This window comes from Sorex araneus, chromosome 2 (assembly GCF_027595985.1).
Source record: "Sorex araneus isolate mSorAra2 chromosome 2, mSorAra2.pri, whole genome shotgun sequence".
NCBI lineage: Eukaryota > Metazoa > Chordata > Mammalia > Eulipotyphla > Soricidae > Sorex > Sorex araneus.
This window is the reverse complement of record NC_073303.1, coordinates 371,456,090-371,528,178: the sequence shown is the minus strand read 5'-3', so window position 1 is coordinate 371,528,178 and position 72,089 is coordinate 371,456,090.

Sequence of the window (72,089 nt, the reverse complement as noted above, 5' to 3'; positions counted from 1 at the left end):
AAGAAATATTTCTGCAGTAAAACTAGAGATCTGGTGAAAAACATGTGACCCAAAAAGCAAAAAAAAAAAAAAAAAAAACAAAGAAAGAAAGAAAGAAAAAAAGGGGCTGAAGCGATAGCACAGTGGGCACCAACCTGGGTTCGATTCCCAGCATCCCATATGGTCCCCTGTGCACCGCCAGGAGTGAGTGATTCCTAAGTGCAGAGCCAGGAGTAACTCCTCAGCATAGCCGGGTGTGACCCAAAAAGATCAGTAAATGCTAACAGGGACCGATTCTCATGTGTACTAATATCTGTTTCTTAAATTGAGTCCAGGCCTCAGTATCTAAGCTGATTGGATGAGAGGCAGAAATGACTCTAAATGAGATGCTGGTGGAAAAGTGCTTGCTATGATTACATCACTTTCAATATCAGAATTCATTAGTAAAAATTTTTAAAAAGTCCACAGAGTGATTATCTATGCCAAAGTGTGCAAGGGCCAGTAGCATGTGATTTACTTCCAGAAAAGTCCCACAGACATGAGATCCATGAGACTGCATGACAAAGCATTGCCCATCTTTTCTTCTCTCCTGTCTCCAGCCCTCTCTAGTTCATTTTTTAGGATAACAATGTGTGTGCTTGTTTGAAAAATAGCATAGGCACAAGGCAAATTCTGGATTTATTTCAGTATATTGATGACATCCAATATGGGCTCACTTTTTTGTTGAGTCTTTTTTGTTGTAAATTGATTCAATGCAGATGACTTTAAGAGGACTTGAAATTTCATAAGCAGCAAAACATAAATTGACCTTTTTTGGCCAAAATGAAAACTTAAAACAGAAATACTAAACATCATAAAAGAATGAATACTTAACTGTAAAATTCTATCAGAAACTCTCCCAACGGTACATGCATAAGATTGGGCAAAGATAAATAAAAGCCAGCAGATGCCTTAGAAATTCTACAGAGCCATTCAATCATCACAGATAAGCTGTAGAGGTGGTCCAAAATGCCTATTGCAAGAGAAAAATATCCCTGAGAGGCTTCCATTGACTTTCAACAAAATGTTTGGTATTGCCGTATTTGGTGTAAAACTTGTTAATGGAGATATAACCTTCCCACAGGAACTCAGTAAGAAGATCACGCTAATATTTTTTTTTGCTTGTCCTTTATGTTAACAGTCCTAAAATAACATTGTAATCTGTATTTATTTTCAGAGGAATTTTAAGTCCATCCTTATATTAACATATATATAGAGATATCATATTATATGGACTGGAGTGATAGCACAGAGGGTAGGGTGTTTGCCTTGCACATGGCCAACCCAGGTTCAATTCTTCCACCCCTCTCGAAGAGCCCAGCAAGCTACCGAGTGTATCATGCCCGCACTGCAGAGCCTGGCAAGCTACCCGTGACACATTCAATATGCCAAAAACAGTAACAACAAGTCTCACAATGGAGACATTACTGGTGTAGCAAATCGATGAACAATGGGATGACAGTGGCAGTGATACAGTTATCATATTACATATGCATATATAGGATTATAGGATTGCTGGACCCAAGTGATAGTTTAGCAGGTAAGTTATTTGCCTTGTATGGTTGAACTCACTTCAATACCTGACACGTCACAGGATCAGCTGAATCCTGCCAGGTATAATCAATGAGAGCAGAGCCAGGAATAAGCCCTGAGCACTGGAGGGCGTGGCCCAAATGCAAATAAATATAATTGCTAAAATTTATGAAAATAGCTTCTCTATGAATACATCTGATTATCAATAATGCGTTTAGCAGCATTGATTAACTGAGAAAACATTAGTTGCCTGACAAACATAGGCTGTCATTATATTTACAAAAAAAGTTGAAAGAAATAAAGGGCCTAAATTAATCAGTTGATATGCAAATCTTACTTTTCTTAAATGGTTGTAAATTTCCTCTAGTAGTTTTTGGATTGTTAATATATCTGGAACACATTTCATTTGAGCCTACAATGATGTTCAAGGTTATTTAAAAACAAAATATTACATGAAGTACAGCATAGGAAAGCTGATAATAAGTATAAGATATGAGATATATTTTGATGTTAAAAGGAAACAGAATTTCTAAGAGTCCTGTGCGTTTGGTCCTTCCAAGAACTGAAGAAAGCAATCAAAGTGGTTGGAATTTTACCACTCTCTCTAATCTAGACTCGCGGCTCTGACCAACAAAATGTGGAGCCAGAGATATATCTAAAAAAGTAGTGGGAGCCAGGGCCTTTATTCAGGAACTTGCCTTCTCTGTAGTCTTTGTGAAATTTTTCAACTCTTCAAACATTCACTTTATTTTTTTTACAATAAAGTGACTTTTTTTCAGAGCAGAAGTAGCTGTAAAATTGAAGTTTAAAGAGCTTTTTGTAAAACTGGCACAGATAACCTTATAAACAAAATCATGACACAAATTTTCATGGTGTTTATAATTATTAGACTCTTACACTTATAATTGCAGTTAAGTTCATTATTAGACAGCATCACCCTTCCTATAACTTACTTTTTATCTAATCACTGTCACTAGCTTGAAATATTTTATTTTTAAACCTGAATTTTTTTGTAGTCATTTAGCAGCATATTCCTACAAAACCACGTTTCTGGTGTGCATGTGTGTATCGATATCCACAGAAACAGATGCTGTGGATTACTGACGACTCACAGGTGAGAGATCAGGGGATGTCAGCTGTTTCCGTTCAACAGTGAGGTAGGAAAAGGGGATAAAGTCTTCCCTCCACAATCTCCTTTTCTTTAGCCACTCAAGATATAGGGTGTTTACTCACATTGAGGTGGGTAAACTCCTTTACCTTGAAATTTGACTTTCAACTTAGTTTAACTGCTTATCTGCTATAGAAGATCACCCGCAATATACTTCACAAACCGAACTCTGGACCAGAAGTTTGCATCCCTTTGGTCATGATAAAAGCCACTGGGTGGGGAGAAAGGATGCCAAATAGCTATGGCCATGTTGCTGCAGGCCTTGCTTCAGGGACGCCACAGAAATGAAAGAGGGCCTGGCTCTGCTTCTACTTCACGGAGACTACTGACTGACTAGACTCAGGCTGTCTTGATCGTCATGGCCTGGGACTTTGTCCCTAGAGGCAGGGATGCAGCAGGCTATACAGGTCAAGCTCATTGAGAGAGTCGAGTTTATTCAGTGGAAGAAGAGTGGAGTGAGCAGTTTCAACTAGACACCAGGTTATTTGTCTTCAACTAGGAAAGAACTTGAGGAAGAGGCAATATAGAAAAGCAAAAGGAGTTGTTAAGTCAAATGCATACTCCATGCATACACTGAGTCATGGGTGCATGGAAATGTATGTATGTATGTATGTGTATTTATGTATGGGTGTATTCCCTCCTCTGGGAAAATTGCCCCTGCTGGCTGCGTGGAACATAATTTTATAGGATAAGTGAATTAAAGGGTGGAACTATTCTTCACAGGTAGGGCTAGTTTGGTGATTCTGGGGTTTTACAGGCATGTTGGAAAGATCCGCTAGCTTATATGCCATATACGTCATCAGCATCTATGAGGGTAGCAAAGAGAAACGCTGATTAACATGCATTTTAGCTTTAGCAAAGGAAAAGGAAAATAAGAGTCTGGGGTCTCTTCTTCGCAAAAGTGCCAGAACGCATTGGAACTAGCTCTGCTCAGGGCCTGTCCTTGGGAGGCCAGTGACCACAGCAACGATGAGAACATTTGTCCTGCGCTTGTTCATTCCCTCCCAGGAATTTTCTACACTCCTTCTATTACCACAGAGCATACCTTTCTGTGTAGGCATAAGTTGTGTCTTTTATCTTTTAACTTCTGTAATGGAAAATAGAGAGGTCAAGGCAGGCTCAGTGAAGAACTTGGCCTGACTAAGCCTAAGTTTGGGTTCCCTAAACTTGAGTTGCAGATTTCCCAAAATAAAGTGACGAGGTCAGCAGAACAACTAAACAAACATGATGCCAGCCAGATATCTCACCTAATCAGACCTGGAAAGACCCCACCATGACCACTATGTAAACTCGCCCCCATCCATGTAACCTCAGCTCCCATCCAATCAAAAGTTACCACATAATGGAAAGTCCCATAGACCGCTGCCAACAGAAAGCCCCCGCTATGTAACTGTTATGTATAACACCTCCCCCGCCCCCTCCCCACCCTGCTAGCTTTTGTGGCTCAGGGCTGCATCCTGAGGCTGCTGCTGTGTTGGTGAACCAGAAGGCAACCCTAGTTCAGGATAGTCCTAACTTGAGCTACTCAATAAAGATCTTCTTGTGCTTGCATCAGAGTTAACTCCTTGGTGGTGGTCTTTCGGGAAACCAAGTCACAGGCTAACCGGAACACACATGTCTCCAGCCATTGCCATTTAAGTTTATTTGAGGACTCTATGTTTACATTATGTGTATTCAACTAGGATCATCTTATCTCACCTGTTTACTCATGAGTCCACTGTGGCATGAAAAATACTTGTTTCATTTCCATTTATTTTCTGCATCTCCATGTTTCTCTGGGCTCGTCAGATGGGTGTTAAAGCCTCCAAGTCTTCGGTTTTGTTCAAGTTTCATAGCCTGTTTTCCTTCAACAACTAATAATTAGGCTTCTCCCATCTTCCTGCCTACAGAGCTATGTGATATATAGCACAGTAGTCCAAAAAATTTTCCCATTTTCATGACCCTAGTTAGGTACAAAAGCAAAAAATATTTAAATAAAATATCTTCTACAAACTGTGACCTGAATATAACAACACTTGATTCACTATATAACAAATGTGTAATCATTTTCTATTTCTGTCTTACAATTTTTACAAAAGAGAGAAATGGAATGCCTTAGATACATTAATCAACATCAACTTTTTGGGGAAAAAAATGCTGAGCTTTTCTTGTTTTGAATATATTTGTCTAACTTAAAAAAAAAACAGAAGCATTTGTTTTTATGGACAGGGTTTTAATTGATTAAGAAAAGATAAATTATTTTGGTGAATTGGCCAGATTAGGAAGTGTATAAAGGATAATAGAAAAGTTATAATTCATATGCAAAGGACACCTTTCATTTAATGAAAGTTTCACTACCTGGGATTGGAGGGATCGTACAGTAGGGAGGGTGTTTGCGTCTCCTGTGGTCAAACTGGGTTTGATCCCCAGCATCACATATGGTCCCCTGAGCACCGCCAGGAGTAATTCCTGAGTGTAGAGCCAGGAGTAACCCCTGAGCATGGCTGGGTGTGGTCCAAAAAGAAAAAGAAAAAAAGAAGAAAGAAAAGTTTCACTGTCTTAGCCAATGTTTCATCTACATTATTTCCCAAGTAGTCATCTAGCTTATCCAGGAAACATTTTGAAGCTCTTCGCTAAATAGTTCACTCACGACCAATCACAACATAGTCTGTTTGACAATGAAATAGCACATAATGTCTAGTAGGTTTTAGGGCACAAATACAAAAAAAAACTAATATAGATTGCCAATAAATCAATCCCTGAATTCCACTTTTATTTTCCTTTTCTATTGAAGAAGACATAATAAATACATATTTTTGCTGTTGTTTAAGCAGGTATTTTTATTATGGGCTTGTTTATTTTATGTCACTATGTCTTAGCACAAAAGAAAACTCCCCAGTGCATAGCTAGTCAAGTAATAATAAAAAAAAAAAATCAAAGGGATTGTCAGAGAAAAAAGATTAATTTGATAATGCTCATACTGGGGAAAAACAATGATTGGACAGGTCCCCTGAATACATTTTATTCATATATCTATATTTTTGTCTGTTCAAATTTTGGGAACATCCAAAAGAAGAGATTGGATTTTAGAAATACCACAGCTAATGTATTAGTCATTCAGATATGGTTGTCATCACAGAACACAGCCTGATCTTAAGTTCAGTAAATAAAAGAGCAAACAGGATGGGCATAATTGATCTCTAAAATCTATGACAACAAAGGAATGAAGTGAAAAGCAAATCTTTCCTAAGACTACACTTAATCACACTGTTGTGTAGGTAGCACTGATTGTGAAGTACCAACAGGAAACGAGAAAGATTCTAATTAGAATCTTACTCAAATTCAGGCTGAAATGTTGCACTTTATTACATATCCAGAAATCCCAGGAGGGCAGAAAATATGAGCTAGTCTTCATTGGCCTTATCCCCTTGAACAGGCTGTAGTGCCAGTTTGACAATGAACTCTAGGACCTTGGAGAGATGACCCAGCATTTAGGGCACTTGCTCTGCTTGCTGTGAACCTGGGTTCAAACTCTTGTTTTCTTTATGGTCCCTTGAACTCTGACAGAAAGCATGCATGAGTGCAGGTTCCTAAACATCACTGGGTGTGCCCGCCCCCATAAAATAGAAAAGAAAAGAAAGAATACAAATAATTATGTTGTAGATACATTTGTAAAATATGTGATCTCATTTGTGAACGAATACTCTTATGAAAGTGAATTGCAGGGGAACAAAAACTTCTGCTATCCCCAATTGTCTTTGATAAGAGAATAGTTTTGGATCTTGGATCAAAAATGTAATAGAGGTAGGACACTTACCTTGCATGTGTGAGGACCCGGATTTGAACTTTCATCCCTTGGTACCTCACACAAACAGAGCATCCCCAACCCCCACTAAATTACTTACATGGGTGGAACCCAATTAGTGATTGCCTTTGAAAGACCTATTTACAGATAAATGTTTCCCTTACATCCTTCTTTCGGGAGGATCGACTCAATGAAGAATGGAGAATTTGGTATATGGTGGCTAAACCGTCTTCCCTAACATTCCTGCAGATCTTTCCTTTCTCCATTGCAATGTCCCCTGCCTGATGAGACATTTGCAACATTCCCTTCCCTGGCTCTCTCCCATGTGCCCAGGAGGTTTCTCTCCATCTTTTTACTTGCGTGTCCAGGTCAAGAAGATTGTAGAAAGGTATAGTGTGATTTATTTAGCACCCCCAAGAGAATGGGTGCTTATGTTTGTTTTATGATATTTGAATGCCAGTTAAATTGGAAAGATTAAAAAGTGGCGCTAGAGCTATTCTTTATTCTTTAGTAATGCAATCAAATTACAAGCACGAATATTGCACTTGCTGTATAGTAGAAACACAAAAGGTGTGGGCAAAAAACGTGGCATCCTGGTTGTGGTCTGTGCACTGACCTTTGTTCACTATCTAAGTAGGCGATGCTCTGGCTGTTGGGAAGAAAATCTTTGCAGCATGTCCCCACCCCTTTACTCAAACTCTTCTCCTCACTATGCCTTATCTATTTATTAAGTATGTCCTGCTGAGTTTCAAAGTAACAAAATGCAATATTTTAAATTATTCCATGTTCTGATATTATTGGCATTGCAGTGTAAATATTAACAACTATAGTGGATTCTAGAACATCTATAACTGTGTATTTTAAAGGGTGATTTACCGAACTAATGTAGGCAGGCAGGCAGGTAGGGTAGGACCCCTCCCAAGACAATGGCAAAAGCCACCCTTGCAGTAAACAGGAAGGAGGGCCTGATAAGGCCCTTACCTATGGACAGCAACAGAGCCAGAGAAGCTCCTGCAGAAACCAAAGGCTAGGAAAGGAATTGCAAAGACCATCACTAGCCCCAACCCCCTTGGTAGCCTCCTTAGCAAAGGACTTTGACCTAGGTAGAAGTCTCACATGGGGGCAGGTTGGAGAAGTCCTATAGAGGTAAATTTGAACAAAGGAAGCGTCGCATATGCTGCCCAAGCCTATGTGCTGCTTGTGCCCACGTGTCTGAGCACATGTGGTGCCCGAACAAAAGTGTCACCTGTATCTCTCTTTTGAGATGTGTATTGTCGTGCTTTCATGTCTAGTGCTGGGGTGTGTGTAGGGGCTCTCTCTGCCCTTGGAGAAGCCCGGGTTCTCTCTTGAGTATGTTACTCTCCACTCTCCCCCAATTTGTCTCCCTACTTCCCTTCAACATCTCCAAATAGGACGTGTATAATGTCACTGCTCCTCTACTTCTGAAATTCCTTTCTTCAAGGTGAGGCAAGAACCCGTTAACCCTGGGTGTCAAGTGGCAGAGGAGGATCGGGAGAAAGTGACCGTCTTTCTCCTCCCCGCTTCACATGAGCAACTCGTGGGGCCCACCGACATCACAACTAATATAAAATGAATATGTGATGATCAAATAGTATTTTTGCACCCAGTGCCTCATCAGAGTTCTTCCTACAAAGAAGTCTAAACTGTATCTCAGCCTCAAATCTTAATGAAAAGTGATGATTTCAGATGAAGAAACATCTGAAATCTTCCCCAAAGAGATAACCAAGTTTTATTTCCCTGTTACTGGAAAGGAATCTGACTCCTCATCTGTTGCCACTCTGAGGTCTGATTTGCATCACCAGGGCCCCTCTGAAGCCAGTGCAGTGCTGGCTTGAAAATGGAATATTAATAAATACTTCTTGAAAGGTGACAATTTAAAAGTACTGTATTGACAGTTTTCCCTTGCTTTGTTATTTAATATATGCATGACAGGACATAGAGGAGCACTCTAAGAACTCTTTTAGTGACACCTTTTAATCAAGCCATTCTCTGACTCTTTGGCCATCAGACTTTGATGTGTGGTTGGTAATTACAATTTTGCGCAAAGGGTCTGGGACTGGAACATGAAGGTGTTGACTGCAAGCTTCTTCCAACAGATGAGGGTGTCCTGGGAGAAAGATTTCAGCACTTACTGAAAACTGATTTGTTTCAAAAGGCACCAGAAAGAATGATCTGAGTCTGTGTGCTTACACCCAAACCAAACCTAGCACAAAATCAAAAGAAAACAGCCTACTTTCCAGTCTATTTACATAAAACACATTTTTATTTTCACTTGTACAAATGCTGTCGCCTGTTAGAGAAGAGGTGAGAGAGGAAACAGATGCCAGCTGATATCACGGAGAGGGTGATGCTTGCTGGAAGGTAATCAGGGTTGATAAAATTCCCCCTATGGGAAACTGATAAATACAATCCCTATAATCAAGGAAGACAGTGTCATTTATTCTTTCTCTATCCTTCTTATTCCTTCTAACTTCTGGATCAAATGAAACAAGATGAATATTGTAGCATTAACATTCAGGCGATTCTAAAAATCTCCTAAAATAGAAAAGTGATACATTTTCATTGGATTTCTGTGGCCCAATTTCTTAAGGAAATTCTGACTCTAGTTTGAGAGGACATTTACATTCTGGGTTTCCATCCTCAAATCCCAGCAGACCTTAGTTGCTCGCATCCAACATCACTGAGATTCTTTTTCTTGTAAGGCCATTATCTTGACACTGTTTTCCCTCCAACAGTCCTACCCACCTGTTCTCAAATGCATGAATAAATCTGAAGGTGTATATGCATAAAACACATACAAATGTAATCAGCTTCTTCAACAACAATAAAGAAAGCCTGCAAGGCAGTTCTCATTGACATCTTCATTTGAACTGTGATGGAATTGAGATTCAGAGTGAGCAACTTGCCTTTGGCTCACAGACAAGAAAAGGACCTCCGGTTTAACTACTTTATTCCTGGAAGCATTTCCTCTTGCCACAAAACAAACATTTCCTCCCTAGCTCTCAGCTCCCGTACATGCAGGTGTGGGAATTACATAAATAAGATGTGAAAAGACTTTTATATAAACTTACAGGAATCTGAAAGTTAAAGTCAGATATTTAGGCTAATTTACCCCTCATAGGATCTTCAAGTGTCTAATCACTCCATGGATATACTCTGAATTATCAATTTGTTAGACGTATCATTCTTGAAAAGAGAAAAAGGATTCTCTCTTTTCGCCTTAGTCTTATTAATAAGTGTGGTTGTCTTCAGGTTACCAAGGAAAACAAAAGGAGCTTTGCTATTATGAGGGCTTTAACCTCATTAATATGATGTCTAGAGATTACTAATTAGCTTAATATGATTTTATTTTATTGGGGCTGGGAATATAGTTATAGGTGGAAGGTGTGACTTATGCACAGTGGAAAAGAGCTAAGTTCATTGGAACCCCAGTCAATTATAAGCAGAGAATTTCCCCATTTGCATGGTATTTGGGGAATTGCACTGCTATCCAAGTCTCCTTGGATGTTTGTGAAAGTTTGTCAAACTGCTTGGAGCAGCTAGTGGTCTTCTGATATTCTTTTCACAGCCTTAGTCCAGCAATGGAGACTCACCATCCCGGAGTTCAGCCACTGGCCCTCTCAGAAACCATTCTTATCTGGCCTGGATTTCAGCATCTAAGAGTTTCCCTGGCCTTATAGATAAGTCTTTTGTTTCAAAGGCTTTCATGCCTTAGGACTGGTTTAGGGTTCAGTGTTTTTCCCATTATACCTTACCAAGCTCCCAAGATCATTCTGTCTGCAACAGTTTCAAGGATCATTGTTCTCCCTTATATGTTGATTTTTTTTTTTTATGCCATATACTGGATGTTTCCCAGATCTCTCTTTGAAAAATTCCAGGTTGTTATAATTGGAAGAACAACTAAACTTGGAAAGTAACAAGAATGCAAAAAAAAAAAAAAAAAAAACCTAAAAATCATTTTTATTTCTAAATTTGAATTTCTTCTCTGCATGAAGTCAAGATTTATGTATGGAGTATTAGAAAAGTAAGGCGAAATGTATGTTTCTACCAAAGATTCAAGTAAATATTTTCTGGATAAAGTGAACAGCTGGAAGAATTGTAAATGAAGAAGGGAAAAAAAAAGTTTGGATATTCAGAAATGAAAGAAGAGGAAGTAGGAGAATCCAGGTTACCCTTGCTAGCTGGAGGGAACAGTCCTGCCTTTGGGTGGACCACCCTGCATCTTTGACTCCTTCCAAATTCCGGGGCTTTTCTGATTAACAGGGAGTTAACAGTGTGTACCATAAAATTCTGACCCAGAGTTTGGGCTCACAGGGAGACTAAGATCATGGACAATCCCTGAGGCAGATGGCTAGAAAGTTTCAAACTAGTCCAAGCACCCTGTGGATTCCTGATTTTCCTGCAAAAATCTCACAAAAAGAGTCTTAGTTAACGTAATCCTATACTAAATTCCTCCCCACTTGGGCAACAGCTTCTCTTTTCTCTTCTACCTTTCTAGAAAGGTTTATTCTAGAAAAGTAGAATAAACTTTTCTACTTTCCAACTCTAAGCATCTTTTTAATTCAATATTGTCATTCTTAAAAATATTGAAGAACCTGTCATACTGTCACTGTATCACTGTCATCCTGTTGTTCATCGATTTGCTCGAGCCGGCACCAGTAATGTCTCCATTCGTCCTAGCCCTGAGATTTTAGCAACCTCTCTTTCCTTGTCATCCTCAACGCAGCATTGGAGGCTCTTTCAGAGTCAGGGAAATGAAACCCGTCATTATTACTGGTTTTGCCATATGAATACCCTACTGGGAGCTTGCCAGACTTTCCTGTGTGGGCAGGAAACTCTTGGTAGCTTGTCAGGCTCTCCCAGAGGGAGAACTAGGCTATAAAATGCTTCTGGGGGCTTGGTTTTATAGTCTCTGGATGTTGGCCGTTGATGGGATTACATGGTGCTGGGGGCAGTTTCTGGGTGTGACCGCCTATCTACTGGAAAATATGTGATCTGGGTGGAAGAGGCCTAAGCCCAATCCAAGCAGGCTTGGAGATCTCAGCCCCGGGTCCCACACACCTAGGTTCCTCTGCCGGTTCCTTCTTATGTGAAGCTCATGCAAATGTGTAGAGAGGGGCCTTGAGCATGGCTATGCCTGGGTTCCAGAGGTCTTCGGCTGCTGGAGCTCTGCTCGGGGCGGGGAGGAAAACTCATTGAACCCACTCCGAGGGGCTCCAGTGAAGACAGCCAGGCATGGAGCCAAATAGTGCATAAATTGTGGTAGCTGGTTAGTATGACATAATGAATTTATGATTTTAAATATGTAACATATTTGGTATATAGTTAGTGTGTTTTTGTTTGATATTACTAGCATGCCTGTACTGAATTTACTGCTTTTGAGAACTCAGTTTTCTGTAGAATACACACATTTTTTAAAAAAGAGTGTTTAACACAAGCATCTTATATATATGATGTATAATAATATATATCACACATGATACATATCATATATGATATATGCAATATATCATATATGATATATATCACTGTCACTGTCACTATCATCCCATTGCTCATCAATTTGTTCGAACAGGCACCAGTAATGTCTCCCATTGAGAGACTTATTGTTACTATCTTTGGCATATCCGATACGCCACAGGTAGCTTGCCAGGCTCTGCCGTGCAGGCTCCATACTCTCGGTAGCTTGCCAGGCTCTCCGAGAGGGACAAAGGAATTGAACACGGGTCAGCATGCCTGAAAGGCGAACGCCCAACTGCTGTGCTATCACTCCAGCCCATATGACATATATATATCATATAATTATATATCATATATAATTATATATATTATATATCATATATATTTTATATATAATTTTCCTCTATTATTCTATGGAAAATGGGTAGGGAGTATCTCATGATGTGTTGGACCAGGAATATGTTCACTCATGCCTGAGGTTCAGCCCAAGTGTGTGGAAAGTGGCCTGGAGCGTAGCAGCAGTTGGGTCATGGAGGTCAGCTGCCAGGGCTGGGTCCCTTGGGGCATGGAGGGCTCTCACCCACCCCGCTCTGGGGCGCCCTGAGCACAAACCGTAACAACCTCAAATTTGGTAGCAAACAAATACTGTGTTGGATCGTCCCCTTCGAAGGTAAATTTTTTTTAACCTCTGGGGCCAGAGCAGTAGTGCAGTGGCTAGAGCCTTTGCCTTCTACTTCGCTGGCCCAGGTTTAAGAACCTGGGAGTCACAAACGAGCAGCGAAACCCTCTGCCACAGCTTCTTCCTTATCTGCATCAGAAGCACTTTTCTGTAGAAAAATATAAAAAAAAACTCTGTTAAAAATGTTGAGACTAGATGATGAGGATTACCCAAATGAAATCTCAGTTCCACTCTAAGAACCAGCCAGATGTGGATCTTCTAGAGATATTTGTCACTATAAGCACTGCAAATCTCTAAGGTGTACAGAGAAGATGAACAAAGAGCTCAGGTGTGGAGTCACATCATTATAAGCCAATGCAACAGCAACAGAAAATGAAAGAACAAAGAAAATACATATGATGTCTTTGGAAGAAGCACCGACATGCTGACACCTTTAGTTAGTACCTGACACAGAGTGGGGAGAAGAGTGAAGGCCAGCTGAAGTTGATGTGCACTGGAGCACTGTCATCCTCTCGTTCATCGATTTGCTCGAGTGGGCACCAGTAACGTTTCCATTGTGAGACTTGTTGTTACTGTTTTTGGCATACTGAATATGCCATGGGTAGCTTGACAGGCTCTGCTGTGCAGGCAGGATACTCTTGGTAGCTTGCTGGGCTCCCCGAGAGGGATAGAAGAATTGAACCCGGGTCAGCCGTGCACAAGGCAAACCCACTGTGCTATCGCTCCAGTCCTGAAGTTGATCAGTCTACTTTAAATCGCCCATGGAGTGGTAATCCATCAGAAGGGGAGCCAATCAAAATAGATAACAATAATTGGGGGTGGGAGATGGCAGCTGAAAAACAGACACACCCCAGCCCCTTTCCTTCTCTCTGTCTCTGTTTCTCTCTGTGTGTCTCTGTGCCTCTCTGTCTCTCTGTTTCTCTTTCTGTCTCTCTGTTTCTCTTTCTGTCTCTCTGTTTCTCTCTGTATCTGTCTCTGTTTCTATCTCTATGTTTCTGTCTCTGTCTGTCTATTCTGTCTGTCTGTCTGTCTGTCTCTCTCTCTCTCTCTCCACATTCCTCCCTCTCCCTGCAGTCTCTTTCTCCCTTCACATATCCCAGACATATGCAGAATCAGGTTGGGTTTGTGTACCCCAGGCTGACAGCCCTCCAGAGGCAGTGCTCAGAGCCCCACAGGGGCAGAACCCTGGTCAGGGCTCAGACACCCAGGAAAGTTCCGATTCAGGCCGAGCTCAGGTGCCTAGACAGGGACAGACACTGAGCACAGGAGTCTCACCCCCGTGCCCGTGGCCACAGCTGCAGTCTAGGAAAGCCCATGTGGCACAACAGGAGCTGCTGGGGTACTGCTGAGAAGCCCAGGGACAAGGACAGAGCAGAGTGATCGCAGCAAGATGCACATAGCCGTGGGCACGGACAAAGGAAAGCCAGAGCGAGACATCAGGGAGTCACTGGGGTACAGTCCAGGAAAGGCCTAGGACAAGATTTCAGACTAAGGAAACACCTACGGGATGAGAGTGATGCAGGGACAGGACCCGGCCATCACTCACTGGTGGAGAGTGGAACGAGTGGGACAGAACTGAAACTGTACAAGGGACGGGGCAGCACCAGAAAGAGAACAAGCGACAACCAACAGAGGTAAAGGAGAGGCCTGGACATGAGGAGAGAGACCCAGACCCACTAACTTCAAACTGTACAATAAGCTCTAACTTTAAATCTTCCGGGTTTTGTATGCAATTTTTTTATACGATTATCAAGAACACAAAGGCACAGGAAAAACCACGTTCTTGATCACAGACCAAGGTGCATTCGTGCCAAAATACAACAGATGAATACCTAATAAGTTCTACTTAATAAAGAGGCATGTAACTGAGACAGGATAACTTTGAAAGATATTAGGTTGCCTTTTTTCTAGGTACATAAGTCAGTTTCTAAAGATCAAAACTGTGGAATTGCATTTCTATAACATTTTTTTTTAGAAGCAAAAGTATAGATCAAAGCAGATTAGCAGAGGTTTGGTGTTAGGTATAGAAGGATAAGAGGGAAATGGCTCTCTGTATTTGTCTGTTTAATAAAATGTACTACAAGAAATAAATTTTTGTGCTACAAAACTGGTAGTTATTGTATCTTGATTACTTTTGTAGTAATTTGTAGTTTTTGTACCATGTTTACTTTTTTTTGTAGTTTTTGTATCATGATTACTTTTACCTTGGAAGACACAGAAACTGGCAATGAAGAATTTAATTCATATTGTGCTGATATCAAACCCATGATTTTGATAATGTGCTGTGATTATCAGCAATGAAGCCTGAACCATTTTGTCAACATCCTGTGAATTTGTAATAACTTTTATTTTAGTAAATCAAGGTAGATATATTGAACAAAACTTACTTAGAAAGAGGTGAATGGGGAGATGGAAAGAATACATGTTGAAGAGAGAAAACATGACCTTGAAGAGCAAGCTAGCAAGCAAAGAGTGAGACACACGGAAAGATCCGTCTAGAAGAGTCATCCTGCAATAGAATATTGAAACTGTCATTGTGAAGATTTAAATCTCTGGCTTATGCTCCCCCAACTTTACAAGAACGTTTATAAGTAAGGACATATATTTTGATATTTCTATAAGGTTCCTGGAACAGTATTCATATTTGTTCACAAAGACCAGTAGAATAATGACTCATTGTGGTTTGTTAGAAATATTAGGAATAGTTTGATTGCAACAATAGAAAGTTATTTCAATGACAGACTATTCACCTTTAAAAATGATACTGTAAAAGAAAAGTCAGCATGGCTGAATTAAAAAAAAATAGAGGTTGCCTATTACACTGGAATGATTATGCTTTACATTTTTCATTTTGATATTGCTCTGATATTTCATTGCTATAATTTTTATTTTACAATTAACTTGAGATAAATAATATATTATCACATAAAAGGCCCATATTATCTCCCCATGTATGTGAGAAAGAAGGCCTGCCTGTGCTTCTCTTGACATAGTCTTTACAAATGGATGTTAATGGTGTTTCCTAGGACTCCCATTTGACCACAGTTTTCCTGGCTTCATCTTGGGTGCAGGGGTGAAAATGAAGACAATGTTTGGGTGAGATTATGAAATAGACCACCACTTAGTAACATGGGCCTTAATGAAGCTTCTGTTTTGCTTTGTCTTACTTGGATGAACAGAACAAAGATTTAAAGGACTTCTCTCCCTCTGAGTGCATTTGTTCAGACACAAAAATGATGAAAGGTGTAGGAGTTGCTTAGAAAGGAACTAGAGAAATATCCTAATGGTCCATGTGTCATAGAGAATTCCTTGTGCATAATTAGGTACTGTAAATGTTCCTTGTCATGCTCCAAGCCCCTCTCCACACGTTTGGATGAGTCTCACACATGAAGGAACCAGCAAAGGAACTCAGGTGTGTGGGACTCGGGGATGAGATCTCTAAGCGTGCTCGGATAAGGACTGGGCCTCTTCTGCCCAGATCCCCCATTTTCCAGTAGTTAGGCGGTCACACCCACAAACTACCCCCGGGGTCGGGTAATCCCATCAATGGCCAACATCCAGAGACTATAAAAACCAAGCTCCCAGAAGCATCTTATAGCCTAGTTCTCCCTCTCTGAGAACCTGGCAAGCTACTGAGAGATTCCTGCCCAGATGGGAGAGCCTGGCAAGCTCAATGTGTCATATTCATATGCTAAAAACCAGTAACAATGCTGAGTCTCATTCCCCTGACCCTGAAAGAGCCTCCAATGCGGCATCCTTGGGAAGGATGAGTAAAGAGAGGCTTCTAAAATCTCAGGGCTAGAATGAATGGAGATGTTACTGAGACTGTTCGAGAAAACAGAGGATCAACAGGATGATGATGATGATGATGATGATGATGATGATGATGATGATGATGATGCTAAATATTTAATGTTTGTTCAAGTCTGTGGGTCTAATGGCTTGGTCAAATTCACTTGCAGGTAAAATAATGTGTAGATAAATGAAGTATGAGACACTCCTTGAATAGTTGGCTTGCAGTTCAGAAGTGCAAGGTCAAATGTGGTAGACAAGCAAATATTTTATTGTTCTCTATAGATGTGGTACATAAAGCACACTATAGAGAAGAGCTTTAATGAGGAATAAAATCATGCCCATTTTCTCTTTATTGTATGAGAAACTTTTTTTTTCCTGAGCTAGAAAAAAATACACACAGGCATTTAACAATCAGAAAAAAAATTGTTTTCAATACCTCTTATCAATCAGAATTAGGGAAATATTCTCAGAGAAATTGTGTCAAATCCTTATTTCAAAGATTCTAATAGGGTAAGAAAAGATAATGGAGTCTTTTATTTAAACCAAAGACAAAGTATAAAAAATATGATTGTTTCCATATAATAATGAGTGCATTTAGAAGAGCACACAGTTCAGCATAAGGAAGGTTAGTTCATGCTTTAATCAAATGTGACTTTCCATCGACATTTTCTACTTTAGAAAATAGGAAAGGAAGGCAATTACAAGTTTTCTTTTAAAGTTGCTTGTTTCATAAGGTCAAAATGAAGTCATATGAGAAAAAGAAGTAAGTTTTCATGAAATCACACATATACATAGAAACATATATATGGATAAATGATAAAATATAAAAATAATTATTTATAAAATACTTTTTATTTTGAGTGCCCATAGATTAAACAGAAACATTGCCTTTAAAGAAACTAATGAACACTGTTATGTGAGTAAATAAAAAAAATTTACCAATATATTTGGGCTATAGGCAAAGAAAAATTTATTAGCAAACATTTAATTACAGGTATACTTTTCAATTATATCACTTGTATCACTTGCGTCACTTGTTGTCCCGTTGATCTTCAATTTGCTCGAGCGGGCGCCAGTAATGCCGCCATGTCTCCCTGTCACGTGGTAGTGCGGCCCAATGATATCTGCTTGCTCCAGGAACGGGAAGAGCCTCAGATCATTCATTCAGGGATTTGACGAAGAAATCTGACCATCTAGTTAGTGGGCAGCCACTTGCTCTTCTGACGTCCCGTGGAATCCAGTCAGTAACAGCTCTAGTCTAGCAGTCGTCTCTGAATCGCATTACATGACCGGCCCATCTGATTTTTGATGCCTTGGCAAACGAGACAGCATCTCTGATTCTTGACCACCAACAGAGGTCAGAACTCCAGAAGGCTCTCACTTGAGTGAGATGTGATACTCCTAGCATAGGTCTTTCGATTCCTCTTTGGGATAACCGAATAGTGTTCTCATCCTATTTTTTATGGCCCAGGTTTCTGAGGCATATGTTAGTGCAGGAAGAACAGTGGGATCATAAAGATGTGCCTGGAGTCAGAGGTTCTTCATCCTCTTAACCACTTCTTCGATGCTGTTGAGGCATTTTCTGTTTCAATTACATAACAAATATAATTGAGCATAAAATTTTTAGTTATATAACAAATCAACAGTTTACTGATTTAAATATATGTATAAGAAAAGATTTAAAATCACTTTTCTGATCTTGGATTCCAGAGCTAATCATTCTAGGATAATATTTGATTATAATATAAGATTTCTTACAAAGTTCAAAAATTCAACCACAAATATAATAGAAATTTCAAGCCCTTGTTATCTATTATTATTATTCTAAAAACATGAAAATAGAGAAAGACACTAAACTACCAAATTAGATTACTATTTACAAGTGTTTTTTAAAAAGTTTAGGAAGCAAATGTATTAATAGACACCCTAGAGTAACAACATTTTTTTCATTCTTGACTAATTTAAAATCACTGTGACCTTTTCAAAGGTGGTGACATTTCCAAGGTTCGTAGAAAGACTGAAGAAAGAAAATTTATCTTAACCAGACGCTTAGCACATCTGGATGAAAATCTGTAAATCCCCCCCACTCTCCACACCCCCCCTTTTAAGCAACATTTAGCTATTCTTTAGTTCTTCTGCTATTGAGGTTGCTAAGTACTCTGCTGATGCAGGAAGGGAACATGGAAAATAAAAAGTATCAACGATGCTCATAAACTGCTCTTTGACAACCACCCTTTATTATGAGATGAGAGCAGTGTCCAGGCCAGAGGGAAGAGTAGCCACTAGTAGGGGTGATTCCTCTGCTGGGCAGAGTGGGAAATTGTTCTCTGGGGAGGCCTCTTACACTGCAACCAAGTTTCCTTCAGAATAGGAAATTTCAGAGGGATGAAGTAAATGTAAACAGCGGGAGTCCCAGGGGATAGATTTTTCCCAGAAGCAACCTCACTCCAGTGTTTATCTTGAACTCCAGGATGTACTTCAGCCTTTTCCCTGGGGGCTACTAGCACTCTCTAGTGGCTGGCTGGGCTCTTCTTTATCAGCCAGACCCTGCTGATGTATCAACAACCGGTCCCGCACCCACAAGCCCAAACTCACCACATTCATGGCCACACACTGTTGTTTGTTTGTTTGTTTGTTTTTATCCCTGTCCTTGGAAACCCGCAGGCTCTTTTTTTTTTTTTTTTTGGGTCACACCCAGCGATGCACAGGGGTTACTCCTGGCTTTTCACTCAGGAATTACTCCTGGCGGTGCTTGGGGGACCATATGGGATGCCGGGGATTGAACCCGGGTCGGCCGCGTGCAAGGCAAACGCACTCCCCGCTGTGCTATCTCTCCGGCCCCAACCCGCAGGCTCTTTAAAGTTCAAAAAAGCCATGCAATTTAATAATCCCATTAACTCTCCCTCAATATTGTGCTTCGTGTTGAATTTCCATTCACTGAATGTCCACACTGCTTATTTCTACCATCACTTTCCCCAGTGAATCGGAGGTTGAAAGGAATCAGCAATGGTGGAAGGTGTGGAAGATGGCTTGACCCTTATACATACATGATGATTTAATATCCTCCAAGCCTCTGAGAGGTCATTAGTTCTATATTATGAGTGCAAGGAAATTAAGTCCAGAGACCCAGTGGTTTAAGTAGCAGAACACCTGCCTTGTAAGACCAAGTTCCTATATTTAATCCTTGTTATCTACAATGTTCAAACTACATCTCTGGTACACCCTCCCAGCCAATGAAAAAGATCCTGATGGCTGTCAGCTACAAGTGTGTTTTCGCCCACATCAATAAACAAAATTAGGCCCAACTTAAATTGTTTACCCTGTGGTGCTCTGGTTAATTATCCTTGTACTAATACCCACTCCGGTAAATAGATGAACAATGGGATGACAGTGATACAGTGATATCTAAATGTGAAGACAGAAAAAGTTATAACATTCACCTAAGACAATGAAGTATGATAATATAACAATGTTATATAAGATAGCACTGTAATATGTCTCTTTGCTTGTTTCTGTTAAATGGTTTTAAAGTGATTAGAATTGTATCCAAGTATATATGTGAAAACCTACCCTTGTGGCTGATACTAGTAGGAGCTCAAAGGATGAAGAAATGTTGGAATTTTCAGATCTCACTGTCTTTGGACTAAGTTCTCCATGGTACCTTCCTTCTTCTGTGCTGACTTATTTGCAAGCAGGAAACAGTGCCATGTACAGTAGGAGGGTTTATTTACTACTGTAAAACATCTTCAGGACACAGTCTAGTCCTGATTTCATGCCTTGGACTTTTCTTTGAATTCTAGTTGAAATTATACAAGTTCTTCACTCAAGCTTTTTGGATTGACGGAATTCTAAGATTGAAGATCCACATTCCAGCTCTTTTCAAGAAAGGTTTCTGGTTTTCTCAGATCACACATTCTGAGTGGGTTTTAATCTTTTTTCTTTTAAGTGTGTAATCATCTGACCCTCTTCCTGTACTAAAGGTGTTTGCCTTGCACACAGTCGACCCGGGTTCGATTCCTCCATCCCTCTCGGAGAGCCTAGCAAGCTACTGAGAGTAACGCGCCCGCACAGCAGAACCTGGCAAGCTACCCGTGGCGTATTTCGGTATGCCAAAACCAGTAACAACAAGTCTCACAATGGAGATGTTACTGGTGCCCTCTCAAGCAAATGGATGAACAACGGGACGACAGTGCGACGGTGCTGCACAGGGTTGGGAAGTGAGTGTGGTGGATAGGTGTTGGATATCAACCCTAAGTGCTTTAGGCTTTATCAGTGAATTGCCCCTTTCCTCCTCCCAGAGAAGCTTACCATGCCCTTGCTTACATTCCTAATTTAGCCAAAGTCTATCTTCAGTGTCCCCTTTTTGTTGGATATCAACCCTAAGTGCTTTAGGCTTAATCAGTGTATCGTCTCCTTTCCTCCTCTGAAAGGAACTTATATTACCCTTGCTAGCATCGCTAACTTAGTTAAAGCTTATTTGTAATCTTTCCCTTGTACTTTACCTCGCATTGTCACAGTCCCCCATGTTAATCTCGACTGCTTGTAAAACAAAACTTTCTGGTAATTCTGAACTTGTATTGATCCTGCTTTGTATTTGAAGTGCTGTATATTTGTACTTGCTTTTCTGTTTCCCCTATAGCCTTTTTTTACGTTACCATAGAGCAATGTTCTTTGGTTAAACACAGAAAGACCATTAATGCTGTGCTCCTAATATTTGGGAGTTGGTTGACTCTGAAATACATCTGCCCCTGGGCATAATTACATGATCATAACGACTTGACTCAGGCTTCAGTTTCTGCAGTTCCTGACACCCCAAAGGGGAGGTCCTGCTGTGGGACTGGATGGACCCGGGGCGAGTGGTAAAACTATCCCGCAGCGAAATGCGACATTCTAGAAAGCACAAATGCATGGTTTTCATGCAAACTGTTACAACTTCAGAGACAGGACACCCCCCCCCCCCTGCCCCGGGGAAGGACTAGCTGAACTGGCCTGAGGACTTAGTCTGGGATTTACGGTAAAAGCCTTGCTTGCACTCAGAGCCCAGACAACCAAGTGTTTAAGGCCTTGTTTGCTCTCAGCCCAGAGAACTAAGTGTTGGGATCTTTGTCTCTGACTGTGTTTATCCAAACAACTGCAAGTATCGATAACTTATACAATTAGAGGGAAACATAAAAGCAATACAGTTGCCCCTGGGAGACAGTCTGTCTCCTTAATTTGATCTCCCTGAAAAATTTCCTCTGCCAAATGTTTATCTATGTAAATGACCATCACACCTGTGCTTACCTCAATCCCCTTCAGATGTTCTATAAATATGCTAGCAACTCTGCATTAAACAGGCCATTTTCACCATCTGACTGTGGTCCCCAGCCTCCCCGTCTCCCTGTCTCTCTGTCTCTCTGTGTCTCTGTTGGCGGGCCCTGGGGAGGCGGGGAGGCGGCTCAGGGCTACTGAACGCACACAGGTGTCCAGCAGCAGCAGCAGCCACCCGAAGATCATCTTTTCTATTTTGTGATTACACAGATGTGGGTATAACTGGCACCCTCTGCCCCAGGTTCAAACCCTGGCATCAGAGTATCTCCTGAGTATGGCCCTAGAAAACCTTGAGAACTTCTGAATTGGCCCAGATAGTCTCAGAAACCACCGAGTATGAGCAGAAAAATGTCTTTTGGCTCCAGAATTGAACTGCCAGTCTGTTGGCTGTGCATCCCCAGCTCCTAGCCTCCCTCAGAGTGTCGTAGCGGTGGCTTCCCAATGCAAAACTGACAGCTACAAAGGGAAAATGACAGGCTCCAATCTTGATTCTGCCGATTAACTGGCCTATGTGTGAGTACTTGAGTGTGTGTGTGTGTGTGTGTGTGTGTGTGTCTGTGTGTTAATATACATGCCACTTGCTTCATGGACCTGAAAGGCATCACCTGGAATCCTTCTACTGGACGGTGTTACTTAGCACACATCACGGCACAGAGCACAAGGACATTTATTAAACTTAACTGCGAGGAACCATACAGACCTTTTCATGATTTGCAGAAAAAAAAGAGCTGTGAAGTGTATGATTTGACAGTTTGGACCAGAATAATCTTGATTCTCTCAACATTGTTGTTCATCGTAGGTGCACAATAAGGTATGTGCAGGGATGTCATCAGAGCCTGAAATGCTGCAAAATGAGTTGGCAAAGGACTTATTTAGCACATCCACAGCAGAGAATAGTTTGCATGAAGGGAGACAGCAGGGAGATGCGAAGAGCATCCGAAAGGCAGCCCGTGGAGGGATAACTCAGTGTGCACTGTGGAATTTCTCACCAACACAGCCGCGAGAGTCAACGATAGGAGGAAAAGGAAGGTCAGAAGGCCCCACAGAGCAAAGAGACATGAGCACAAACTTCAGGTTAGAAAGTCAGGGTCTGTGCCTTGTAGCAAATCAGTCTTTTTCCAATCAAACGGAAAAATTTCCAGATTCAGGGATGAAAACGTTTCTGAAAATAATTAAGTTTAATGAATCGATTTTATTCTTCTCCGGAATGGAACTGGGGAGTTGGAGATGCTTTTTAGTTTGGCATGTTGAAGGGATGGTAAGATGGAGAAACAGACACTTAGAAAAGCAAGACTGGATGCCTAGACAAAGGAAACCTGACCTAATTCAGGGCAACTTCTAGTTACATTGTTTAGAAGTTTTCATCAGAAGCTCTACGAGGATTAACTGGGAGGTTCTATTAAATACATCAGAATAACATTATTCATAGCATATATTTAGGTCTAAATCAATTATGGCCATTCACATGTTAAGCTCTCACAACAGAACAAGTGCCAAATACTTCACAACAAATTCTGTCTAATATTCATAAGTCCCACATTAAAGAATCCTCTGCAGAGTAGCTGCATGCATATTTGACCAACAAAAAAAAGGGGAAATATTTTTAGAACGCGTTCTCTTATTCATAAGTCCACCATTAAATGATCCTCTCTAGCGCAATTGCATGTATATTTGATGTGTGAAAAGGTGCAGCAGAAAATAACCTGCTATTGATCAGTACTTATTGGTAGCAGTATGTCAATTAAGACTTATTTCAGGTGCTCAATGCATGATGATGTACTATATTCTTACAGTAAACTAGAAAAAATAATTTAGAAATTCATAAGGAAGAGGAAGTACATTTACAGTATGGCAAAGTATTTATTCATAATTTCAATGGGCATTGTTAACGGGAAAATCCATTTCTAAGTGGACCACACTTCAACCTTGTGTTATTGAAAGGTCAGCCTTATATGCGAAGAGATTACATATTATCCAACAACATGAAATATCCCAGGAGCAGAATTGGACTGATTGAGCTAATCAATATCATTTATAATTATTCTCCTTAAAAGTACAATTCCGTGTGAATGAAACACATTTTTACATTTGACCTGACAAGTGATAGTTCCTACTGCTAAATTGTTGTGTTTCATTTAATATCTATGAAATAAAATCTGATTTTTTAAAAGAAATGTTGGCGTCATTTAAAGAAATCTTGATTTAAAATAATCAATCTGTACCTAAGGACCATACTGAAACTTTAGCAGTCTCACTGTCATCGTTTAGAACCAAATTACCTATTTTGTTTTGTTTTCATCTTCTAAGCTGTAGAGAGAGTAAAGATTTCATAGACTGCATTTATTTCTTTTTTTGGTGGAGTTTTGGGCTACAACTGGCAGTGCTCAGGGCTTACTCCTGGCTCTGCTTTCAGGGTTCACTCCTGACAGGGCTTGGAGAACTTTCTGTAGTGCCTGGAATCTAACCGTAGTGGACCACATGTGAGGAAAACACCCTCCCTACTATCTCTCAGGCCCCTCCTAATCTACATTTTTAAGAAGTGACAACTGACACATAACTTTCTGATAACAAGAAGACGTGAGGAAGCTGCAGACCCATTTGCTCACTTACAAACGTGGACTGTGTCTTTTCTCATACAGGCAGGGCGGAGAAGTCCCAGAGACAAATAGACAAGAGGGCTGGGGGGAAAGAGACCAACAACTTAATCACAGCAAGTAAGGTCTGCCATTAGGTGTTCAGAACTCGGCTGGGATCATCTGCCTCTCCTTGTAGTTGCAACAATGTTGCAATTTTACCGGAGAGTCAGAGGCACTTTAAGCGGAAGAAATATACATTCTTGGGGGAGGATCACAGGATTGCCTCCAGAGGTTTTGTGTTATGGCCTGCCTGACAGCAGCCTGTTCAACCTCCTTTTATTTATTAAATTAACATACAAACCAATCATATTCAGCCACATAGCGAATATGCAAATCAACCAACCGAAACAGTAACCGCCATTTAAAGTTACAGTAACCAAAACATAAACCCTTTACATCCAGGCCTAGCTAGGCCTGAGATTATGGGATGTTGCATACCAACACAAGTTGTTGGAAAGAGGCCAACAACTTAATCACAGCAAGTAAGGTCTGCCATTAGGTGTTCAGAACTGGACGGAGATCATCTGCCTCTCCTTGTTATAGGGCTAAAGTCAGAGAAAGTTCAGCAGTGACAAGGACCCTACACTCCACCTTCAGGGCTGGCAGAAGTGAGTGTATGGGAAGAGATAAGGCCATTTCAGGGAGAACAGAGGGGTGACGAGACAAAAGCAGAGGGGCATGAGAAAGTACTAGAGAAAAATCAAATAACTGACAGGATGTATCAGAAAACATGACTGCAGAGGACAGACAAAAGCACGGTTGGGGGAGAATTGCATAGTTTTAAGAGGCTATTTATGAAAGGACGAACATGATGACTCATTACATATGGAGGGAAAGGCACCCCTACCATGGATGGGTCCAATGAGGCAGGAGCAGTGGAGAGCGAGGAGCACAGCGGACTGATGTGGACACACAGAAGTCTGGGTCTCAGTAGGCGTCGGTGTTGAGGGGGAGTGGAGACCCCAGTAAGTGTGTGTTGATGTTGAAACTGGAAGCCTCAGTTTCCCCTTGCCAATAGGAGGGGAGCCCAGTTTCCCCTCACCAGTAGTTCCATTTCTCCCCACCGACCTATCACACCTCTTCCCCAAGGCCCTGTCTTGACATTGCTGGAGTTCCCTAGGACCATGTTCTTCTCTCCCGGAACTAGGAGTCACAAGACTAAGATAATGAACAATAGTCAAAGCAGGTGACTTAGAAAGACAAACCAGCCTGACACCCTGTAGATTCCCTGCATACTCTGTGACACATTCTCTGTAACAGTTTTCCTATAAAAATCTCACAAAAAAGACCTATAGTTAACTTAGTTAGTTAACATAGTTAACTTAGTCCTATGCTAAGTTCCCCCCTACTTAGGGAGCTCCTTTACCTTTTTTCTTCTACTTTCCAATGAACTTTCTGCTTTTCAACTCTGAGTCTGACCGTCTGAGTCTGACAGTAGCACTGTAGCACTGTCGTCCCATTGTTCATTGTTCATCGATTTGCTCGAGCAGGCACCAGCAACGTCTCCATTGTGAGACTTGTTACTGTTTTTGGCATATCGAATGCGCCACAGGTAGCTTGCCAGGCTCTGCCATGCGGGCGGGATACTCTCAGTAGTCTGCTGGGCTCTCCAAGAGGGATGGAGGAATTGAACCTGGGTTGGCCATGTGCAAGGCAAACACCCTACCCGCTGTGCTATTCAATATTTTCATTCTTGAAATAAATTTTCATTCTTGAAAATATTGAAGAACCTTCGAATCACGAATGAATAGAGACTAACCAGGGCTTCCACCTCACCCGCATCAATCTGAGGGGAAGAAGACTAGGAGAGGGAAAGACAGGGCGTAGGCAGTGGGGAAGGACTGGAAGAGTCTCGGTCACAGGCAAAGAACAGACTCTCTCTGTCTGGTCTTACTGAGGAGGAACTAACATTTTTCTTGCAAGAAAGAATTAGGACGGGGATGAGTATGGAAGGGATTTTCAAGAGTGATGAGAAATTACTAAAACTCAAAGAACAAACATTTTCCAACAAAAGTTGTGCTTTAGCTTGCACCTATCAACACTTGGGCATTTATTTTTATGGATAAAAATATTCACCTTAGAAATTGATTTTTATAGTTGTTTCTTTGATGCTAAATTGAGCATCTATGCAACTAAGGGATTTAAGTGCTTGGTTAGAGGAAAGTAAAACAACTTCCACCTAAAATAGAAGAAAAAGAAGATAGAAACTGCAGATTTTGTGAAAGTTAGTAGAAATGTCTGTAAAGATGAATCCCAATTTGAGATTAATATTTCCTAGCACTTCCTAGCACTTGTTCGTAAGTTAATCCATACAAATAGTATATGTGATGTATATGCATAATTACTCTATATTTCAAAGGACATTTGCTAAAATTCCAATACTCTACTTGGGAATCCACCTTCCAGGTGTAGATGTTTAGCATATGAAAGACCCTCTAGAGGTAACATAAACAGCTTCAAATTGTTCTATGCAAACCATATCCACAAAACCTTCAATTAATGTAGAGAACTAAGAAATCTTCTTGATGAGATGAGTAATGATGGAAGTATAAATTGGCTTAGGAAGGTTCAATAAATGGTGCTCCCCTTACACTATTGGAAAAGGAAACACAGGCTCTAGAGGGTATGTATAAAGGAATGCCTTTCATATTTTGAACGATGCATTTGTAAATTTTGGGGTTCTCCATGTTTTCACTATTTTACATATAATCAAAATAAAGAAAAAGTATTAGTACAAGAAAATTTTATGATTAAATTATAAATGAAATCATAAGAAATAAGGAATATAATCAAAGACCCTGCAGTTTTACCTTTATTAAAATACAAGTTAAAATAAGGGAAAGTGATAGTTATTTCATTGTCTCAAAAAATCCTAACACTTAACAGGAGAGAGTAAGATGAAAATATATTATGCTTCTTGTATGTTTGATGGAGCCATTTTTGTGTCACCAATAACAATTGCAAAAGGAAATTAAGTGGAAAAGCCATTGTTGGACTGTCAGTGGATGAAAGACTGTGGTACTAAGTATACTGAGTATAGCTATTAATAATCAAAAGACATGAATTCTAATGGTACCCCACAGATATTTGAGAAGATATTAAAAGTTCTTTACTGTAATGAGGTGAAAATGCAATTAATTAGTCTACAATGTACTGAACAATGTCATGGTATAAATAATTTTAATCCGTTGTCAAAGTAAAGTATTTTTATTCAAATCATTATTCAGATCAGACTGTTCACATTGAAATTTAGGTTAGAAAAAGGAAAGATAAAAATCTATTAAACAATGTAAAGATATTTTCTTTTCCCTTAAAAAGACCACTTAGACGTGTCTAAAAATTAGCAAAGCTAGATTACAGTGTTTAACTAATTGTGATTTTTTAAAGGTCTACAAACTCAAAGTTCTCTTGCATAAAATCCACTTTATAAAAACTAGCTCCTTCCAACAATAGTTATTGTCTACTTCACAGAATATTCTTTTCCTTTAGGATATATCAGTCAATAAATACACAAACCAAAACCCTTCATAAAGTAGACATCCTATTTCATTTACTGTTCTTTTTTTCAGTTGTAAATAATTGAAGACTCAAATCCAATTGGTTTATATTAAGAGAGTAAGGTTGTCTTAAACTACCTAGAAATACAAAATAGGTAGAAGTCAGTGAAGACTGGATACCATGTGTCTCCAAGCTGAATAAACTCTGCTTGTTCTTTATGTGTAAGAGCCACCAGTACTAGGTATGACACAATGACACACAACTTATACTCTAAACCATCTCAGATCTCCTGAACAATGGATCAAAGGCAAATCTTTTGCTGAGACATCTTGGGATGCCAGGCAGGGATCAAATCAAGGTTCAAAATTTAATTGTGTACGATAGTTTGCAAGACATCAGCTACCCATCCTTGAGCGGTCCATCCTTGGCCATTTAAATATGAAGCCTGCATAAGTACAGGCCGGCATTGTCTGTTATTTCTGCTTGTGAGGAATGAAGTGATAACAACGGAGTCACATGGCCAGATGGACAGATCGTTATGACATACACAAAAACATGCCACACAGGGAAATAATAGTACAATGAGCAGATCAATCCCAAACAAAATATCTGTACTACAAAACTGAACTCTTTTCCTTGGAATAGAAATAAGAAATTGGCCAATTCCCCTCCCTTCCAAAGCCCCCGAGGCTCCAGTGTCGCCCGGTTGCTACCCCTTCGCCTTTGCCTGGAGTGTACCACTTTATGACTGAGGGTGCAGAGATGATAACCTGCTGAAAATTTTTGGTGCACAGGTGGTTTTTTTTGTTGTTGTTGTTTTTTTTCTGAAATCTCCCAGCTTTCTCTGGGTCTGGGTGGATGGCCTCCTTTCATCTCCCCATGTGAGGGCGAAACTGATGCCATGACAAGTTGCAGCTAACACTAAGTCTCAACTATGCCTCAGTTTCTGTTTCCCCAGGGCAGCACTTGCAGTTTCTGGTAAACTTCCTGTTGAGTAACTTTCCTAGATAAGGAATTAGGAAGTTGATCCTGGCCGTTCATGAGCGGTCCCTCTACCCTCCTTAGAAACTGTTGCTAACTGGTACTGAGGAAACTCTTGTCTAATTGCTGACCGCCGTTGTAATAGGGCCAATGCTGAAAATAGACTAGCATATAAATTGCTGACCTCTGAACCCTATATAAACTGCTTGTGATTTGGAGCCGAAGTCCTTGTCAAGACTCCACTGCGCTGGATTGCTGGATTGGACCCTAGCTGGAGCTAGCAGTTGCTCGAGCTAATAATAAAGTTTCTTTGCTTTTGCATTATCGTGTGTGGGCTTGGTCTCTCCTCAGTTGGGGATCCAAAATTCGAATACAACACCCATACTTCCGGAAGCTCCACCTACATTCCAACACAGCTGCTGTGTGAGCTCATCCACCTGTCTTGCTCCAAAGACTCATTAAGTAAATCGTGAAAGACATCAACTAGACACATTTCTCCAATACCCTGTCTCAACTGAGACCTCCGGGCTATCTCAGGAGTGGGGTAGGACCAATTTCCCACCCTACCAAACACCCATCAGTGCACTCACAGCCCAAAAGCCATCAACAAACCTCCAGTAGGACTACCCAGTTAAATCTTGTGGAGTTTCTGGACCATTCAGTGGCACCTCCAAACTATAATACTGACATCCTGGTAGGAGCACACCAGATTGGATGGGGATGTAATACGTAAGCTGTCTAATCTCTATGAACACAAACATTAACACAGAAGGTTCAACTTGCGACAAGTTTAGTAAAACCGAGATGAGGACAATATGCTCCCTGGTGAGATAAAAAAAAATTTCACTATTTTTCTTTTACTGAAACATTTTTCATCATTCCATAGCCATTTAGTGGTAACAAATAATGCAAGAGAAATGATCGTGGGCCTGCTACAGGGGAAGGTTTAGGGGTGGTTAGGTAAATGGTGACAATGTGACAATGACGGAGAGAAGGTGACAGTGGTGGTGGGGTTGGTGTTGGAATTTTGAATGCCTGCATCAAATCCTCATGAACAACCTTGTAAACCACGGTGTTTAGATAAAGTAGAAAAGCTTAAAACCATCAGAGACAGGTCAAGTCCTTGCCATATACCAATATGTTGACCTGCGTTTCCTCTATCTTCCTCTTGGTAAATACCCCTGTGGTTTCACAAACTAACTCCATAATTCTCAATATTCTCTTTATTTTAAGGTAACTTTATATTGCATCTGAAATTACATTTCAGTTTTTTCATATGAGGCAATCTTTTTATAGGTTTTGAGATAAGATTAAGATCTCTGGGAACAATTTTTCTGATTAATCCAATGAAATAACTATATTTTATAGAAAGATTAAGAAAACAAAATGAAATTTTAAAAATAAAATTTCCTGAGATGATAGAATATTCTATATCTATGATGTCCATTTAATATGGCAAAGAAGATTTGTTTCTGAGGTGATAAGGAGGTCAACATCACAGATATTTTTTCATTGTCTTTTATTTTAGTATTTCTTTTTTTAATTTAATTTTATTTTTAGAAAGCTGTTCATAACGTTTGATTACATTTAATATTTGAACACCAATCCCACCACCATTACACCTTCCCACCACCATGTTTTGGATGGTTCTATACTGAAACCCAAACCCTGCCCCAAAGCAGAACTGAAATAATTTATTTTGTATTGTTTGTTAGGAGTTAACCCTACTCTAGTATTTCTTACCTCCCAACTTGTTTAAGCCTTCTACCCAAACTTCCTTGAGTATCTTGTCCCCCCACCAAATGTCTATAGGTGCCATTTTGCGTTCTAACCTTAAATGATCTGCTTTAAATTGTTGTGAAAACTACAGTATGTTCAGGGACATCATATTTTAAGAAATAAATCCCTAAAGTAATGATTATATACTACAGAAATTGTAGCATCAACCATCAAATTGAAGGATTGGGGAGACAGGCCAAGCTTTAATTCTGGCAATTTTTGAAATTACCTCATTTTAAGATAAACTATTTTAAATTTAATTATCCTTAATTAAGTTTAATTATATCAAATTTTATAATTTTAAATAAACAATTTTATATTTAAAACACCTACTGGTAGTATAATGGCATTAACTTGTTTTCCCCTACTATAAAATTACACAATATGAACATTATTATTTATTTGGCAAGTAAACTATTAATGTAGCAGAAGATCATTATAAGAAGTTAATGCAGGGTCATAATATGGACATAAATTACCTGATTATTAGAATTTACTGTGTGTATATTCATTTAAAGTAAAAATATCACTTATTTATATTCATATGTAGAAGTACAGTTATGAATTTTTAATAAGTATGGTAAAACAATCTAGGAGTAAAATGATGAAAATATAAATATTATCCATATGCGACAGGTTGAAGTTCACGCTAATGGTTATTTAACAGTTATTTAATATCAGACCAACACTTTCCTGTGGAAATTTAATGTCTACATTTATATAAATGAAGATGTTGGGGCTGAAGCGATAGCACAGTGGATAGGGTGTTCGCCTTGCACGCGGCCGACCCGGGTTCAATCCCCGGCATCCCATACGGTCCCCCAAGCACCGCCAGGAGTAATTCCTGAGTGCAAAAGCCAGGAGTAACCCCTGAGCATCGCTGGGTGTGACCCAAAAAGAAAAAAAAAAAAAGAAGATGTTTTGCTGGTGGTTACCTTCTGTGTGGATAATTTGGGTTTAATTCCCAGAACCACATCTCATCCCTGAACCCTGTCAAGAGTGATCCTTGAACACAGAGCCAGGTGTAATCCATGAGCACTGCTGAGTGTGGTTCAAAAGTAAAATTAATTTTTATATTAGTAATATTAGGAAAATAGAAATAATTAAAATAATTTTAGAAATTATATATTTAATACTTCATAACCCAATTATTATCACTTTGGCCTATATTCATCATCAAGAGTAATAAAATATTTTGCATCATTTCATATTGAGATGCAGAAATCAGTACCTTATTTTTCAATGAGAGAGCACTTCCCAGCCCACACTGTCCACAGTTTAAGACCTCACCAGGGGGGCATCAGGAGTGGCCGTCACAGGGGCTGCTCAGCAACCAAGAAGGGAAGATGCAATGACTGAAATAAAAATGTTCTGATCTCCACTAGCCTGAAATCTCATGGAATAAAAACAGATGAACACAATTTAAAAGTATAAAAATATAATTTCTAAAATAAAAAAAATCTAAAAATAGAGATCCAGCGACTAATTGTATTTTAAGGAATTCTGAATATTCTATTATTTTCAGGATCTCTAGTACTTCATATAAAATTATTAAAATTTCTTCTACAGTAGAAATTTTACATTCGTTGGAAACCAGGTCCAAATCATTGAATATATTCAATCACAGAGACAGGTTAGTAAAATGAGACAACAGTGGGCTGACTCATAATTAATTTATAAATCTTAGAACTTAGATAAACAAGCCTTGCTAGTTTGGGTAGAATCTTGATTACTTTCTCTGTTTGGCCTGAGTAATTAGATTTAACACTTAGAGTTAATACCTGTCATAGATACTATGACTGCTTAGGAAAGGTAAGTTGGCTTCGTTTTTTTCCAAATATTGATGCGTTTTTAAAAGGTCATTTTAATAATGTTGTTTCATATATACTCTCTAATTCAGTCATCCTCAAGTCTGGCAATTTTGTCTTCCAGAAACATTGAGACATTTAGAGACATAGTTGTTGCTATGGTCCAGAAGATTTTTTTTTTCAGAAGTTACAGTAAATATCCCATGGTGCAAAGCATTCAACACCATCTCCTCTTATCCACCAAAATATATTTCTCTGGAACCAAAATTCTAGAAGGATGAAGCATTAGGAACTCTATTATTATAAGTAAATAACAAGTAAAGCTCTTTGAAAATAATATCCACCATATTAATTAATCACTTTTACATTATTTTTAGAAAAAAATTTTAGAAAAACAGATTAAAAAATCCTATTGAAAAATCTACGTTTGCCAGGATCTCACTTTCAAATGATTCAGCTATCCCATTTCAAATATATCTTCATTTCTATTGCCCAATGCTAGTTTTCACATCTTTGTATCACTTGTAATTCCGTTGTTTGTCGATTTGTTCAAGTGGGTGCTGGTAATGTCTCCATTCATCCCTTTCATGTGCTAGTGCAACCCAATGGCATCTACTCATTCAGGAAGAGCTTCAAACTGTTCATTCAGGGTATTGATGAAGAAGTCTGAAAATCTTGAAGATGGGCAGCCATACAGTCTTTTGACATCCCATGGAATCCAGTCAGTAACAGCTCTAGTCCAGCAGTCATCTCTAAATTACATTACGTGTCCAGCCCATATGATTTTTGATGCCTTGGCAAACGAGACAGTGTTCCTGGTTCTTGACCATGGACAGAGGTTGGAACTCCGGATTCCTTCTCTCACTTGAGTGAAATATGATACTCCAAGAATAGCTCTTTTGATTCCTCTTTAGGATGTCCAAATAGTGTTCTCATCCTGTTTTATTAGGGCCCAGGTCTCTCAGGTATATGTTAGTGCAGGAAGAATGGTAGAGTGGAAAAGATGTGTCCAGAGCCGGACGTTCTTTATACTGTTAATCACTTCTTCGAGGCTCTTGAAGGCGTTCCACGCCGCTCTCTTCCTCCTGCATAGTTCAGGTGCCCGGTCGTTTGTCATGTTGAGTTTGCAACCCAGGTAAACATACCTACTGCAATCAAAGATGTTTGTTCCCTTTAGGGCAAATGAAACATCAGGAACTAGCCTGATTCTCATGAACATTGTCTTCGTGAGATTCAGCTGCAGTCTGACCTTTCCACAATCACGGTCAACTTCGGCCAGAATTCGTGCCGCTTGGCTGATATTTGGTGTTATGAGAACGATGTCATCAGCGAAGCGAAGGTGGTGCAGCTGCTGACCATCTATCTTCACTCCCATTTTTTCCCATTCCAGTCGACACATGATGTTCTCGAGAGTGGCACTGAAGAGTTTCGGTGAAATGATGGCAAACTCCTCTCTTTACATCGATGACCACTTCTTTGTAGGATGGTGAGATCCTGGTGGTGAATCCATTGTACAGCTCATGGAGGATCCTGCTGTACTGAGTTTGAACACCTTGTTTGCCTCGAGTTTCGATGACCGCTTCAGTCTCAACATAATCAAAGGCCTTTTTAAATCAATGAATGTTAGACAGAGCGGCATCTTGAACTCTCAAAACCTCAATGAGCTTGGTCACCATTTGGATATGGTCAATTGTGCTGAATCCTTTTCGAAACATAGCTTGCTCCCATGGTTGTCTTCCATCTAGTGTTCTGCCAATCCTATTCAGGATGACTCAAGTGCATAACTTGTAGACGACAGACAACAGGCAGATCAGGCATGGATGTCTCCCTTCTTGTACAACAGGAGGGTCCTGCTGGTTTTCCCGTGGGACGGGACCTTGCATTCAGCCAGGTGAGGAGTGAAGAGCCAAGCTGTTGTATTGATGAGTACTGGCAGCAGATTCTTCAGGTGTTTGGGTCTGACCTCGTCTGGACCTGGTGCTGTATGTTTCTTTAGGAGTCATCAATAACCTTTTCCAATTTCCGCCATGCTCCAAGCCACTTTCCGGACACTGGGGCCGAGCCTCACACATGAGTGAAGTCCCAAAGAACCAGGTAATATGGAACTTTGTGATACTGGACTCTAGGCTCTATGGGACCTGGAAACGGAGATACTCTGCCGACTTCCACCAATCTCTGGCAACTCAGGGGTCATTCCCATAAGACTACCCTGCCAATGCCAAATAAATTCCTCATTGGTCGACCTCCACTACACAGCTGCTGCCATGCTCCAGGCTGCTTTCTGGACACATCATAAACACTTCCTACCTATTTTCCATCATAACCGCCATATTTGATGGGTTTCAAATAATGATGTGAAGCATCGGAACACCTATAGTGGTGATTGGAGGCCACCCTAAAAGACTACATCCCTCTTGGAGAGCCCAGGAAGCTACTGAGAGTATCCTGCCTACACAACAGAGCCTGGCAAGCTACCTGTGGAGTATATGATATGCCAAAAACAATAACAAAAATGGGCCTGCCTCATTCTCTTGACCCTGGAAGAGCTCCCAATATGGCAGTGTTAGGAAGGACAAACAAGGAGAGGCTGATAAAATCTCAGGGCCAAACTAGACTGGCAAAATGAAGGATTAAAATGATTGCACTTTTAACACATGTATGCTGGTGTTGGAAGCATCCATCGAGGACCTGTTGATGCAAGCTCGGAAGATAAAGTACGATGTCATTGGATTGACCGAGAAGAGAAGGCATCAAACACATCATGCCATTTTCAACACTGAAGAAGAACTGTTCCTCGGAACATGTGACAGTAGAAATATCAGTGGTGTCAATGTCCTTGTCAACACAAACTTGGCCATGAGCATTGATTCGTTTAAATGCCTAACAACCTGAATCAGATGCTTAGATCTTGCAGGCAGTTTCTATCTTCGTCGTCCACACACCAACATACAACTACGATGAAGAAGAAATTGAGAAGTTCTATGTGGAGCTGGAAAAGTTCTATAAAGAAGACCACACCTTCTACAAGGTCATTGTCGGTGATTTTAACACTAAAATAGGACCTAAAATGTCACCCAATTTGACCTAAAACGGAACAAACAGGGTTAGAGACTGTCTGAGTTTATCATGTTGACCTAGACCATCCGTGGTAACTCGCAGTTCCAGAAGGTCGAATCTAAATGCTGGACATGGGAGTCTCCCGGTGGACAGTTCCACAACAAAATTGACCACATCATATTCAATCGACAGTTTTGCCTGACCGATGTCACTGTTGTCCCAAAATTCCAAATGGAATCATACCACCATCTCCTTCATGCAAAATTCTTCTTCACGGAGCATGGAGAAATAGCTACAAAGTTTAAGAAGAGAGCTCTCAGAATGACCACTAACTGGGAGCTTTTTGGCACTACTGCAGCAATATGGGAAGATGCTGTTGTTGACAACATCGACAAGGAATACCATCGACTGGTTCAGCACCTCCATGACTGCTCCAGGAATGCCAAGAGTGGGAGAGCCGCAAACAGATGCCTGTCTTCGGATACTCAAGCTCCTTCGGCAACATGGTTGGCGAGAGCCTCAGGCAACCACAAGCTAACATCCGAGCTCGCAAAGCTGTGCAGAAAATCCATAAAGGAAGACCTCAAAGAGAGAAGAACAGCAGTGTTGGCTGATGTGACAGAAGCCGGGAAAAGTATTCGCAACACCCGCCTGTCCTTCGCCAACTATAAGACCAAGATGACTGACCTCGATGTCCTGATGTATCTATCGCATCTTCCAGAAGGGCAATTTCACGTGTCTAGTTCACATATTTCAAATTGATCCATTTTTTCTTGTTATATTTATTAGCTATACGCTGGGCCTACAGTAGCTACTCCTGGATCTGTGTTCAGGAAACCATTTACCACTAGGACTGACCCTGGCTTCCGACATGCTCGCTCAGGCTGTTGAGCTTTCTCTCCTGCACTCAAGTTGACTTTCTTTAACCAAGCAGAAATACACATTTCCTCTATAGTGCTGACTTGAAAGCATTATTTTAAAAATTATTATTTTCTCTCAAAATCTCACAATACTTATTTTAACTATAGTCATAACCATTTTACCAACAAACTTTTCCAAAAAATAACATGAATGTTTGAAATGGAAATATGAAATTCAGAGCCAGCTCTACACTCAAATAGCGCAAGGTCTCATGCATCAAAGTTAATTGATCCCACTTAGTTTCAGAGCATCATCCTTAAATCCAGTGCTGTTCTTCTTAATGCATGGTTTTATTCCTCTCTGTTACCCAAAATCTTCTATTTATAATAAACTGGGAAATAATTCATGCCCGTGTTTTTAGTAATTTGTTTTTCCAATATGATTTAGATTAAACCTGAAATTGTCTCACTACCAAGATTTTAGAGATACAGGGTTAATGGCCAAATTAGAAGGGCAAGTTGATAATTAATGTGTACTTATAATCTTTAAATGTGTGCCTAGCAGCTAAAGAATGCAATATTTTGGGAAAAATTGGTCTATAGAAAATTTTTAAGATTGTGATTATTTTCAGTAATTTATTCTACAGTTATATAGATGCTATAGTGAAGAGATCCAAGATGACTTTTGTGAAAATCCAAACTCAATTTAATTTAATATGGTCAGAAAGTTAAATTCAATGATAGTTAATTATTTGAAAGCAGAGTTTTAAAAAATGTGCTGAACAGAGGTTTTATTCAAAATTATCCCAAAAAACGGGGATAGAGATAGAAATCAACTCCACTGAGGCAAAATGCAATACGGGTCTCGGGGTAGGGGAGTGGGGTTCATGGTAGAGTACAGGTCACTATGTTTATAATAGAATTTAAGAACTTCAAATCATTCTTGAGTCTGCAGATGTTAATCTCAATGAAGAGGTCATCTCGATTTGGTAATTGGTATATAATTTCTCACATTAACTGGGATAAAAGGTCTTTATCATCCTTGATTATTGCATTTCAGAAGATGTCTAAGGAAGTCTCGAGAGATTTTACTGGGCTGTAAAAGTGTTGAATCTAAAAGAAGACATACACATTTCAAAAGAACAGAGAAAGCACCTTTCATATTTCCTGAATCCAATTCTCAAAGGAATGCGAGATCAAAGTTCTAGGATCAGGAATAGCCTGTCTAAAGTTTAGTCAAATTGAAGGAATTAAAGTCCTTGAAAATCAATAAATTATGATTGTGTGTTACAGCAAAAATGCAAAAGAGGGGAGTTGCTCCCTTGATTCCAAATGTCATTTTCTTTTTCATAAAGTAGTGGATACTGTATTCTAATCCTTTAAATATTGGTGAATCTTGACTTATTTTGACCAGTAAAGTAAAGTGGATTTAACAATTTGGTCTGTAGCTAGACCCCAAAATACTTGGCTTACTTCTGCTTGCTTGCCTTTGAGCCTCTGCATCACTCATGGGAACAAGGAGAGTCTAACCTTCAGAGGAACAGTGGCCCTTGTACCTGTCAAGGTCACCAGTTAGCTCCACAATTAGAAGCAGTTCTGCTCTACTGATTTGGGAACCAAGTGAAAGCTTGTTGGCCAAATAAGTTTCCCAATTGTTATTCAACATTATTATGTCTATACTTCCTTATGTTTCTCACCCAGCAGTTTTCAGAGTCTGCTCTGCAGGGAGACAAAAGATGAGAAGTCTCTAGAATAATTAACACTTGAACTTTTTAATGCGAATCAATTGTATCCATTAACACAGTATTTTTCACTTGCCATCCAGACAGTAAATAAATGCAATGTTGTGACCTCTTGCGATTTTTTTATCTCCTACCAAAACATAGACTTATATTTAAAGGAAACAAAGTCCTGAATAACTATTAATCCAGAAACACAAAGAAGCCAAAAATTACCTAATCAGAAATCACTTTAGAAAATGGTGCTACTGATTAAGTTTCTTGAGCATATTTTATTAAGTCAGACTATGTAAATTTTTTTTAGCTGAAGATAAAATTGTATTCACTATGACCTTAGATTTCCGAAATCTTTTTTTTTTAGGAAAATACTAGACATAGGACACAATGCATTTTCTTAAAAAAGATAGTTAAATTTAAAGTTTCATTTGACAATAGAAGAAACGTCTAGATTATGGTATAGTCTCTTTCCCTGTAAACATCACTTCACCTTTTAAATACATTTTAACTGTGAATATGATTATTCTAGAAGGGCTATTTTAATAATTCTTATCATTTCATACCTATATCCATTCACACTGACTGTTAGTTACCATTTCTAACCATGTTAACCTTTTGCATGCCATTAAATAAATGGGAAGCAATGGTTTACTAAAATAGTTGGTCAGACATATTTACTTCTATTTGTAATTTGAATCTGCCAGAAATCCAATTTTTCCAGTCTTCACTTACACAAATTCAAACTTATCATCAAGGGTGAAGAAATAGGAAATTACGACTCCATTTGGAAAATGAAAACATGGCATAAGCATATGATTTAAATATGAAATTAAATTACACATGATTATTACAGTGAGGCATTTAACCTTAAAACTTTGTTATCATTCTGGTGTTATACCATGTAAAACCACCTCTACTATAGAATGAGAAACAATAAACTACAGAATTTTTTGCAATCAAGGTCCTACTCTTTTCAGCACCACTTCCTCCTTTGTCTTTTGCAATAAAATTACAAAAAACTCTCAAATGACTCCAAAAATCTGACTATGCACTATCATGGATGGTGAATGCCTCTGCTAAATTTTATTGTCATTCATTTTAAACATAAATGAGTAATCTCTTGCTATTGCATTAAAGTTTCATTTAAATATAAACATTTATGACCCCTAAATAATGAAACGTATTCACGTAAGAGAAATTATGAACCTTGGTGTGGTTCAGTGGCAAGGGGCCACTCATGAGAAATCATGAGCCTTGGGATGATTTCAATGCCTTGCAAGTATGAATTTCTAACTTCAGTCCTTGGCTCTGAGCATGATCCCAGTGGATTGCAATAATAAAGTGTGTCTGATCTGTGGCTCACCACAACCAGATCAATGAATTTGAGCAAGCTAAAAGTGTGTAAACCTGTAAACATGACTTTGTCTCCCAAACCCAGTGTGCTACAGCCAGCAATTAGCATAACCAAATGTGTGTGATTTTCAGTTACCACAGCAACAAAGGCCTCAGCAAATGGAAGAGGAATCTATATTTAAATATGTAGAGAACTCAGGAAGAAAGACTTTGAAAGGAAATAGTAAGCATTGAAGTTTGAGGTGACTAATTGAAGAGTTGAAGATTTGAAGGTCACAGTGCCTCAAATTCCTTTAGGCACACTTAAACTTCATCCAATCTCTCTCATTTTCCCTTCCTATCACTCAGTTTCTCTGTCCTAAATTCCAATCAAAATTTAAAACTATATATATATGTTTAGATGAGAGCATAATTTACCTCAATTTTGAAAACAAAGGTTGGACTTGAAGGTAACCAGTCAAAATAATTTCTTAGCTTTTTTTTTTAACTAAAACACATTAAGATGCACAGTTCCAAAGTTGTTCATAATTGAGTTTCAATTACACAGAGATCCAACTCTTTGACCAGTGTATATTTCCTGCTACCGACAGTCGCCTGTTTCGCTCCTCTAGTTTCAACATCTCAGAATTCCAGGTACCATTTTGGGTTTAAAACAGTTAAATTGTGCCTTTTCCCTTTTTCCTCCAGATCCTTTCTCAACAGTTTGTTCTCAAAACCTGTGCTGCCTGAATATCACAAGTTAAATATATAGTTGAGAAGGTATCTTATTTATAAATATAAATATTAAAACTTAGAAAACCACTGAGCATGTATCTTTATTCTCAGGAAGCCAGGTATATTTCAGTTTAGTCTTTGGTACGGGCTATGGGTGTATGAGGCCTGCTATTTTACATAAAATTTTACAAAATGAATTTTATTCTCTAATCAATCAGCCTGAATCAATGGGTCTGTGGTTAGAGTTTTAAAACCTGATGAGAAGAAAGGTAGATATTCCTTGAGGTAAATTAAAAGTACAGTTCTATAAAAGGAAACCAGAGTTGATTGGAAACATAAAATTCATCTATCTATGACAGTTCTATTAAATAAAAACATTTTTTAAAATTGCATGAGATCCCATGCTCTCTGACAGTATCAAACCAGAACTCAGTTTTCTCAATGTATCCAAGAAAAATACATTATCAGGCATAAGTAAATTGCTTTCTTTCTTTACATAATGTCAGATGAACATTATTAATAGAGCAAGGCATCGGACATAAGTGATAACATTAATGCAAAAGCAACAATCAGAGGCATTGATCTCTTCAAATTTTTGGAAATGGAAAATCACAAAATCCTGCTCATTGTTCTTGTGTCATTTTTCCTATTTCTGCAATCTATCATTAAAGTCACATGAAAGAACAGCCACAGTTTATCCTAAGTGATATATCATATTGCTCATCTCTTAGATTAGATGCCTCACTCTCCTGTTTTGTAATAGAGATCATCATATACAGTCTTTATAAGAGACAAATTTTTCTTATTTCTTATTGGCAGTATGCAATAGGGGAAGTGTTTTGATTTTATCTTACCCTGTTATGATGGGACTATCATTTGCATGGAATATTAGCAAACAACAACAAACACATCAATTAGCCATGCTGTCTGAACAGGAAGTTACTGTAACGTGATTATATTACCAATGATTACACAATCCAACTTCTTGAAGTTTGTCAACCTAACCTAATATGATAGATACCAAAAAGGCTGAATCTTATTTCTGATTTCAGTACCAAAAAGATAAATTGGAATTCAATGACCCTTGCAACATAACATTTTGAAAAACATATCTAAACTTAAGACATATTTTGTATAATAATAATATTTCAAAAACTCATGCAGTTTTAGTGCAGTTAAAATGATTATTCAAACTCCTAAGAGTTAAGCTTGACAAAATAAATTGAAATTTGTCTTAGATTACTCTTGCCAACCAGAAGTCTTTATTTAACTCTGTCAACAGAAAACAAAGATGTTATTTCTGATATGTTAAGAAGAAACTTATCCCTGATTTAGCAACCCTTACAACAGGGAAATTCACTGTTATATTCCTCTTAAATCTCAACTGTATAATGCTTATTTGCTTTTACATTCTATGCTATATTATGTTATTTACCTATTTTGGTTTTTTGGCCATACCCAGAGGTGGGTTAGGGACTGCTCGTGACTTTGTGTTCAGGGTTTACTAGGGCATTGATCAGGCATTTGCTTCACATGTGGCTGACCCTGGCTAGTCAAGGGTCAATACCACATCAAGTGCTCCTAAGCACTGCTAGACATGATTCCTAAACACAAAGCCAGGAGCAGTCCATAAGCATCACCATAAAATTATGACAGATTGATGCATGTATGACATACAAGCATATTGCTAAATTTTCATTCATATTTATTTTGTGAACTTTTGTGACCTATGTATTTCCATATTTCTATTTTAGGATTTGAAATTTATTACTTTAAAACTCAATGCCATATCAACAAATTTTTTATAAAATTTCAAATAATGACATTTTATTTACTTTTGGCTTTTCTTGAATTTTTTAAGTGTATTTATTTGTATTGAATCACAATGAGTTTCAGGCCTGCAATATTCCAACACCAATTCCTTCACCAGTGTTCACTTCCCTACACCGATGTCCCTGTTCCGCCCTCATCCCCCCAGTCTGCTTCTGTGGTAGGCAGCCTGTTTCCTCTTATTCTTTTTCCCTTTATTTTCCCCTGTGGATTACAAATGCATTACTGATAAAGTATCATGACTGATACTCTGTCAGTAACAATTCTGTAGTCTGTTACAATTAAGTACATCACTTCATCTCCTTTCAGCACCCAGCCTTGTCCAGAGTGACCACTTCCCTCTATCACTGTGCAAGTCCTTTCTTCCCTGACCTGTTTCCCTTCACCACACTCCACTGGCAAATTTCCTACTATGAATCGGTTCTCTTTTCTTAGTTTTTATTGTCTTTGGGCATTAGTTATTTCCCTACTATGTTTCTTTATGTCCCACATATGAATGACATCATTCTGTTTTGGTCCCTCTGGCTCTAACTCATATTACTTCAGAGTACACTTTCCAGCTACATCCACATATCAGAGAATTGCATGACTTTATCTTTCTTATGACTGACTAACATTCCACTGTCATTCATACTGCCCCGTAGCTTATTCATTTAATCGTCGATTCGTAGGCACTTGAGTTATTTCTAGATTTTATATTTGTAGAAGGATAGGTCACATGGAAGGTCTTTTCCCAGTATTTTTTTTGAAATGTTTATATTGTATTTCAAAAGACTGGACAAATGGACAGTTCCCACAGCAGTGAATTAAGGTCTATTTTCTGTCACATCCAAACCAACACTGACTATTCTTATCCATGAGTGTTAGTCTCTGTGAGGTGAGGTGATATCTCAATCTTGTTCTGATTTGCAACTCCCTGATTATTATTGACGCAAACATTTTTATATGGTTTTTGGCCCATTGTATGTTTTCTTTGAAGAAGTTTCTTTTCATGTCTTCAATCATTTATTATAGGGTTGGATTTTTTCTTGTAAAGTGATACCAGTTCTTTATATAACTTGTCCTATAAAACACATTAGTAAAAGTAATACTCACAATTGACATTTAATTTGCTTTCAAAATATTTTATGAAAAGAAAAAAATTATCATTTCTGAGAAAACTGCTTCTATAAAACTATTTGTGGATGTTGCTGCAATGGGTAAATGTTGAATAATACCAGTTCATAAGCACAGATGATGAAGAACAAGACTCATGTGGATTATATTTCTCTATGCTGAAACATGTTTTTTTCAATTTATTTACTCGCACGATATTATTTGACTTTGAATTTGCATGAAACTTTTTCTGAAAGACATTTTATTTTAACCCGTGATATAGTATTTTATGGACTTTTCTATGAATTTTATATGTTATTATCTTCTAAGAGTTTGTATGAGCTCTTGTATTGCCTAAATTCTATTACAGGTTATAAACCCCTGAGAATAGAAGGAGCTTAAGATAAATTCTTTGGCTCATCTGATTAATACCAACATATTACTTAAACTCTTAAAGCCAATGAGCTTCCTTGCCAATAGCTAAGTAGTTTGCAATAAGCTTTCCTAATTCTAACATGAATCATGCTATGCCCATGTAGGGTGAAGAACTAATTCATGCTGATTCCACAGAATGCACACTGACTTCACGAGTTAGCTTAGAGCCTCAAATTTGATTGCTTTGAAGACAAGAACTATCGCTTTTCTGCATTTATATTGCCATCTCTCAGAATGCCAACTGACTATCAGTGTTGTATTTTTTAACAAGAATTACAAAGCAGACTGACAACAAACAAAGAAATAGAACATTTTATGAAAATCAGTGCCATTCTCAGACTGCCAATATAAATACTCAACGTGAATTTTTCTAACCCAAAGTAGAAATTACAAAAGTTATGTGGCAATTGCCACATGAGCCAAATGGAATATTGCTTATCATTCAGCGTGGTCTTACCGCAGTCCCCAGAAGCCAGTATGAAGGTGCCCTCCCGCCCTTTCTGACCTGCACCACTTTGGGTGGAATCCACATATTTTTCTCAGAACTGTCTGAGATTGTTGCAAGTCTACTAAAAATTGCTGTCATTTTGCCAGTTACACAACACACCAAAATAACCAACTGATCAAATTAAATTCATAAAAGTTAATAAGAATGTGCATAAGTCTATTTGTATCAGGAATGGAGATGTTACACAAAACAGTTGATTGTGAACAAAAAACTATCGTATACAATGATTTTTGAGTTTTGTTTTGATATTTCTGTTAAAGTCAGTGTCTTGGAATCAGAATATAAAAATAGTGTCCTCCACATGTATAGGTATGGATATAAAATGACTTTATATAGCTGGAAGAGCCAGAAACAAATGAAATGGAACTTGATATGGGGGAAAATGATTCACTAACATTGTAGAAAGATATTTCCTGTAGAAAAAAATGCATCAAGGAAAGATAATATAATGCTGCCTTTATTAAAAACTGTTAAAATTCAATGATTTATAACAGTTGTTCAAAAATCTTATCTCACTGATTATGAAAATACTTTAGATACTAGCATATTGGCAATATTAATTTCTTGTCGTTGGTCCACTAAATTAAAATCATAAAATAATCAATCAGATAGTTCAAGTAATAAACTCAAATATTTGGTGAACACATGGATTAATGGTTTAAATGAAAAATACAGAATTCACATCCTGTTAATCAATTAAAAAATTTATATTAAAATGCGTCACCTGTATAGTAATTTTGTATTAAGATTTTCTCAATTTCCTTGTAAAAAAATAGAAAGAGATAACAAAAAGGAAATTACAGCCTTCCAGAAAAAATAGAGTAAAAATTGAATTACACACAAGAAGAATAGGGACTTTTATATTTGAGAATCACCCAATTTGAAGAAAATATATAAGCACGGCTTCAAGGCACACACATCTTTATAAAAATGTGCTTTTCTAGGGAGCTGGACTGACATTTTTTACCTATCTCCAAAGCTGACTTAAGATGCAAAGACACAAGATTTCAGAAACAGAATGGTCTACTGAGCCTCTTGCCATTGTTGGACCCACCCCTACCCCATAAGGTGGAACAAGAATGCTTGGTCTTGTCAATCAGCCATTCTCAAATAACGCTTCTCACCTGAACCACAGGTTGTAACAGTCGTAGGAGTGACGTTCTCAGTTTCACCAATAGCTTTGCAGAGTCAGTAACACTTCAGCTTCCTAGAAAATAATTAAACTCCTATTTACTTGAAGTTTCAGTTCAGTAGAACTTGATTCTCCTGCACTAGTTGAGAATGACTAAGTGTCAGCTCTACAAAGGAATTCCTTTCTGAGAGTGCCGTGTTATGAATCCTTTCTTTCCATGCCTCCCATCATCCTTAGCGATGTGCTTTAGTCACTGATGCTATCTGTAGATTCTAGGCACCACAAGAGTGATTTATGAGCACAGAGTCAGAAGTAAACCCCGAGAACAACCAGGTGTGATCCCCCAAAACCAATAAATAAATATTATTTCAGTAAAAAAGTTCCTTTGCTCATGTTTGGTAATAAAGCACAACGCATATACAGAAAAAAAATTATGAGTTATACAACATAATTTTTAATTAATAATTATAAGCATAAGTAATCTATATTTTCCAGGCAAAATTTGGCATGAACTAAGTTTAAAACAATTTGTTGTTTCACAAGTCGGGTATTTAAATGTGGAAATATAAAAATATTAAGAATATTTGGGTTAACATTGAACACCATCTAGCAGATCTCAGGGGCTCCGTTTGATTCAGTTCTTGGGGGTCATTTCCTGTGTTCTCAGGGACATGCGAGCTTGCGTTTGAATGTGGACTCTCCTGATGCAAAATACTGACCCAATCTACTCAACTATGGCCTCAGGAATATTTTAATAAGCTTACTATACAGATGAATAGAAATACTTTTACACATTTTAATTTTCAGAATATAATTTCAAATAATGAGCTATAGGAATGGCATATGTAGAACAGAATAAAACCAATTATGCAGATGAAACTTTAAGCAATAATAGTTAAGTTGTATAAGAAAATGGTGCTCATGATTCTTTTTATATATTAGCCTCATTATATACTGCAAACAAGTAAATCATAAAACGATGGAGTAATTCTGTGTTATAAGATGTGGCTTATTGTATAGTCCTGAGTTTGTGCTTAGGGTTCGATTCTGGAGAAGCATAGTGGACCTTGTGGTGTACCGAGGATAGCACCTGAGCCAGGTGCGCTCTTGTAAGTGCCCTACCCACTGTGCTATCTCTCTATCCCCTGGAAATTTTCATTTATACAGTTCTCACCCAAGTTTCAGAGATAAATTTAGATACAGCAAGTTAAAATGTTCATAAAAGTTCAATTCAAAGCTGTCATGAGTAATATTTATTAAAACTATGTATCCTTTGTTTTTTGTGCTACACATATGAACTAAAAAGGTTGATTTATTCTACTTTGTCAAGTCTTAAGGCGAAGGACAATCATAGTTATTTTAGAATGAAAATTAAAATGCTTGCTTTGAAATTTGTCGATTTTGACACATATACTCTAGACTTAGTACAATGATATCTACAATGTATGCATGAGAACTAGAAAGAAAATTGGGGAAAGAAAAAAAAGATAGTTAAAAAGAGAAATCATAAACTGAAGCTCAGCCAATGGTAGAAAACCAAAGGTAGCCATCATTTTCACCAATTGGGAGCATGTCTACACTTTTTGTCGATAAGAGGCATGACATTTTCTTTAAGTAAAATGTCTATTCATGAACTTAACATTTGCAAAACCAAGTTATTAATGTATAATCAACCCAAGCCATTAACAATTCTCTGTGTGTTCTCCTCTAAAGCTTTTGAGAATGTCACTGTCCCAGCCACTTTACAGAGGAGGGACAGTTTCTCTTTGCAGAAAGAATTTCCATTTGAAAATTACAATAGTCATTCATTATGCTGTATTTTTCAGTGTCTCCCATGAATTTCAACCAACTTAAGAGGGAGAGGCCTTTTACCATTTATGTACTTGGCACATATGGATAGCAGGGCCCTGATCTTAGCTCTCTTCACTGGTAAACACCAAGTACTTTCCTCATTGTTTTAATATATATTAGATTTTCCAGAAATAGAGCACGAGGAAGCTACTTCTGCAGAGGCAAAACACTGTCAGTATTTGCATCCTTCTTCCTACACACCTGCGGCCTTTCCTTAGCACTTGTGGATGTTTTGTGATTCTATATTCAGAAATTTGCTTTATTCTTTGGTTTTCCACTTAAGCTATGTGTCAAAATTTACTTAGTAAAATCTATTATTAAAATGTTGTTGTTCCTCAGTTTACATTTAAATATGAGAGTCACTGCTTTTAATATTATCGTGCAGCTTTGCTGATAATTTATTATGAAATTCATTTTAATATGGGGATATTACAATTTTTAACATAAACTGTATTTTAGGTCAAAAAACCTAACACTTATAAACATGGACAGAATAGGAATTGGCTTTGGAAAGTAGCAGGCTTCCTAGTATTAAATAACAACATAACTAAAAGATTCCCCTGGCTTAAATGGTTTCTACTATTTTCCTTAATAAAAATGTTTTGATACACTGTTAAATGACCTTTCGTAAATTTTAAGTTCTCTAGGGGACTGAGGATCACTTTTAAAAAGTCAATTAGTGTACTCTGCTTTAAAGAAGATTAAGTTAAAAATCTCTCTAAAAAACAAGGTCTTGGGGAAAAAATAAGCTTTAATAGCACATATTTGTCATCAAAAATTAAAATATGCAATCAACTTCACATACTTTTGTGTTAATATTGAGTCTGATTTGCTTTTAGTGAGTGGGTATAGAAGAGTACAGATATTTGCAATTACACTGGCAAATGACCATTTAACTAAAAATATTTAATCAGTGTATTGAATTGTATGAATTCATTTTATGGATTAAAAATGAAGTCAGTAGAATTAAAGCACTAAAAATAAGAATGCGTACCATCAAATCATAGCATAATCACACAACTTCATACACAAAAAGACAAATGTATGATTGCAGAAAAGGAATACACAAAACCCCAAGGATTTTGAAAAACATGACAGTGATAAAAATGACTCAAATTTGAATGTCGTTTGCCTTCCAGTCCATTTTCATAGGCAATAGTTCACTCTTTAATCATGAAGAAATACATCAACATTCGTATAGCGCATGTTGAAATACATATGAATCCTATCGCATACACACAGATACTTACTATAGTCTCCTTATAAACTGATTATTCTTGACAAAGTACACAATATATGTTAATGGAATGATTTTAGGACTGGAGCGAAAGCACAGCGGGTAGGGGGTTTGCCTTGCACACGGCCAACCTGTGTTTGATTCCTCCGTCCTTCTCAGAGAACCCGGCAAGCTACCGGTAGCATCTTGCCTGCACAGCAGAGCCTGGCAAGCTACCTGTGGCATATTCAACGTGCCGAAAACAGTAACAATTCTCACAATAGAGATGTTACTGGTGCCTGCTCGAGCAGATCGATGAACAAGGGGACAACGGTGCTTCAGTGCTTCAGAGCTTCATCTTTTATCATAAATGGATGTCTCAGGGAGAATGAGAATTATTCCAGGTTCTCGAAATTCATGCCTTCTAGTTCCCCTTTGCTTCAGCACACGGGAAGGATCCCTTAAGAGAGGGAAAAGGGGAGAACTGGAAGGTTGTGTCATTCTTGGTGGTGGCTTGCTAGCTAGTTTAACATTTCAGGCTCTGTTATTGTTTACTAACAAATACACCAGTCCTGTAGTGACATGCTCTATTAGCACAGGTGCACGCACACGCACATGCACACACATTTTGTTTTGTGTTTGTTGGAGTTCACGGTGTTGCTTCCCAGGATTCCCCCAGATCACACACCTGGCCATGATTCTCACACGTCATGAATAGCAGTGCTCTCCAGGATTAAACTACTCAGATAAGAGGGTTCACACACACACTTGGTTGTGTCCCAGAGGTCACATTCTGCCTCAGCATTGGGGCTCCCAAAGAAGCTCTGAGACAGTGCTCAGAGCACGTGGGCAGCACTAGGCTAGAACTCACGGCTATTTGCTTCTAGTTGGTGCCTCTGCACTGAGCCTCCCGATGGCCCTCTACACGTCATTACACCATTAAAGACAGATACAACATAACACTTCTTGGGGCTCTAATGACAGTACAGTGGTGACAGTCCATGGATTGATTGGTGTCAACCCATGTTGAATCTCAGCATTATGTGGTCCTTGAGCCCTGACAGGTGTGGCCCTGAAGAGTCCTGACCACTGGAGTAATCCCTGGCATCCAGAACCAACCTCCGTCGATGATCAGGAATCAGGGATGCTGTCTCGTTTGCCAAGGTGGGAATGTGCACTGGTGGAGGGATGGGTGTTTGATCATTGTGTGATTGTAACCGAAGCATGAAAGCTTGTAACTATCTCACAGTGATTCAATAAAATTTTAAAAATAGATAAAAAGAACAAAAAAGAAAATCAGATGAGCCAGACACGTAATGCGCTTGGAGATGACCCCTGGACTAGAGCTGCTACCAACTGGATTCCATAGGATGCCAAAAGACCACATGGCCATCCACCTATGAGATGGTCAGACTTCTTCCTCAAAAAACTAAACAAACGGTCTGAGGTTCTTCATGTTCCTGGAGCAAGCAGAGGCCATTGGGCTACACTAGCACACGACAGGGATGAATGGAGACGTTACTGGCGCCCACTCAAGCAAATTGAAGATCAACGGGATGACAAGTGATACAAGTGATATATCCAGAATCTAAGAATTCTGCATCCTTACACCTTTGCATTGAATTACCGGCCAGATTGGCTAAGAATCAGTGAGTCTTCAGGCTTCCTAAGTACCACTAGGAAGCGCCAAATCCTCCCTCCTACCTGCCCTGCCCCCACTAAAAGAACAGATCCAAACACAAAACCAAAAGCTTTTTGTTGTTGTTGTTCTAAGTACTATAATTGAAACAAGCATGTCATATATGTCCAGACAAAATGATAATATTGATAATATTCTCCCACCCTATAAATCCATGATGTGAGACAGACTCTTCTGAATCTATATGCACATGTGTAGAGTTTTGCAGTGATTAGAAACAGGAACAAATTCAATAACAAACATATTCAATGTCAAGGACTATCAATGATCACAAGTGAAAATGGAATCATCACAGGTACATCATTATGTATACAGATTTTGCACAATAACCCAAAGTTCACTAGCAGGAAACACATTAGGCAGACTGTTATGTTTAAAAATTCCAGTGATATCTAAATATTCTTCCATATACTTAGTAATTAACAATACATTTTCATCCACAAGATAATTGATAGAAAATAGAGACAGTTAAGGACTGAAGACATATTCCCTAGATTTGCCTTGAATGTAGCCAAACCCAGCTTGATCCCTGACTCCACATACATTCTCCAGGGTAGACCAGGGGTCTCTCTGAGTGCAGAACCACGAATAGCCTCTCAACATTGCACCTGAGTTCTTACCTCTCAAAATACAGGCAATTAATATAGTTATTGTGAATCCATTTTCTAATTATTATTCTTGTTTTTCTACCACACTTATTTTATGTGCAAGGCCTTTATAAAGTGATATAAGTTTTCATCCTTCAGGAATGAGAAACACAAAACTGTACAGTTTCTTGTACTCTCTGAATGATCTAAACACTTGGTAAATTTTGTTGTTGACAAGGCACCCAGTGTGCTAATATAATCACAAGCCAGCTCAGGGAGCACGGATGTTACCTTATTTCAGTACCAAGATTTTTCTTTGAGTCGTTCAGACTGCTCCTTCTCAGCTCATGGCAGATCTACACAAATCACACAAGTCAAAAACCACAAAGTTAGGATAAAACCTTGACAGTGCCCCAGTGAGAAAGCACATCATCGGGCTCCTAATGATGCTAATGTGAGCTGCCAAGAGCTGTCATTCCGGGAGTCATGGCAGGCCCAAAGCAGAGAGCAAGGGGAATAATGGCATGTCCTGAGAGCTGACAAAGGAAAACAAATGCATTATGTATATGGGTCTAAGGAAAAGAGCGCCAGCATCTTCAAAGGAAGAGGCTTCATGCTTTACGATCAAGCAGGCATGTCTGTGACTCTTTGAAGCTAAACTGGACATGGTCCTTGTCCTCTGTGGCTCCAGACTGGTTCTGCAGGACCATCAAGTAAATTTTGCAAAGGTCATTGCGTGCTTGTGGTAAAAAAAAACATTTCCCCCAACTCAGACATGAAGTGACAGATCTTGGGAGAATGGGACTTGTTGTCCCTTCAGGACAGGATTTTCCAAGACTTCTCAGCAGTTGTCTTGATCAATACAATTCTGTATGAAACTCGAAGGCGCTGACAAAAGCAATGCACTCGTTCTGTGGGGAGCACTCCCATCACCTCCCCGGCTAATGCAACGTTGACTGCAAGCATGAGTTCTTCTTCCGTGACTTCATTTGCAGCCTAAGTTTTAAACAAACACCTGGGAGAAAAGTTAGTGACATCAAACGAGTCCTATTCAACATGACTTGTTCTTGTCTTTTTTTTTTTGTTTGCTTGTTTGTTGCTTTGGGCCAAAGTCAGCTATGCTCAGAGGTTACTCCTGAATCTGCACTCAGGAGTATTACATTATTTTCCATAATCTTCTCTGACTAATTCAGTTAATAGGATCAGATAAACAACTTCATATATATAAGCTGACCTGTAGTCATGAAATCTTACTACCAATTTATAAGTGATATATTCCTAAAGGTCATTTACAGATATCAACTTTTAGACTATAGCCCTCCTGGCAGGGCTACTTGCACCATATGGGGTGCCAGGAATTGAACCTGGGTCAGTCGTATGCAAGGCAAGTGCCCTGCCCTGTATTCTCTCTTCAGCAGCCCCTTCCCCCTGCATCTCTTTTAAAGAAAACTTTAGTTGATGTGTGCAATTCCAGATGGAGATATTTTGTGTAGAAACAGAATATTGCTTCTACATTAGTCCCACTTCTCTTGAACGTGGATGACACGGGGGCAGGGAGGTTAATTGATTTACCCAGAGTAATACAGGAACACTCACTTGAACATCAGTGTTTCAACCACAAAAGGTGAACCCTTTGCTGCTTGGGCATTGAGCCTTTTCAAGAGTGAAATAATACACTGATGGGATTAGAACAAAAGGCGGATTTGGTATGGTAATTCAGGTATGGTGCACTTCTGTTTACATGGGGGAGCACCAAAAGAGGAGTGCTCCAGTAATACCGGTCTAATTGAGATTTACATTGCTAACTGTATTTTATTTTCAGAAAAGTGCCAGATTGTCATCATCAGAAATCAACTTGCACGTACCCTGATGGATAAAAGTTTCAGTTATGAAAGCGAATGATTTTTGTCCATTGATCTGTGAAGGGACTAAATGTGACCAAGAGAAAAATCCCCTCTGAGTATAGGGATTATTTATTCTGGACCCAGCCTTGAAGTTCTCTCTCAAAACATGTGGCTTTGTTGAAAAAAGACATCCCTGCTTTCAGAACTCATCAAGAGGCAGCCCTGCCTTCTGCAGAGTTCAACATTCGTTATTTGAAAGTAAAATATTCCATCACCTCATGTTAAGGAAGGTTTAAGCAAAGGATTTGGAAGTTGGTAAAAATGCCCCAGACTATGGATTCATTTGGAGACTAGGAGAAAAGCAGAAATGGCAACTGGACATGCATCAGATTTTCTTTACTGGTTTTTCAATTCTTTGTAACTCTAAGGGCCAATAATAGGATTAATTTATAGTTTTTATAAATTGATTTGGGTAGAAGACTAACCAAGGAATATGATAACATAAAATAAAAATTAGTGAAGGGGATCAGAGTGATAGTACAACAGGGAGGGCATTTACCTTGCACACAGACGACCTGGGTTCAATCCCCAGCCTCCCATATGGTTCACCGAGCATTGCTAGGAGTAATTCCTGAGTGCAGAGTCAGGAATAAACCCTGAGCATCAAGGGTGTGACCCAAAAAGAAAAAAAAATAGCGAAGGAAGATCTTTGATGTTAGCACATAATTTCTTTAAAAGTTTTAGTAAAGACAGATAAGGCATAACTGCCATTAAAAATTTCAGAGACCTGTATTTGAATTCTAAATATCATTAAGTTCCAAACTACCCAGACATTACACGTCCCTGAGAGCAGTTCTACTTTTCTAGAGTCTTGTAACAAATCTTTCCTAAATTGAGTAAAAAGTCTTCTCAATGAACTCAGTTTTAAGGAATTATAACAGGACTGAATTCAACTAGACGAAATGACTTTCACTGTGCAATACAAAAGACAAAGTCTGCCATCAAACATCAAATGGTTCTTTAAATTACTAGTTCAACTGCTGAGAGATTATCTCCAAGACTAAGCCTCAAGGGCAGAGAAAATAACTTACCAAATTACTTAACCTGTACCTCTCACTAATGCTGGGGAACTCATAAACACCTATTACATGTTCTCGGGTAACTCAGTGCTGGGGACACAGCTGAGTGACAGCACTCCTCTCCTGTGTGAAGACCCCGGGCTTGGCCCCCGGCACTGCCAAAAAACAAACCAGAAACAAAAAGCACCCTACTAGCCAATAGAAAACACAAAAATTTTCATGATAAAAAAACATAAATTTGAGACATTTAAGTCTTCAGAAAAATTGAGACGTATCTATTTATAAATTAGTGTATATAACTTTTGAACCCACAGATCAATGTTCTCATTACTAACATTATGTGCATCCTCATATAATGAGAATAATAATTACTAAACATATCCCAAAATACTAAAATCGGAACTTAATGAAATGAAACCTCGTTTATAGGAAAAGACAGAAGCTGAAGGAATATGATAAGCGCATAAAGCAATCAGACTGTTAACATGAGTTAACATGAATTAGGTAAGGCTACTTACATAAATTTTCCCTCTACACTTTATGTAGGTGGACATGGCTGTCAAAGAAATCCTAGTAGAAGTCGTGAATAATCCTCTCCATTGCCTTTCTGGAAGATGTGATGGATCTATCAGGACGTCAGAGGGCAGTCATCTTGGTCTTATCATTGGCGAAGGAGAGACGAGCCATATATACCTGCCCACATACCAAATTCCGCAGGGTGGGTATGTCGTTCCCAATGCCCTCTCTTCCATAATCTGACATGCCATTTCGCGTTAAAGACACGTACAGCACCCAGTCCAGACAAGGTCAGACCTGAACACCTGAAGAATCTGCCACCAGTACTCGTCAATACACTGGCTCGGCTCTTCACATGCAACTTGTCTGAATGCAAGATTCTGTCCCAGTGGACAAGAAGGGAGACATCCACAACATCGGCAACTATAGCCCAATCTGCCGGTAGGCCATCATCTACAAGTTGTTCACTCGTGTCATCCATTTGAGCAAGGAGGGTTCCGAAAAGAATACAGCACAATCGAGCATATCCACACAGTGACCAAACTCATTAAAATTTCATGAGAGTTCAAGATGCCGCTCTGTCTAACGTTCATCGACTTAAAGAAAGCCTTTGATTCTGTTGAGACTGAATCAGTCATGGAAACCCTAGACAAACAGGGAATTCAAACTCAGTAAATCAAGATCCTCCTCAAGCTGTATTGTAGATTCACCACAAGGATCTCACCATTCTACAAGGTAGTGATCATTGATGAAAAGAGAGGGGTTTGGCAGGGCGATATCATTTCACTGAAACTCTTCAGTGCCACCCTCAAGAACTTCATGCGATGACTGGAATGGGAAGGAATGGGAGTAAAGATAGACAGTCGATAACTACACCACCTCCACATTGCTGATGACATCATTCTCATAACGCCAAACATTAGCCAAGCGGCACAAATGCTGGCCGACTTCCACCGAGTGTGCAAAGGTCGGATTGCAGCTGAACCTCAACAAGTCAATGCTCACAAAAAATGAACTAGTCCCTGACACTCCATTTGCTCTCAATGAACATCTCCGAATGCAGCATCTATGTGTACCTGGGTGGAGAACTCTACATGAGGAACGACTTGGTGTCAGAACTGCGCAGGAGGAAGATAGCAGCATGGAATGCCTTCAAGAGTGTCTAAGAAGTGGTTAAGAGGATGAAGGACCATTGACTCCAGGCATATCTTTTCGATTCCACTGTTCTTCCTGACTAACGTATGCCTCAGAGACCTAAGCCCTAAGCAAACAGGATGAGAAAGCTATTTGGCTATCCCAAAGAGGAATCAAAAGAGCTATGCTAGGAGTATCATGTCTTACTCAAGTAGAGAGAAGGAATCCAGAGTTCCAATCTTCGTCGATGGTCAAGAATCAGGGACACTGTCTCATTTGCCAAGACATCAAAAATCAGATGGGCCAGACATGTAATGTGATTTAGAGATGACCGCTGTACTAGAGCTGTTACCGACTGGATTCCATGAGACATCAAAAGACCGAGTGGCCGCCCACCATCCAGATGGTCAGACTTCTTTGTCAAAACCCTGAATGAAGAGTTTGAGGTTCTTCCTGTTCCTGGAACAAGCAGATACCATTGAGCACGTGACAGGGACAAATGGAGATATTATCAGTGCCTGCTCGAGCAAATCAAAGATCAATGGGAAGACAAGTTATACAACTGATACACTTTATGTAAACACTGTGGTTTGCAGAATTGTTGATGATGATTTTTTATAGGCATTCAGTGTTCCAACCCCACTCCCACCACCACTATCACCTTCCTTCCAACATTGTCTCCAATTTTCCCAACCACTCCCCCCATGGCAGGCCCCCACAATAATTCATTTTGTATTGCTTGTTATCAATTTCTAACTAAATGATCAAAAAGCATTCCCGTAGAAGAAAATTAGTGTAAATTCTTGTGTGTCATCCAGGGGACTTTAAGTCCTTGATCACTAAGGTGTTTTTACAGGTGAAGCCTTCACTGTTTGCTTTGTCAAGATCCAGTCTGGTGTGCTGTTACTGGATTATCACTGTTGCAGAGTTTGGAGATGCTGCCCTAGGCAGTCCAGATCTTTTTTTTCTTTTTGGGTCACACCCAGCGATGAACAGGGATTATTCCTGGCTCTGCACTCAGGAATCACCCCTGGTGAACTCAGGGGATCATATGCGATGCTGGGAATCGAATCTGGGTTGGTCGTGTGCAAGACAAATTCCCTACCTTCTGTGCTATTGCTCCAGCCCCGGTCAAGAATTTTTAACTGGATGGTAAAGTTGGAGTTAAATTTTCAACTGGGTAGCAGCTTTGGGGATGTGGATGTTGCTGCCAGGACTTATGGAAGTACAGGGTGATAGGGGAAGGTAGACACAGAGAAAGCCTGTTGATATCTGTGACAAAAACCTACTTACCTGCATTTTCAGCAGTTTAATTTCTGGATTCTGGAGAGCCTGGCAAGCTCCCCGAAGCATATTCATATGCCAAAAACAGTGACAATGATGGGTCTCATTCGCCTGACCCTGAAGAGCCTGGCACTGTTGAGAAGGATGAGTAAAGAGAGGCTGCTAAAATCTCAAGGCTAGGATGAATGAAGACATTACTGGGCCCCCTCGAGCAAATCGATGATCAATGGGATGACAGTGATGACAGTGATACAGTGACAGATCTTTGATGTTAATGCTATAGTTGATGAAGTAGAGTATCAAAGGTATTATAACTTTGCTGAAAAACACAAAAATCTTTATTTGTAACAATTATTATTTTATATAATCTTTTCTGACAAATTCTGTTAATATGATCAGATAAACAACTTCAAATATATAAGCTGCCCCGTAGTCATAAAATCTTATTATCAAATTATAAGTGTTACATTCCTAGAGTTCATTTACAAATATCAAGTTTTAGACTGTAGAAGAACAATATACTATTATAATAATATATCTAGACATCGGATTTCAGTTAATATTAGCATAGTCGAGATGTTCCATATAAAATTTTATAAAATTATCAAGTTATGAAAATGAAGGAACATAAATATGTAAAATAGTAAAACTGAAACAGATACTTGCTTTTAATAATAATAAAATCTATCCTTAGTACCATAAATGGATATTTTTTTAAAATTATTTAAAAAGTCAATAATATTAATTCTCCAGTGATATTTTTAAAATTTGGCAACAGTCAAAGTTTACTACTAGCTCTACTCTAAGGAATCACTCCTGACCCTGCTCAGAGTACCAATGAATTCCAAAAATTGAACTAATATCTTCTACATGCAAGGCAAGTGCCTTACCTACTGCATTATCTCTCAAGTTCAGATCCAGTGATTTCTTAAGTATTTTTTCATTTGGTGCATTTCTAACGAGTTTTTATTTTTTTAATGAACACATGCTTGATTTTTTTTTCATAGTTTTTATCATAAGAGAAGCAACTCTGTCTTGCTATTATGTACTCATTAGTGTCAAACTTTTCAGAACTAACAGATGACACCCCATATGTTATTTTGAGTATAAGGCATAAACTATATATAAACAATTTAGGATATGTCACAAAGGAATTATTCACATTAAAAATAAGAGTCTAAATTTAGGTCCAAAAATAGAGATCTCAAATCTCACAAAATTAGCTTGTGAGATACACCATTAGCCTCTTATCTCTTCCATTTTTTTTTTTTGGCTTTTGCAATAGCACATATGGACCTGGGTTCTTTTCCTTACAGAAGGGTGTTGGAAGAGAATCACTGAGAGCTGAGTTTCACAAGCCAGAAGACATCCCAGTGTTCTGGGATCTACTTGAAGAACGAAGTATATGCAAGTAGATTATCAAAGGATTATTGTGGTACTTAATCCTGCAACACCCATTTGAACAAATCTTGAGTTGGTTCAATTTGATTTGGGTCAGGGTTGGCTTTAGACTCTCTCAGTGATGCATACTCATTTGAAACTTGAACATTAAGAATTCACCCAAGCAATAAAATGCCTGCTTTCCTCTTGATATGCTTAAATCTTGGGTTGATCAGAGAGACATTGGCTAGTGGAGGCTCATAGACTCATTTTATTTTTTTTATTTTATTATTTTATTTATTTATTTATTTATTTTTAAATTTTATTTTATTTTATTAAATCACCGTGTGGAAGATTACAATGCTTTCGGGCTTAGGTCTCAGTTATACAATGCTGAAACAACCATCCCTTCACCAGTGCCCATATACCACCACCAAAAAAAAAAAAAAAACCCACACAGTACACCTCCCATCCTGCCCCCCCACCCCCTACCTTGTAACTGATAAGTTTCATTTTATATTCTGTTTACTTTGGTTACATTCAATATTTCAACACAAACCTCACTATTGTTGTTAGGAGTACCCCACTAGATTCAGACCTACTGTGAAGACAAATAAGGTCGCGGCCGCGCAGTTTTGAATTTCTGTACTTTAACAAGAAGTCCAGGGAGATTTCTTCCAGATATTAGATAATTGCAGGCTTGAACACCCAATCTGTGGTCGTCTTAATATGGCGGCCACCGCGCCCTTCATCCCCGGAGAGAAAGAGGCGAGAGAGAGAAATACCTTTCCCCTCCCGGGCGGGCACGGGGCCGAGTCTCAGTTCTCAGGCTGGAGACATTCTGCGAGGAGTTGCTCACACCAAAAGAGGTTTTGCTGGGTCTGGATTCACGCTTGTACAGCTGCGGAGAGGCCGCACATACGTGCGGCCCCCGGGATCACATCTCGGCGGTGGCCATAGACTCATTTTAAAGAGGTCTAAAAGAAGAAAATTTTGTGATAAATTAACTCTGGGAATGCTATCACTAACTGAGATGAAAGAATCACATACATTACATGTATATTTTTCTTTCTGGTTCTCTACTGCCATAAAATTGTTCCTGTTGACATCTGCTGTCTCATCCTTGCATTATTTACCACCAATCCAAATTGATTTATCTTTTCTTTCCTTTATGTCATCCTTTCTTTTACTACTAGAAGTTCAGTTGAATTAACTATGATATTGGCCCAAAATTTTCCCTCCTTTCCAATCAAATTCTGAATGATAGCAGGACTTCTTCCAACTCATCATGGCTAACCTCTTGAGGGTCTTCATTAATAAGTCAATGAAGAAAGAGTTAAGGATAGAGAGGAGAAATAAGACCTTATTTCTCTCTCTCTCTTTTTTATTTGGAGGTATTTCCAGAAGTCATTATAAAAGTACAAGACTCAAACACTGATACAATAGATGTTTTATATATTCATTTATTTGGTAGCCATTCTTGACTAGATCTTTTTTTTGAAACCATTGTTTCTTTGATTTGCTTTTGCTTTCCCTTGCCTAAATGTTGTTCTAATAACCTGCTATTGCTAATGAGCACTTCACTTCCATCTCATCTTGTCAGCCATTGCTATAACTCCCATTACCAATTTATTTTATAAAATTCCTTTGAGCTAAATTATTCAGAGAGGTATATGTTTCTTGGTTTGACGTTGATGATTATAGTGCATTATCAGCAGTAATCCCAGAAAGATACTTCTCAGAATGGGTTTCTAACGCTGAGCTTTCCACGTATTTGATTGTCAGCAAAGGCATGAAGCTGCTCTCACAGATGGCAAATGGGATTGTGGCAATTTGCATCATGCAGCGATGTTATTTTTATTTTTATTGTCATTTACAGGTACTTGAGAGATGAAAGGCCAGCTAAAGTCAAGGTTTGGAGAAACTGAGCTTCTACTTTATTCAATTATTATAATAATGATATTATCAAGTGTAAGAGGTGAGCTACCCTCTTTTAAAACTAAAGAAGAGAGAAGAGGAAAATAGTACAATGGGTAATGTGTTTGCATTGCACTATGTTTGATCCCCAGAACCACATAAAGTTCTCCAAGCACTGTTGGGAGTGATCCCAAAGAACAAAAAGAGTTATGGACCCAAATTTGGCAATAAGTATAAGAATGAACAAAAAAAACGCTGGAGAACATCCCTATCTCTAAACCCTCAGTTTAAAAGAGGATGAAGGTATTAGAGAATTTCTAGAATAAACCTAAAGGATGCATCATTCCCTATAGATGAAGACAGACTTAACTGAAGATTAGAGAAAACATTTACATAAGCCAAAACATAAAGTTCGAGTAGACGTCATAACATTTTCAATACCTATGAGACATTATTGCTTAACTTTAAGACATTTATTACAAAATCTTTCATTTAAGCTGTTAGTCTCAACTTCTCTGGAAGAAAGCAAACTTCCCTTTAACTAAATAATAGGTGTTAACCCACTTGAAAATTAATGAAGATCTCATACGCCCTTTCTCCCGCTCAGTTACCATAGCTATTTTCCAAGAACCCCCCAGTAAAGAATTAGTGAGTTTTCTCTGGGAGGTTATAGCATATGCAAAAAACAGAAAGAAAGAAAGAAAGGAAAGAAAGAAAGAAAGAAAGAAAGAAAGAAAGAAAGAAAGAAAGAAAGAAAGAAAGAAAGAAAGAAAGAAAGAAAGAAAGAAAGAAAGAAAGAAAGAAAGAGAGAAAGAGAGAACGAAAGAGAGAAAGAGAAAAAGAAAGAGTGAAAGATAAAAAGAAAGAAAGAGAAAAAGAAAGAGAGAAGGAAAGAGAGAAAGAAAGAAAGAAAGAGAGAAGGAAAGATAGAAAGAAAGAAAGAGATAAAGAATGAGAGAAAGAGAGAAAGAAAGAAGTATAACAAGATGCTGATACCTTTTTTGAAAAAAATCTTTTTCTTTTTAAAAGTGATGGGAATCAACTAAGAAACTCCTTGAAAATGAACCAAAATCATTGTCAAATTATGGTAAATTTACTGTTGCAGTAAACTTCATTCTAATGACATTGCTAGTCACTGAAGTTCAAGTCAGATCTATTTGCTCACTGTGTCTTGAAATCTGGATTCAGTAACTCAGATTAATGAGATCCACATGACTTCCCAACTCTGAAGAAGCATAGAGGAAGGAGTTGGAGTCTTAGAGAGAGAGTAATACTGTGTGAAAATGCTCTTCTCAATTGCTCTCAACAATGGTTCCTGAGAATGCACCGGGATGTTTGAAAAGGAATGTGTGTGAGAAGAATGCCAGTATGTCTCTGAATACCAATGTTTCTGGAACTCATTCTAGGCTATTGAATATCAACTGATAACAAACATCAGGCGTTAATGAAATTATATTTATTTGGAGGTCTTAGATTTGCAAATTGGGACTACAGATTCGGGTAACAGTGTAAACTGAGTCCCACTGGAATCTCTGATAAGTGCTTTAAAAAAGCACTTATAAGTGCTTAAAAAAACTTGTTAGGAAATATGAAGTCATGAAATTTGCTTAAAACTGGATAGACATGAAGAGTATTATGATAGGTGAAATGAGTCAGAAAGACAGGGACAGACATAGAAGGACTGCACTCATTTGTGGAATATAAATTAACATAGCATGAGGCTGATACCCAAGAACAGTAGACACAAGGAAGATTGCTCCATAGCTGGAAGCCTACCTCATGAGCAGAGGGGAGAAAGCAGTTGGAATAAAGAAGGGATCACTACAAATATATTGGCTGGAGGAATCAGTTGGGATGGGAGATGTGTGCCGAAAATAGATACTGGACCAAACATGATAATCTCTCAGTATCTGTATTCCAAATCATAATGCTCAAAAGTAGAGAGAAAGTATAGGAAATATTGTCTGCCCTGGAGGCAGGGGGCAGGTGGGAAAGGTGGGGTACACTGGGGAGATTGGTGGTGAGGAATGAGTACTGGTGGAGGGATAGGTGTTTGATCATTGTGTGATTGTAACCCAAACATGAAAGCCTGTAACTATCTCACAGTGATTCAATAAAATTAGCACTGTAGCACTGTCATCCCGTTGTTCATCAATTTGCTCAAGCGGGCAAAAGTAACGTCTCCATTGTGAGACTTGTTACTGTTTTCGCCATATTGAATATGCCACGGGTCACTTGCCAGGTTCTGCCCTGCAGGTGGAATACTCTCGGGAGCTTGCTGGGGTTCTAAGATGGATGGAGGAATCGAACCTGGGTCGGCCTACCCACTGTGTTATTGCTCCATTTTCTCTATAATATTTTTAAAAATAAATTACATGGAGGAATTGAGAGAGAGAATGAGAGAGAATGAGAGAGAGAAAAGTGGAAATTACTGCAAAAAACATGTGCCAAGAATTAGGATCAATTATGGATACTATTCCAACTATTCCATAGGGCTCAGTAGGTTTTAATCACGTTGGCTAGGGTCACTATGGAGAGAAAAATAAAAATGATCTCTGTCCCATTCACCTAGAAGTTTGTCTAGCAGGAAAATGTCTTTTGCCTGTCAGTAGACAGTATTTAAAGGTAAAAAAAATCATTATGATAAAATTCTAGACACAAAATGAATCTGTTTAGTCTGCCTCTTGTTTCCTTTTCACGGGATTTAAAAATAAGGTGTGGGGCTGGAGCAATAGCCCAGGTAGGGCGTTTGCCTTGCACATGGCCGACCCGGGTTCGAATCCCAACATCCCATATGGTCCCCTGAGCACCGCCAGTGATAATTCCTGAGTGCAAAGCCAGGAGTAACCCCTGTGCATCGCCAGGCATGACCCAAAAATAAAAAAAAAAAAAATAAGGTGGTTGCAGTAGAACTGAGGTCTTTAATTTTCATGCTGATAACAGGATCTGGGGAGGGGGAGATTGGGATTGAAATGCTTATTTGAGATGTTTGATGCCATATATAAGTCCAATGACCATATGAAGCAGAGCATTGGCCAGAGACATAGTAATGCAAGTAAGGGAATTCCTTTGTACTCAGTTGATTCAGGCTCTATTCTATATATGACTCCTGAACAGTACCAGGAGTAATTGATGAGCACAGAGCTAGGAGTGAAACCTGAACTCTTGCCAGGTGTGGCCTCCATATAAAAGCAAAAATATAAACAAAGCATGACATACAGGACATCATTTTTGTGAGTATAGTGCAAACACAGTTCTTAAAACTATTTTCACTGTTACTTCTTCATTAACTCCTGTGTTATCAAGAAGTGAATTGATAAACCTTTAGGATCTTTCCAATTATATTTCTCTTGATGATGATGGTGATGATGATGATTGGATTCCACAGAACATCAAAAAACCACATGGCTTTCCACCAATGAGATGGTCAGACTTCTTCGTCAAAACCCTGAATGAATGATTTAAGGCTCTTCCTGTTTCTGGAGTGAGCAGATATCATTGGGCTACACTAGCATGTGACAGAGACAAATGGAGACATTACTGGCGCCCACTCGAGCAAATCGAGAATCAACGGAATGACAAGTGTTACAAGAGATGATGATGTTGTTGATGATGATGATGATTTTAATCATAGAGGGAAATAAATATATATGCTTCTCAGACAGCCCTGCAAGCTACTGAGAGTATCCCACCGACAGGGCAAAACCTGGCAATATCCCCGTGGCATGTTCAATATGCCAAAAACAGTAAAAATAACAGGTCTCATTCCCCTGACCTTGAAAGAAGCCTCCAATCATTGGAAAAGATGAGTAAGGAGAGGCTGCTAAAATCTCAGGGCTGGGACGAATTGAGACATTATTGGCTCCCGCTTGAGTAAATCTATGAACAATGGGATGACAGTGATATAGTGATAGTGATATTTATCACTGATGCAGTGATACAGTGATATTTTCCACTGTATCACTGTACCAGTATTTCCACTGAAGTCAGAGCACATTTGTATACAACTATTTATTCCCAATTTATTTTATTTTAAAAGATGCCCTCATCCAGGTCCTTTGCTTTTTTATTATTTCTACAAAGACTGAACAATCACATTCTCTTGGGTGAGGAGAACTGGAAATCACAGAGTTGGGTTCAATGCGGACTGAGGCATACAGGGAATGTGAACTGTGAGGTGATTCCAGACAACAGGTGAATGAAATGGTGCAGAAGAACAAAGAGGCAGAGGCATGAGGTGGGTTCAGGGGAAAACGTGGTCTAGTTCTCAACTATTGAGGGTCCCCAACCCTTTGTGATTCTTGATATGAGTTTACAACACTGAATATTATCTAAAAATTGTAAAGATTCTGTGTCTATTTGAAAAAATAAACAGTGAAATCATTGCCTTTTCTTAAAATACAGGTTATTTTGGGCAAATTATTAATCTGGTCTCAAGTATTTCAAACCTTCCTACCAGTTGAAATTTTTATTGTTGCATATTTGTCTTTATCCTAGTAGTGCTATTTCCTTAAGCTTATCTTTTCTAAATTTACCACGAGTGCTAGATTTACCTCTGGTTACTCTCTGCATGTTATATATTTTAAGTCTCGTAACTGCTCTTTGTTCTTACCTTTAATAATTTATGCCTGTTTTCTAAAGCTCTATCTCGCTCTCGCTTTTTTTTTCACATTCTGATAACTGTTTTTGGATAGCTGTTATAATTTATTTTATTTAACATAATTATTGATATATTGGAATTGATACTGTCTGATTTTGTAGTTTATTTGTTATCTGTTCCTTTTCTCCTCTGCATCTTTTATCTTCTATGAATAATTTTATATAAAACATTAAACTTCTATCCTGTATTTACTTGTCCATAAACACTATTTTATTATTCTTTTAGTAAGTACTAAAATTTCTTTAAAGCATTTGGTAAGTAAAAGAATACAGATCCTTTACTTACTAAAAGCCAATAATGATTTATGCTGAATAATATCTGCATGGCATTCAATTTTAGAATACTCTAAATCTACCTACTCCTTCTGCTAGTTTTATTGATGCTTATATATGAATATATATTTTAACTTTGCAAAAAGTATGTTAGACAGCAGAATTCACTTAGACTTCCTCATATATCTAACTCATTCAGAATAAATACATTGATCATAACTTATCTCACTTCCTTTTTTTAATCTATAACCCCAAGTACACCTGCATTTAAGCTATTCAGTATGTTTCACAGACTCTTACACTGACTGTGCTTTTACTTCTATTCTTTCGCCTCTTCTTGACTCATCATTGATCCACAACCAGCATCAGGACACCTACATTTCTCAACCACAATCCCACAGGCCCTTACACTTACCAGCATAACTGCCCCCATCCTACCCCAAAACGCTCACACTCACTTCTTTGGATTAACCTTCCAGTTTCATTTTCTTTGACCCTTTGTTGGTAGCCTATTGTTTATCTTGAAATCCAACATATTGGAAGATCATTCTGCATCTAATCCTCTCCTGATATACTTCCATCACATAATGTTCTCTAGTTTCATCCACATAGCCACAAATTGCATGAGTTTCCTTGCTTACAGGGTCCCAGTGTTCCACTCTTTATATATACCACATGTACTACAACTTTTTCATCTATTTATGTGTAGCTGGGCAATTGGGTCATTTCCACATCTTGGCTATTGTGTTGTGAACGTAGGTGTACATATATTTATTCAATCCAATGTTTCTGTGTTTTGGAAGGTTAGAGACTAAGAAGTGAGAGTGATCTTTCATATGAGAGTTCTAGTACTAAGTTGTTTTAGAATTCTCTGCATTGCTTTCCATAGAGGCTTTATCTAATGACATTCCTAGTGAAGAGTGAATAAAAGTTGCTTTCCAGACTTTTTAAACATTAAGTTTAAAGAAAATGTTATATTATAAGTAATATAAATAATGTTATTTATATTATTTATTATTTTTGGCAAAATTTCTACCAGAAGTATCACCTTTTTCCTACCACTGTTGCAAGTGTCCCCCATTCTAAGCCCCTCCACGCCAGTCTTTCTCTGCTCTGCTTCTTATATTGTTCCCACTGTTTATTTCCATTTTATCCAGAAAAGTACAAGACTTTCCAGAGCTCCTAACACTCAGAACCCATTCTTAAAATTTATTTATTTATTTATTTATTTATTGAATCACAGTGAGAACAGTTACAAAGCTTTCAGGTTTAAGTCTCAGTCATACAACGATCAAACACCCATCCACTCACCAGTGCACATTTTCTACCACCAAGAACCCCAGTCTATCCCTCATCCCACACATCTCCCTGCCTTTGTGACAGGTGATTTCCACTTTACTCTCTCTCTTTACTTTGATTACATTCAATTTTTCGACAGAAGACCCACCATTATTATTTGGAATTTTCCCCCAACAATGAGACCTGCCAAAAAAGGCATCATTAGGTAATTGTTTTCTATTGCTAATAATGAAAAGCATGTGATTTGGGATTTCTGGTATTTTAGTAATTAAATCTGGAGGGATTTCTGCCAAAAGCCACTGGGTTCCGAGATTGGTTTGTGTGCCTCTGGGATCATGGCTGTTCAGGAGCCGGTGGAGCCGTTTGTGGGTGGCAACCAGTAAGCTTCTTATGAAGGAGCAGTTTTGAGTTCCTTCTGCCTTTGGGCATTTGGTATGTACTTACTATGTTTATTTATTTATGTAACACATTCAGCAGTGCTCAGAGCTTACTCCTACTTCTGTCCTCAGGGACTATTCCTGGTAGCCCTGGTTGACCGCATGTAGGACAAACACTATTTTCTATAGTATCTCTTCACTCCCCTCACTGTGTTTATATTGCACAATTTAAAGAAGATCACTATTATTCTTTATCTACAAAGTCAAATCTAATTTAACTTAAATGAAATTCTTCCTATAATTCTAGAATTTGACTTAATTTTTAATTATAGTTTCTATGACATATGTTATCTTATAATTTTCTTTCAAATCTGTCTAAACATTTCATCAAAGACATTTATGTAAATACTAATATCTCAATCTCTTATGGGCATCGATCTCTGCCTCTGCTTCTTTCTCTGTTTCTCTCTCTGTATCATTTAATACTCTTCCCTGGCAGATTGGTAATTTTCTTGAGTTCTAGATACAGTGAATGGAATATTTGAAGGAGAAGTTATAGCTATGTACTCCAATGTATTTATTTACCTATTTAAAAACATCAGAGCCATTTTTAAATTTCTGGTTATGACAGGTTGTTAAGATGTCAGCTTATAAGAAATGGTTCTTTTCTATCCTCCTATGCTGAGGTGGTAACTCTACAAAAGCAATTTAATATCTGAGGACCTTCCTAGGCACGGAAGTCCTTTAACTTTGTCAGGCTGTCGGAAGTCCTTTTCTCGTACCCAGCCTCTCAGTTCTTTGCAAGATTCCCACACATGCCTTGGGAGGTAAGAACTAACGCCCAGGTTCATGTATTCTGCGCTGTACGCCTTCCTTTCCTGGTCGGATGGATCCCTTGGTCTGGGATGCCGTATTCGTTCTCTAAATGCTCTCAAGCAAATATTTGAAATACTTTGCACACCTTGTGTAACTGTTCTTGGTTGACTGGTTAGAAGTCAATGTTTGCTGAAGTTACAACATCATATTCTAACTGAGCCTCTTCTGTTATAAAGAGGCTGAAAGTATCTGACAAAGACTTGATGCTACTTAGCAATAGGATGGAGTATAAGTCTTTGTATGATCAATCCAAATGGATAAATGATTGGGGATCCTGCTGGCTATCAAATTCCGTTTATAGTGTCTATTTGATTTTGTTGGATATATTTTCTTCTCTTTTCCTCTTCTCTGCTTCTACTAAAAAGAAAGACAAGAATTTCAGGCAGTATTTCCCTTGTGTTGGCTGATAAGAAGCAGTGAGCGACGTGGGATCATGTAGGAAGGGGTGAAACCATGGTTCTCCTGAGGTGTCTCAGCAGGGCAGGTTCATTCTGTGGCTTCCACAGGCCTCTAAGACTGTAGTACGCCTTCATTCTTTAACAGCAGGATGATTTTGCTTCCTAGTGTTCATCTTTCCAGATTTACTTCCTGCACAGAGGTTATTTTCTCACCTCTTCCATAGGTCTAATCAGTTTAGAGCATTAAATTCCCTATGTCTCAAGGAATAAGATAATAAAGGCAGAAAATGAGAAATTTGAAAGAGTTCTGCAGTGAAAATAAGGTGAGTATCCAATTCCTTCAAATTTTGACATAACGACTTTTCTGTAATAGACTTATTGCAAGGAGGGAAACACAATTTTTGAAAAATGACTTTGTGTTTTCAACAACTTTCAAGAGGATGCTGGTTGCTCCTATGAAATCAAAGCAGCATGTCATGAAGAAAGACAATTTGATTTTGGAAAGAATTCAATGGGGAGGAAAAATAAGTTTTCTGAATTAAAATCTTGATGGATGTAGTAACTAGCAGATTAAACTTGGAAGCGATTTAAATTAATGATGTAGCATATAAATGAAAGCTTCATTTAGAAAATAACTCCTTACAATGGCTCCCAGATTGGATTAAAATATAAACTTTAAGTGACTTTATGCTTATGAGATATTTTTAAAATTAAGCATAAATATAAAAGGAAGGTTAAAATTATATTAGATGAACCCCAATGAAACATAATGCTGATGACAATATTATATACCAGGCATAATGCAAATCAGAACATTATGCAGGAATATGATTTTATATGAAAGCATAAAGCAAAATTCATAGATTCAAAATATTTTAATTAAATATCACAGTGTTAGGGAACTATGAGCAGAAAACCTGACAAAGAGTGGGGAGAATGTGCAAGCCATGATAATTATACATCAGATGGTTTACTCAGAAACTTTGAATATACTTTCTATATTTTGATGATTCACCACATTGTTTAACAATCTTTTCAAAGTTAAAATACATAAAGAGGCCCTCGAGAAATAGTGCAGCAAGTAAGGCGTTTGCCCTACACAAGGCTGACCCAGTTTACTCCCTGGGCACCACATATGGTTCCCTGACTCCATCCAGCAGGGATCCCTGAGTGCAGAGCACAGAACCCAGTCCAGCACTGCTAGGTGAGGACGTAAAAAGTCCTAGAGATATTAGACGTCTTAGGTTCCATGAATCTTGATCAAAAATATCAGTTGGTTTGGGCACTTAGATGCACTTGCATAAGACTGAGTTGAAAGTAAGTTACAGAATAGCACATTTGTTCTGGAATATTTTAATGCTTGTGATGGCAAAAATAACACAGCTAGAAGGTCAGAGTTTGCTTTTTCATGACAGATTTGCTTGTGGTCCATGAAGCTCATCCTGAGAGCTTGGTCTCGAGTCTTTCTCTGAGGATTTTCTACTGTTTTTGTGGATCAAGTAATAAATGGTCCTACTGTAGCCATCAAAGCATAATAGTGGTATGGAAGTTTTAGACAAATTGCATTCATAGATGATGTTCAAATAGTAGACTATCAATATCATTTAGCTTTTCACAATGAGAATATGTTTGGCTCTACTGAATAGAATATAGATCCTCCAAAAGCTCCTACAACTGTGTTCAAGTGTTTATCAAGTGATACACTATGCATAGAGGTCAATATAAAGCTATTATCACAAAGATTTGGCATGTCAGTTAATTATACTATTTCTTATGAATGGTCAAAAGTACATGATTTTTCAGATGGGAAGTCTAAACTTGCTGCAGAACATAAATAATAAAATGTAATTGTTAAATATAAATATAATGTCAGGAATTGTCACCAACCAGAAAGCAGTTTTGACTGCCTAAAAATAATTTTTATTCCTTATAGCGGAATAGTTGCTTTATTAAGGAATCTGACACAAATATGGATACATCTGATAGATTATTTTAAACATAGTAATTTGCAATATAGTTTAAGTACTCACATAAAAATTAGAGCAAAATCTGAGATCTTGAAAAATTGAACTGATATTGAGGACGACCGGAACATTGCAAGAACTATATATTTCTCTTTTTTTTATTGAGTCTCACTTACCTTTACCTAAGGTAAGTTTATCTTTTTAAGGAAATATCAAACTTGATTATATTTAACTCCAGTAATTTTATTTTTGCCCTTAAGTTGTCATAGTCAAAACTAATAGGAGAAAACTTTTGTTTGTTTGGGAGCCTCACCTGATGATGCACAGCATTTATTCGTGGTTGTGAGCTTAAGGATCACTCCTGCCAGTGTTCGAGAGTGTTCCAGGAGCATATGTGGTGATGAGGATGAAACAGGCATCGACTACTTGCAAGGCAAGCACCTCACCTACTCACTCTCCTCCAACCCCCTGAGCTTAAGATTTGATGCTTTGTAATGTCATGCTAACGTAAATGTGGGGAATGTGCATAAAGTAAATTTGGATGATGCTGCACAATAAAAGTAGTATGACTTGTATCACTTGTCATACCATTGCTCACTGATTTGCTCGAGTGGGCGCTAGCAATGACTCCATTAGTCCTGGTCACTAGTGTAGCCCAATGGCGTCTACTCGCTCCAAGAACACGAAGATCCTCAAACCATTCATTCAGGGTCTTAATGAGGAAAGACCATCTTGTCTGACCATCTTGTAGGTGGCCAGGCATTCCTTTGATGTCCCGTGGAATCCAGTCAGCAATGGCTCTAGTTCAGTGGTCGTCTCTAAGTTGCATTATCTGTCCGGCCTATCTGATTTTCGACACCTTGGCAAACCAGGCAGCATCCCTGATTCTCTTTTTTTTTAATTTATTTTTAATTTTTATTTATTTATTTATTTATTTATTTTATTGAATCACCGTGAGATGGTTACAAGCTTTCATGTTTGGGTTACAATCTCACAATGATCAAACACCCATCCTTCAACCAGTGCACATTCCCCACCACCGATATCCCGGGTATAACCCCCCGTTCCCACCCTCCCTCTGCCTCGATGGCAGACAATATTCCCCATACTCTCTCTCTACTTTTGGGCATTATAGCTTGCAACACAGACACTGAGAGGTCATCATGTTTGTTCCATTTTCTACTTTAGGCACACATCTTCCATCCCAACTGGTTCCTCCAGCCATCATTTTATTGGTGATCCCTTCTCTATTCCATCTGCCTTTTCCCTGATTCTTGATCATCGATGAAGGGCGGAACTCTGGTTCTTTCTCTCACTTGAGTGAAAAGTGATACTCCAAGTATAGCTCTTTTGAGTCCTATTTGGGAGATCTGAATGGCGTTTTCATCCTGTTTTCCTAGGGCCCAGGTCTCTCTTATGTTAGTAAGTTTACATTACTCCTTTTATGTTTAAACTAACTAACATAAAAGTAATAATGTAACTTACTATTATTATAAGACCCTGAAGAGCCTCTAATGTGACACCATTGGTAAGAATGAGTAAAGAGATGCTGCTAAAATCTCAGGGCTAGGATGAATGGAGACGTTAATGGGCCTGCTGGAGCAAATTGATGATCAACGGGATGATAGTCATACAGTGATTATTATTATGGGCTTAGAGAGATAGCAGAGTGGGTAGGGTGTTTGCCTTGCACACGGCCTACCCAGGTTTGAGTCCTCCACCCCCCTTGGAGAGCCTGGAAAGCTACAGAGAATATCCTGCCCACAAGGCAGAGCCTGGCAAGCCACCTGTGGCATATTGGATATGCCAAAAAACAAGAAATCTCACAATGGAGATGTTACTGGTGCCCACTCGAGCAAACCGATGAACAATGAACAATGGGATGACAGTGCTACAGTGCTTTATTTTTTTTTAAAAAAATTATTGAATCACGGCTCCATTGTGAGACTTGTTACTGTACTTGGCATATTGAATACACCACGGGTAGCTTGCCAGGCTCTGCCATGCAAGCAGAATACTCCTCGTAGCTTGCTGAGATGGGTGAAGGAATCGAACCCAGGCTGGCCGCTTGCAAGGCAAACGCCCTACCCGCTGTGCTATGGCTCCAGCCCATCATTGCAGTGAGGGCTATATTTGTGAACAATGATTCCCACATTGTTCATTTATTAAACCCCATCATCCTCATACAGGAGCCAGCCTATAAAATGCTCCTCAATGGTTATTTTTAAAATTTGTTCACTTTTATTTATTTTGATGTTTTTATTTATTTTTTTCTGTTGGGTCCATGGCTCGCTGTGGTCAGGGCTTACTCCTATCTCTTTGCTCAGGGATCATGCCTGGAAGTTCTCAGGGGGCCATATGGAGTTTCGGGTACTCAAACTCTGTTGGCCACATGCAAGACAAAACCTTTGCCTGCTGTTCTACAGCTCCCGTTTGATTCTGATCTCATGATGTGCACAGCCTGGCCTTTCTGCCAATTACAGGTTTCAGAAACGTCAGGACTGACCTTTCTGTCCATTACAGTTTCAGAAATGATGGTGCTTCAT